Raw genomic sequence first — 72,089 nt, 5'->3', positions numbered from 1 at the left:
TGCAGCGTTTAGCAGATCGAATCACTGTATGAAAACGTCTGACCGTAAGTACCCTCACCTAATCCAGCTCGTTACAATTATTGCGCTTAACAAGGTGCGAACGTTTAGAAACTGGCAAGAAACTGGCGTACTGTAGGTGTACATCGTATATTCTTCTTCTGCTGTATAATATGTATTACATAGAATGTATACAAATAATATACCGTAACATTTTAATTGGGCTTATAATACATTGATAATACAAACAGGATACACTATCTGTACAGTTAATCAGTTTTTACTCTTTAAATGTGTTTGCGCAGAACTTGGGTTGCTCTTTCAGTGTGCGCTAGCCTCATTTCAATCTTATGTTTTTTTTTCATTTATTACACCAGCACGTCATGTCATTACACCTAATATACATTTCCCGTAGTGTAAAGTGCTCTGATTATCGTTGTCTTATAAGCATAAAATAATACGATCGTAAGGGTCAGGACATAAGACTTATTTTACGGAACATTTACATCGTTACTCGATGTTCATCCGTGTTTCTATAATCTCTTATATCTTTTAAACAGTATACATACACGAAACGTTTTCCCTTATGTATACCTTCTCTACTGAGCTTAACAGAACTTGTCAGCAAAAACATTGTAGTTCCAGTCTAATTATAGAATTCACATTTATTTACTGTAACTACAGAGGTAGCGTAATGGTAGTGATGAGTCTTATCCAAATCACAGTTCACAAATGCAGAGGTGATCAAGCCAATTACAGAACAATCACGACTGCAATTAAGTGTTAATTAGTGTGGGTTTCTCTCTATGGTAAAGCTACGCGCGTCTTCAGCCTGAATAGTATGATTTTCTCTATATAAAATGCTGCTCGTACGCAGGTACTGTTTATACACAAACACAAGTAGCCTATTTAAGTATTAATTAAAGGTACGTCCTGGCTAGTTTTGCATTTAAATACCCACTATTTCCCCTTATTCATAAATTATTTTTTACAACAATGCATCAGTCGCTCTTAGCCATTATATTAATGGGCTCGTCTTCAAACTGTTATTGTACTATAATGTCTCGAAATAGTTTGCATGACCACGTCTGCAAAAGAAGATGAGGCGATTATTCCCAAACCCAGACGTTGTCCGATAACACATTTACCAGAAGTAAAAGCAGCCGAAGAAACAAAAAGTCAAGCGTTTAAAGTGCAAGAAGAGTATTAGGACAGCCTAACTGCCTGCTAATACTGTTTTTTTTTTTTACATTTTATTATTATAATGATAAATGCAGTATATTGCGCCAATATAATGCGTTATCAAATCAAAAAATGATCTGGTAAAGAAATAGTTACCTTAGCAATAGTGAACGAATTAGTGCTTTTCCACCTGCCAACGGGTTCACCTCTGCCACTTGATCTGCAGCTTCTGAGTTTCCTTCTTTTCTTGCTTTAATTTAATCTCCTAGTGCATCTTAAGGAGTCAAGTTATGATGAGTCCCAGTTCTTTGGTTCTTTAAAATCCCATTGCCCGCTCCCCGTCTTTATAAAGACGGAGACTCTGTCGTGTCACTGGGGGACATCAGAATAGATTCTTCTTTTGGACCAATAAGAGTGATTGGTTGTATGAATAATCTCCCACACACCCCTCTCTCTGTCTCACACACACACACTCCCACACGCATTCCCCCTCTCAGCCTTGGCAGGGCAAGAATTTAATGCTTTTGTGCACGCCGACGGACATGATTGAAAAATAAATACAGTGCTTTGGCCATTAATTATAATAGGGGTGGAGATTTAATTATTTTTAATCGTTTGGGGTCTAACTGGTATTGACGGGAGAGTAAATGAATTTCTATTGTTATGTCAAGTAATGCATGGAGGAAATGCTCGATGCAGTAAGGAATGATACAGTACATTAGGTTTGGACGCTCAGGCAGTAACAAAACAAATCGGTAATGCCTTTATACTTCTTAGAGGGAAAAAACACCCAATACAGAATAGTGAGAATCTAAACCTGTTGCACCTATTTATACTTTCACTACACTTAAATGTTTAATCATTAACCTTTTAATATGGTCTTTTTTTACCAATCATTTCTAAAACCTGATGTCAAAACCTTCAAAAGTGGGACTTAAAAGCTGTAAATATTGAGTCTTCCCTTCCGACAGAATCGAGTCTTTTCTGTGTCGTCAACTCAGTTGTAAAAAGTTACATTTCCTGTATTCGAAAGCACGCTAAAAGCAGAAAACGAAAGCATAATTATTTTCAACATAATACTGGAAGAGCTCATCTTATTCACAGAACATATTTCCACGTGTACAGGAAAGACGGAGAGAGTTGTTTCAAACGATATGAGAAAATAGCGTGCCTCTTTTTTTTATCAAGGACCAAAAACCAACTACAGGCTCGCGTCACAGTGAAACCAAACACCATTTTCTCAACAAACCGGTTTCCATTAATTTACCTGACCATGAACACAACGTCTCTATCCTTGAATTTATGGAATAAGTATCCAGAAAAGGATGACTATGTATTTACAGTAGCGACCGTATGGTGGAACACAGGAAGCTTTTTAGAACAATATGAAGTTTCTTTTTAATTTTGAACTATATAGACTTCTATCCCTGTTATGTAGAAATGCAGTATACTGTATGTATATGTGTACACTTGTCATAAAGCTGTAGAATTTCTCACTGTCGTCAGTCTAGCAGCTGTAATGCGATGTTGTGTCAATGTCACAGACCTTAATTGACACTAATCCTGGACTTTCTAATGGTAATGTAAATAAGCATGTCTAGGCCACCAGACTATAAATTCTGCATTTCTCTGTGTACAGATAAGTAGAATTTCAATGTCAAAACAGTTTCTGTGGGATTTACAAAAACTGTAACATAACTAGTTAATTAAATAATTTCATTTTATAAGTTTCAGGTACGTAGGCAAACTTTTCTGATAAAAGAGAATATAAATATATTCATGATATATATTTATGGTATATTTAATGTATACCAAACCCTGCAACTTGCTGTTCCATGAGTCTTATAATATTTTTTTTTATTTTATAATGGGGGCTAAGTGTTCGCGTAAAGGAAGATTTTTTTTTAAATCATACTTCACATTTTACATCCACTCATCGTTTGGAATGACCCAGCAGAGTATATGAATCATACTTCACAATGTGAAGGGGGTTAATTAAACGTTGTTCTTTAAAAAGCAATATCAGGCTTTAAAATGACTCTTTTTTTCTAAACAAACACCACTAGATAAGATACTAGAGCAGTACTCTGTATCTGAAATAAGATTCTTCACTGATATATTAAGAAAAATGCGTATTGTTTGGTAAAGTATATTGATTTGTCAAAAATATTGATTGATTATAACTCTCCAAGATAGCATGTTATAGTTCTGTTGTTCTAGGAATGAACCAATTTGAATCTCATCTCTTCAGTTTTACATACAAGAATTATTGAGGCAATTATATTCTTTTTTGTTTAAATTAATTCATAAAATGCATAAAACAATGTTTTTTCCCCAATTATTTTTTTCTTGAGTATTTTATGTCAGATGCAGTAGAACTATTACTCAGGCAGAGGTGGAAGATGTTTTAAAGTGCAATCTTTTTGTGGCCTTTTGCATTTCTCCACCCATATTCCTTTAGCAATCAAGCACACCTGCAACTGCTATGTACAGTACGTCTGTCCTTTAATGTTGCTTCTTCTGTATATTCTGGAGGGCCACTCTCCTTCCTTGCATGTTGGCTTCCTGTACATCATCGTTCTTCAATCTCATGAATGAAACATCCAATGAAAGATGCATTTACACTCATCTGGACAAAAAACTTAAAAAAGAGAAAAGGACTGTCATTTTTTCTGATGAAAAGACATTTTTTCCTCTAGTGGGCTCCTGATCACAGACCTTTTTCTATTGACTTTCTTGTTAAATCCCTTCAAATCCATCCATCCATATTGCAAGAGAGGCAAAAAGTAACGGAAGAACTTCTCCCGTGCTTCACAGTAACACAAATGTGAACGCGGGAGCAAACAGATCACGAGATGAAAGGGATTGACAATGGAGTGTGATGAAGGAAAAATAAACATGTCAAAGGAACACTTCACAAAGGGTTTAAGAATTAAAAACGTCAGCATCATGCCATGTGTTATAGAAGGAGATTCATCGGTATCTGGTAGTTTTATTATAGGTGATGCTCATTCTCCAGGGGTTAGAATGGACTAAAACTAAAATATCACCAGGGCCTGATGGTGTTCAAAAATCAGACAGGTGAGGTGCAGGATGTGCTGGGAAGAAAGGTGAGGTGTTCCTGGTAATTATTAATGGATCCTTCCTGTCGAAATATTTAAAGCCAGCACATGACTGAAATATTGTGTTGTTGCTGATTTTTAAAAAAAAGTAATGTATCTTTCTGTTTTCAGGGTGATTTAATCTAGGAATAAGCAGTTTCTTAGCAACCTCGACCATACATTCCTATTCTTCTTCCTGATGTTTTGTTATGCTTATTGTATAGTGTGCTTTGTCGTTTTGCCCTTGAACAAGGCTATTCTCTGTACAAGGTATTGTCGTAGTAGTATTATCAAGGCATAGTAAAATAAATAGAAAGGCCACTGATTCATGACATTATTTAAAAAAAAACCCTAAATCAATTGCCCCAGTCTCTTCCAGCAATGGGCACGATTTCATTACATATCAATCTATAAAATGCTCCTTGCAGACAGACTTTTAAATTGAAATGTTCATTTTAAGTTGTTTTTTTTTTTAAACATGAAAAATGGAAACACGCAGAGGGCGGTATGGTGACACAGTGGCTAGTGTTGGGCCCTGGGTTCAATCCCGGTCCTGGGCTGCTATCTGTGTGGAGTTTGTATGTTCTCTCTGGGTTCGCATGAATTTCCTCCAGGTGCTCCGATTTCCAAAAACATTCTGTTAGGTTAATTGGCTTTTGGTAAAACTGAGTACAGCTTTTTCTGTAAGCGCAATAAAGACAGAGATATACTGTACTTATTTCTCAGTGTTAGCTCTACATCAAACACTCATTCATCCTATGAAGTAATTTAGAGTTTACAGGGCTGCAGTCCAGACAGCTGAACACAAAAGCATGGACACCCCAGTTTTAAGATGGGTTATTCAGAAGTTATTTGTTAAATTACAGCTGTTTATAAAGGACAGTTTGAATTGTAATGTTCAGTAGAGTTTGAAAGGATGTAATTGATAAACAACTTTCGTTTAACAGTTAATGTTACCTAAATTATTTACTAATTCGATTGGTCAGATTACAATTTCGTAGAGTACCCTCATCTCTACAGCTCTGTGAATGTCTACAGACCAGTTGTAAGTCTCTCCATCTGTCAGACCAGTTACAATGTTCCATAATCTACCTTGTGGTGTGGCACCACCATATTTATTAAGATGCAAACACAAACTTGTATTAGGACTCAGAAGACATAGCTCTTCTTTGGACAGAGAGTTGTGGGTGTCTGGGATGAGTTGTCCTTCCATGTCATTCAAGTGAATTCACTGCAATCTTTCCTGAAAGGCCTGGAAGAGATCCTCAGATCCATAACCCAAAAAGTCAGTAAGGACAAATTCAGACCCTTCCTCCTGTTCTGTTGTGCCATTATATACCGTGTATCAAGAGATAGTGCCTGATCACAAAGAGTGTATGGAGGAAAAAAGTGGAAAGCAGAGCTGCAAATGAAAAGAAATGGAACTGGACAATAACCTTAAGTTGTGAACGTGTTCCATTAAAGAATGAGCAGGAAGCAGGCACAATCTTGACAATACAGTGTCACGTCTCTCTCCTGGCAAACTCCTGTGGACTGCACTCGATTATAACAGCTAGAAAGACATTGCAAAGAATGACCTTAACCTGGGAATACCTTAAAGATATTTAGTGCTAGAATGGCTAGGATATTCAAAGTGAATTTCTTTTGTTACAGAAATGTCTGGACAAACAGTTTGGAAATACAATGAAGCTGACCTTTGTAGTTAGTTGAGTTATGTTTCATTGAATCAACTACTTCTGTGTAGTGGGCTGGAAAATAAATCTGTTTACTTGAACACATTTTAGAGCTCTGCCGTCAAGCTTTTTGCCTGGGTCAAATTTGATTCCAGTTGTGGCCTCATTAATGTCTCTAATGTCTCTTTCATCGGTCAAATTCTTTGATTAATTTTGTTGTAAGACTCTCCACCTTTTAAAGATTTCCAAATCTCGGAAACAAAAAACATTCAGAACCTGAAACGTTCTGTCAATCAGCAAGGATGAAAGTTAAGTGAGAGCTCAGCTGGAATTAAACCAGTAGACACTGGGACCAGGAAGCTCTGCTCTGCTCAGTAGCTGATGGCTGTTAGCTTCCTCTCCAGTCTGATGCAGTGGTACACAGCTCCAGCTCACAAGAGTCTGGCCCCTCAAGCCTTCCGGAGTTAATTCCTCGCGGCCTTTTAATTACCTCATTGAACTCATTATCAGCCTATTTGGTCCAATTTAAAAAATGTAAAGGGTCTTTAGTGAGTGATTTTGCAATGGACTTCCTGTTACCCCTTACCCCAATGCCTGCCAGTTATTATTTCAGCTGAGCTTTCAGCCGCATAATTGAATTAATATCTAATTAATATCCAGGCTAATAACATGCTTAACATGGACATTTTTCTTGCCATTCCAAGCTGCTCAAAAGTTGCAGATTTAAACTTGCTCTCATACAATATCTTTTATCCATCCATTATCTAACTGCTTTTTCCAAATCAAGTCCATGGGAGAGCCGGAGCCTATTCTGGCAAGCAACAGGTGCAAGGCATTTTACACCCTGGACAAGACAGCAGTCCATTGCAGGGCACACACAGACACACACTCACACCACAAGCGAATCAACCTAGCAGTAGTATGTGTCACGAACAGTTCTTTCCGGGCCCTATGCGGACGACGCAATCCAGAATAGTGAAGACACAAGGGGAAAAATATCATGCAGGAGTCGGTCAGGAGACAGGGGGGCGTGTCCATGCAGTGCTAGTGTCCGGGGGGAGTGAATCCAGGGAGAACAATCCAAGGGTAAATCCAGAGGAGGAATCCAAGACGAGAGGTTTAGTCCAAGACCAGGGGATCCATCCGTAGTTAAAACCAGAACCGGGTCGGGACCGGCGGGGCAGGGAATCAGGACCAGGAAACTAAAACCATAACGGAGCCAGACGCAGCAGGACCCCGGGCTCTCACGACACGGAAATCAATGAGAAGCCAGGAGTGAGGTCAGCGTCTGGGTTTTAAGGGGGAACGGGAATAGGGAACAGGTGCAGACAATGGGAAGGAACGAGGAAGGGCTGGAGCTCCCTTAAGAGGAGGGGTTAGCGATCGTGACAGTATGTCTTTGGACCACGGGAGAAAACCTGAGCTCTCGGAGCAAACCCATGTGAACACAGGGAGAATATACAAACTCCACACAGAGAGCATCCCAGGAATCGAACCCAGGTCCCCAGCACGGCAAGGCAGCAATGCTAACTACCACACCACCATGCCACCCCTTTCAATATCTTGTTCGTTTAAAGAAACAATTTAAAAACAAAGCGAAAAGCACCAAGTTAGTTCCAAGTTCTAGATTTAGTGAAGCGCTCAATTGAATTGCTGTGTGAGACCACAATAAGGAAATGTTGGTTTACCTGGCAGTATAAAGTGGTCTACATTGCACCAAGGAATTGTGCCTCACTAGCATAATCAGTAGGATCAGTAGGGTACTGTAACGATGCATAGTGCTGGACCCTGTGCAGACGGTATAATCCGGAAGAGAGTTGGACAACGGGGAGGAGACGATGAGGATCAGGGCAGGTTGACAAACAGGTGAGCATGACGACAGTGAACTGGTGCTCGGGGGTGTGTGATCATGGCAGACCAGGGGGAAGTCCGGGGTGAAGTCCAACGTCCAAATCCGGTTGGTCCATCTGAGACGAAGACAAGACCGGAAAGGGATCCGGCACAGGGACGGGAAATAAAAACGGGATGACGAAGCCAGGAGCTCTGAGCCCCTGGGCTCAGCTGGGTCAGGATGCCAATAGGAGGCCTACGCCCTCAAGCCGCGGGCATAGGGCAACTTGGTGGTAGGCGGGCCTCTGGGCGTCCGTCTTCCGATGCAGAGGCAGGAGTAGCGAGAGCGCCCGGCTTAAATAAGGAGGGGCAGGACTGGGGGCAGGTACACAGAATCAGCTAAATGTGAAAGAGCCGGAGCACCCTTCAGAGGAGGGATTACGATCGTGAGAAGTCGTATTCACCATCGCTGACATTCATCGATGAGGTTCCTTCACATGAAAGTATCTACAATTACTCTCTTGTCTGCAATTCATCGCATCATCCAGTCCAGAGTCTGGACTTGTTGCTGGTGTAGCTCCTCTTTAGACACCTGTAAATTGGGCAGGATGTGTTGATCTACTTTGCTTATGAAGATTTGATTCCATTTCTATGATTCCCAGCATGTCTGAACAAGAATTCAAACATATTACACAATAACGAAAATAAAAATGTTGCATCTTGCTTGAGGAAAATATATTCATCTTTACTTATTCCTTGTAATTATCAGGCTGTCTTTCAGGAATATAAGGTCGATGCAGCTGTTTGATAACATGATATACTGTATGTAACCTAAAGATATATTTCTTCCACTGAGGATGTTTGTGAGTCTTAAATGTAAAGGCTAATGCAAGCTTTTAAGATCCCATTGGTATTTTGCCAGTTATAAAATGATTATTCTAAAGCAGTTCGTCATATAACCAATTCAGTAATTATTTACATCAATATTTTACAGTCTTCTAAGGATAAATGTTGATGATGACATATACATTTAAAAAAAACATTTTTTATGTAAACATTTCTCATAAAACTTTTTCCTAAAGCGCTGCTTATTTCAACTTAACATCATTCACTCATAACATCATCATTTGATTATTTCAAGCAAAGGATTATAGATGTTTTAGAACATTGCATCCACCATTTTTCTTTTTGTAACATTTTATGTCTTTGGATACATTTTAGAAGAGGAATATGAAAATAGCCATTTGCAAATGGGTACGTCCAGCTGGTGATGGGGTCTGAGGGGTCATGTTGAAGAGAGCCAAGAATCCTGTCTTGATAATGTAATGTAATGTTTTATATACACCAGCTATTTTAACATTAGTGGCTGGCAGTGTGGTAAAAATGTGAAGAATTACCTTTTTTCCTGTGTTATTGTTGTGCTGAAAAGACTGGCTGTAATTCACTGGTCTTCATTGAGATTATAGCAGTGTTTGGCCTTTTGTTCTTACATTTTGCTTGTGTTCACTATCCATCAGAATCTACCTGTACATAGAACATATTAAGGCAACTGGTTTTCCAGGTACGAAAATCCCTGCACTTGGAAAATGTATTGTGAAAGGATGACAATTTGAAGTTCCTTGTCCTCAGTTGTGCAATACTTGTGTTCCTCTGGTGCTTGCTGGGAATCAGAATGATGCTGGGTGAGAAAAAGCACCCGGATCAACCTCCTCCTACTCTTTAGTTTGCTCAATGCACCGTCCTCTCCTTGCTTGTTAACAGATGCTGTGCTTGAAGGTCAAACAGAATTTAATTGCTACTTTCTCGCGTTGCTAATTCTATTGTAGAGCCCACATGTAGAGAAATGCAATCACAATACAGAATGAATGAGCCACTGAAAGCATCTTTCTCCATTCTAGCAAGTGAAGGCCAGCGACAGGAATAAATTCAAAAGGGCTGGCTATGTTTTCCTTTTCGGGCAATCGTGGAAGCGGTGACATAGCAGGAAATAACAGATTTGGATGATTTATCCTCGTCATTTGACTCAAAAACTTCTAGTACATCTCTCAGTCACCTGTACAGTAAAAAATATTAGGAGGGTCTTCACTCGCACGGCTTAGAAAGTGCAGGTCATACTGAATGATCAGTGGTTACTGTAAATGAGATGAAGGTAGAAAAATTGCCAAAAAGTGTCGTTACTGCTCAAATTGCCTTTCCCTTAGAGCCAAGTATGGAGAAATGGTTGATTAATATAAGCGACAGTTTGCAACAGATGTGCAGTCTTTATTCTGTTGAGTCATTTATCTCTTGGGAATGTCTGCTTCATGTTTTCAGTTCTATGCCCATTTAATTAGAGGAAGAAAGGAAGAGAAGCAGGATTATTGCAAATATTGAAATATTTGGAAGAAGATGCAGCCAGAGGGCTTCGTATTCTTACAGTAAAAGTAAAAGGTAAAAGTCTTGTCACTAGCAAGCTCCAGGTGTGTGCCATTGTGAGAAATTGCCAGACCTCAGTCTGTTCTCTGGAAATGTACAACTGAAGCAGCAGTAGATAACAAGGTTATAAAACAAAAGGTTTATTCCATGCTGAAAAGAGAAGAAAGGAAACGCAACGTTTCTGTCAGGGCTGACGTTAAGAGTACCCGGTTGGACACTATGCGGCGCTGATTTATGTATTCATTTATATTGGCTGTTTAGACATCTAGTTAAGTTCTGATGCTATTTGCTTATGTCTCAGTTTAGTTTATTTTCCATTATTTGTGGTGTTGCATTGCATGCTGAAGTACTGTATGATCTCCTCTTATTCTTTGTGGGAGACTTTAATGGCTCTTGATGGGAGTGAAAGCAGCTCAGAGGCAGAGTGCCGTACACTCAAAATTCAAGAAGGATTTGCTATTGAGAGATACAGTAGGTGCATCCCACCCAGTGGGCTCTTGAGAAAGCGTCGTGACCTCTCCAAATACTCTTAAAATTAAAAGTTTGAAATAATGAGCTAAACCAGGGCTATTTGGAGCTCTTTTAGTTAGTGACTAGAAAACAAATGAGGAACAGGGCCTCTTGCCACGCAAAATGTTTCTGATGTTTCTATTTTTATCTGTTCTGAATCTGAAATAAATTGGATTTTGCACCAAGTGGCTTGAATTATCCCTTTTTATCTCCACACACCGCTCTATCTAAGAGAACGAAAGGGAATTAAGACTGCGGTAGCTGGAAATATTCCCAATGGAATTTCCAGGTGTACTCCTTCATTGGGTCTAGGAGGAATCCAAGGCCAAAAAGCTTTCACTGACACAAAGAAGCCATGACAACAGCCCCCATTTGAAATATCTGAGAGAAAAAGGAGAGGAGAGAACCATTGCTGGTGTACACCCTCACATTCGAGCATCTTTCAAATAAAAGCATTATTTTTTACATAAAGCACAAATAAGGGCCACGATACATCTCTAACAGCCTCTTCGGCAAACATGGTTTTAAGGAAACAAAATGGAAGTTCTGACTGGGGTACGGTACTGGAAAATACATTCTGTTCTTCTACAATCCTAGCAGAACTGCCAGATTTAGCACATAAAATATATACCACACCATACTGGAAACTACAGGGAACTCCAGCTGTAACTTGTGTGACTCTACCAGAGAGGCCCTCTGTTGCTCTGTCTCTGATGATAATGTTTACTGTCTGGTCTGCTTCTCTATCCAGGTTCACTTCTGCGCACATCACAGGCTCACTGGTAATGGTGAGCTACACTGGGGACATCTGGTTATCATTAGTAATCCAATTAAAAAACAAGGAGCCGAAACACAGCTGGGGACTGATCTGTGACCTGCAGTTGTGCTGCCCGTGAACAGCAGTCCACACTGTGAATAGCACAAGCCCATGTGGTTGAGTAAACACTCAGTCCACAGGACATCCTCTCGGACTCTGTAATGAACTGTTCTCACTTCAGCCCTACACGTTAAAGAATAAAAGATTGAGATCCCAGAGGTGCTCCTTTGTAATCTTCTATTTTTACCTAAACCTAAAAGGATCAGAAGAATGATCAGAAGCCTTCCAAGTGTACCTGGGCAATACAGTTCCAATCACCTCATTTGCCTCTGCCCATGGTGCAAATGTACTGTACTTCTTTGCTTTTCTAATCCATTCTTCCATCTGCATCTGTGCATCAGAGACGAATTTGTTTAAATGATGTAGATGTATATGTAGAGTGCCGAGAAAAACTTTATGAACCCCCCTCCCCAAAACATTGTGGGAATTACAAACTAAAATAAAATAAAATGGCTTATAATTTCCAGTTCATTGTTTTCTATAGAAAAGTAGAAAATAATGAATCAGTGAATGTGAAATAATAAGTGAACCCCTAGTTTAACTAATACAATTAAGGGGGTAATAAGTTTGAGGCAGTTGAAAAGTAAACAGGAAGTGCGTTGGGGTAACCCTATCCTATATAATCGTCAGAAACATCTTCACCAAACATGATAATGGAAGCATGTCAGAAAAAGAGTAGCTGATGCTCATCGGTCTGGAGAGGGCTATAAAACATTCAGAGTTCCATTCATCCACTGTCAGATAATCTACCAACAGAAAATATTGAAGAACACAGTAACACTCCCAGGACTGGATGTCCATCAGAATCTCCCAAATGCATCAGAAATTGATCTAGGAAGTAATACACCAGGAGCTATCACCCTGCACCCTGTGAAAACCAAACACTACCTGACAACAGAAGAACCTCCTCTCAACCACCGAGCATGTGGTGGAAGTGTCATATTTAGGGCTGCTTTGCTGCCTCAAGACATGGACAGCTTGTCATCATTGATGGAACCATGATGAACCATGATAAATCATGATGAACCATTGACAAAGCATGAACCACGTTGTTTTGTATCTGTAATACAAACATTTGTATCTGCAAATGCTGGAGGAGAATGTCAGGCCAGCCTCCGTCCTCTGGGTTGTGCAGATCCTCAACAAGCACAACAAGCACAGAACAGACGAAAAAGTAAGTTTGCATTTCGGATTGTCCCACTTAAACTCCAGGACTAAACCCCACTGACATGTTTTGATGGGGCCTGAAGCAAGCTGTTAATGCAGGCAAGACCTCAAAAGTCTTCAACTTGAAGCAGTTCTGTAAGGAACAATGGAACCAAATCTGTAAAAGCTGGTGAGAGAGACTGATAAACGGTTACAGGAAAGACTACTTAAAGCCACAGCTGCTCAAGGAGGTTGCTTGCGAGTTAATGTCTACTGAGAAGAACAACCACCTCACACAGTGATTTTTAACTGCTATCTGCACCCTTGGAATTATACCAGAGAGTGTGCTTATTACACGCATTATGTGTACATATATCCTAATAAGACTGGGAGTATGTATATACTGTACATACAATAAACAAATGATCAGCCATTGTCCCTAGTGGACCATAACAGTCCTCTCGAGGAGAAAATTAGCCCTGACTCACCACAGTGACCACACAAATTGGTGAGTCATATATACATATTGATTCCCATTAATTAATTATGTAGCACTTGTAAATCTTACAGATCATAAGCCTTTGTCAGAGACATTGTCAGAGTGGATGTAATTCCTGGTTGTGGTGGTGTCTCTATATTCGTATGCTCTTTCAGTCCACCTCCAAACTGAAGCCAAAGACATGTGCATTTTGTACACCAATGCCTGACACACTTGCACAAAAAAAAGCATTCTGGTATGAGAGTAATCGTCAAGCGACACGAGAGGATTATCTGAGAACGCTGACACCCGCCCAATGAAATCAGTCTGGGTGTGACTGCACTGGCGCATGACTGAGATCAATAAGAGTCCCGGACATTATGATTGACCTCTGACCCTGAAATAAGTACACATTACACCAGCTGCCTCCCTTCCTACACAGAATGTAATACAGAAAAAAAATATTGCAGTGCATCTATGTAGAATGGGCTGTTAACTTGTCCAGATCTCCTGGTAGAGATGATAAAGTTTTGCGGTGTTTCATCCTTATATACAGTACACAGACAGGTACAGTATGTGCATTGAACAATGGTGTGGGGATGAAAACTGGGACCATTTCTGGAATTTGCATGTTCTTAATGTGTTCATGTAGGCTTATCCCCCACCTCCAGCTAAGACGATTGGCTACTCTAATTACCTGGGGTTTATCTCCACTAAGAACCTAACTGGTCTCCCCACCTCTGCAGTTGACCAGGTGCTCCTGTCTTTCCTGTGACCAGCTGGTCGAAGGATAGAAGGTGTACATATTCTTGCAGCTGTGCTTCACCTGTTCAACATGCAAGCGTCGTGCAGATTCATTTGTGTGACAAAGCACAGCCTTGGGAATAATTAAGTCAAATTTGGTTGTTAAGATTTACATCCCCCACAAGTATTATTTATGGCATGCCAACCCTGATCTGCTGCCATGGTAACATTAACTCAGTTTACATGACAAAGTTCAAGTGAAATCCTTGCACACATAGCATGTTTTTCTGTTTCTAAAGAGAATTACTTTTAATATGTTCTAAATATGACGTGCGTGTCTCTATATATGGAGGGTTATGGGGAAGTATTAATTCTGATGGAATTTGATGGTACCAATTTGATGCAGAATGCGGAGATCCTACAAGCCACGTCCTGTCAAGACCAAAGGTTTCTTTCATCATAGCCTGATGAAATGAAATCAATTGATCTTAATTTTAGTGAATAAGATCAAGGAAAGCAATGAAGAAAGTCCAGTGTGTGAAATCCAAGTAGTCTTGGAGTTGAAGGAGCTGCAGCTGAAAATCCTTACCTTGTCGTGTACTCTTGCAGAGTACCATGTAGCTTTGCATCAGAACGTCTGACAAAGCTGCTTGAATTAGCTCAGAGGAAATGATTCATTATTTAGTTCAAAATAATGCAGCCATATCACTCTGCAACTCACAACTGGCAACACACTGAAGCTCAGCAGGTGTGAGCCTGGTCAGTACCTGAATCGGAAACCTCCTGGGAAAAACTAAGTTTGCTGCTGGAAGAGGTGTTAGTGGGGCCAGTATCACCCTGCGGTCTGTGTGGGTCCTAATGCCCCAGTATAGTGACGGAGACACTATACTGTAAACAAGCACCATCCTTGGGATGTGATGTAAAACCAAGGTCCTGACTCTCTGTGGTCATTAAAAATCCTAGGGCGTCTCTTGGAAAGAGTAGGGGTGTAACCCTGGCGTCCTGGCTAAATTTCCCACTGGCCATTACCAATCATGGCCTCCTAATATAATCCCCATCTCTGAACTGGCTTCATCAATCTGTTCTCCTCCCCACTGAGAGCTTGTGTGTGGGAAGCGTTCTGGCGCACTATGGCTGCCGTCGCATCATCCAGGTGGGGCTGCACACTGGTGGTGGTGGTGGAGGGGAGTCCCCATTACCTGTAAAGCACTTTGAGTGGAGTGTCCAGAAAAGTGCTACATAAGTGTAAGCAATTATTATTATCATAATTATTAAAACCAATAACAAGGCAGACACTAGGGCTCTGCAGGTCCTCCGGTTTCCCTTTCTCACCTCTATCAAAACATCCAACTTTTTTCAGGGCGGTACGCTGTGTAGTGTGCTCTCTGAAGGCACCAGTTCTGTAGGGTTTGGGCATTTACAGGGACAATTATTAATTGTAGCAGTAAATCACAAAATTGATTCTTTTGATGGCTTTAGAATCCAACCATGCGATATAACTCAAACAACGCACACACACAGGTACTAATACACGAGGATACATTTATTAATACATAGAATATGCATATAAACCTAACAGATCTTATCGAGAGGGTTATCAGAATACAAAAGGTACTGTATATATTCAGTCAGTTACAAAGAGTTACATATATCAAGAGGACATACGTTCAGTATATCATTCATTTAGACCGTTTCGTAAATGAACTTGGTTATAACTTCTACATTAGATACTCAAAACAAGTACATAACTCTTAGGAATTAAATTGATATCAACTGGTTGGGATAACAATTGAATTCTCGAGCAGTAATGCAGTGAAGTTGAATACTCATCCAATCTCTGGGGATTCAGATCTCCTGCGGGCACAAAGAAACAGTTGCAGGCTGTTGCTGTCCAATCCGCGCTCTCTGGCTCAGTGCCAGGCTGTGCTGTGCGGCTTGCGACGGTGCGCTGCTGATGCTCACTGACCGGCTAGTTAGTGTTGGCTTTAACTAGCAAAGTTTATGCACAGGAGAAAAGATGACTGTGGGTCCCAGCAAGTCAGGAAGAGGACCGGTTCGTTCCTGATGAAGAGCTAGTTCTGAATAGTGATTCAGCTGTCCACAGTTCCAACCTGTTCACGAGGCTTGCTAACCTCGGGTGGATCCTCTGGTTACTCTCTGGCAACCTCCGCTCTAGACTCTTAGAACAAAGGAAAGTTCTCGCACTCGGACACACTGGCCGTTCCGTGGTTGTCCGGGCTGAGTCTCAGGATGGTCAGGAGGCGCGCTGTGAGAATGTCCTGCCCTTGGGAGCCTTCTGCTCCTGGGCCGTCCTGCTCTGGAATTCTCCTTTGAATTCCCTTTAGAATTGTCTCAGAAAGTCTCTCAGGCCCTCTGTGTTGCCTGTTTTTACCTGGAGGAACTTCAGCTCGTTGATTGGCTGAAAGTTCCATGGGCATCAGAGTCCCACGTGGGTTACTCGGCCCTACCAGTCCCTGATTGGTTGATCAAGGTGAGATATGAGTCACTTACTCCTGACACTTAGGAATGCAGTCCAGATGTCCATCTGGCACTCCCTAGACAGATAGGCGCCAATGGATGACCATTGATCATGATAGCCAGGCTTAGCTAAGTGCATCCCCATTTGGGAGCTGTCCCTTATCCAAAGAAAACATCTTTAAATCAGCCTGCATGAATAGTTTCTCTGTGGCTGCACCACAGAGATGAACAGAGAGATGAGGCCTCATTTGGGAAAGCACCGCAACACTTCTGTCTTATTAATAAGCCTCACCGCTACAGCTGTTTACGATGTAGTGTGGAAGAGTATGTCCTCTTTTTTCAGGATTTCTTGCTTTAAAAGGTGTTTGCTGGAATAGGCATCAGCTCCCCATGTGCCCCTGTATTGGATATAGCACTTGGACAAAGGATGGATGGATATTTCAGAAATTGAAGGTCTATTCTGAGCCACATTTTTACTTTAGTGATTCCTGTATGTACCACATGTATAGTGTGTAGAGGATGCAGTATGAAAAGTTTAAAGTGATTTAATTTGAATATTTTCTATCATTCTTAATGACCTTTTTTGCTTTCTTCAGCATGCTAGTTCATTAAGAGGTTTATCCACTCCAGGTACAGAATGTTGTTTGACAATAGAATGAGCTTTAAATGAATTCTTCTTGCTTCAAATGAGAACATTAGGCTTCAGATATAAGGCTGGGGCTGATTCTCATTCTTCTCAAACTGTTTTCATCACAAAAGGATGAAAAGCAGTTGTGTTTCTGTCAGGGAACAAGTGAACAAGGACAGTAAAAAAAATATTTACTCTTCCATCCATTTGCTGCCAAATTTCAAGCACAATATTCAAATTTAATTCCATCATTGCTGCCCAGAAGTAATCAAAGGAAATTAAAAATGAGTATCATGATATACAGTTAAAACATCCGGGATGGGTAGCTGAATATTAAAAGAGCAGTGCTGAGCTGGAGTTGTAAGGACAGAGCAATAAATATTTAACATTCTTTCTTTAGATTGTGAACTACACACAGTAAGGAAAGAAGAAAACAGGTTTTGAAAACTGGAAATAAACTGATGTAACAAAACCTAAAACAGCTGATGAACGGTGACAATTTCATTTTCTTCTCTTTAGCTGGTTCCTCGACTTGGACTGAGTTGAATTTAAGTATCAAATATAATTTTCTAAAATTGTAAGAAACGATTTCTTAACTAATTCATAAGAGAAAGAAAAGTTGCTCGATTGTGTAACCATGCTTTCTTTGTGTCTTAAATAGCCTGGTTACCCAATATTAAACATCACAGCAATTTCCATAAAAGATGTATTTCATTTCCTGGCATAGGGAAATACTTGTTCAATGTACAGAGTACTGTTTAAATCCAGGACGATTTAGAGAATCCAGTTACAGTCCTATTACTCCTGGTCACTTCCTCCTCATGTGACCCATGCATGCTGATTGCTGTCTTTCTTTTTAGCCAGCCTGTATAGATTGTGGCGTACTAGTGAAAATGACCTATCCTCAAGCATTAGAAGTTCAGGGGCTGCTCAGCAGAGCTTAAACTGATTCGCAGCCAGAAAAAAAATCGAGGCAACAGCAAAACATCGTCCTTTCAGAACAATTGCAGGGTAGCAGGGAATATACTGGTCCCCAACACCTGTTCATTACGGATAGGTTTTGTTGCGACGGTTTCAAAAAGGGCAGAACTGATGCAGATATTTCATCCCAAAATGAAAAAAAATGAAACAAATCCTCAAAAAAAGACCATTGCTACCAATAAATGGATAAAGGCAGGCAGGAGCACATCTGAGCTCGATGACCTGACCTCTTGAACATATATGTCATGTTTATCTGCTTGTTTGCTAGTTATTTTGCCCGTGTGTGCTGACATGTATGGTATATGATGAGAAGAACTTTCGAAATGCTAAATAATGTCATTAGGGAGTCAAATGAGGTTGGAGACCTTTTTTTAATTAATGTGTTTATTCTTTTTTTTCAGCACTTTATCCTATGTTTCACTGTCAAGACGCAACAGTGTTACAAATTCAGTAAAAGAGGTCAATTATCCATTTCTAATACATCGTCCAGCTTTTTAAGTTCAGTAACCTGCAAATGGTAATATACAGAGGAACGGCTCAAGGATCTGTCTCAATGGGATGTGTTTCTCTGGGCCACTTACAGGATAAACATGAAGCCCAAACAATTTGTGCTTAAAGGAGAACAAAGCAAGAAGTTTAAAAAAAAGGGTGGTCGTGGACTGAATTAATTTAACTTACAGCATGGCCTTTTTTCCTAAGGCAATAAAAAACATTCCATCGCTTTTTTGGGCCTTAATAGAGCTTACTTTTTAGGTTCATTGTAGGGCGGCACGGAGGTTTAGAGGTTAGCATTGCAGCACTGGGGCTCTGGGTTCAGTTCTGAACCTGGGGTTTATATGTGCGGAGTTTGTATGGGTTTCCTCTGGGTACTCTGGTATTTTGGTACTGAACACTCTGACCTATTTTCCCCTTAATTCAACATAATTTCTTAATTCACCCCCTTATCTGCTGTGTAATTGGGCACATAACGGTTGTCATGCATCTCCCAGGTAGAGAGCTAGATAGATAATACTTTATTAATCCCGTAGGGAAATTGATGAATATCATTAATCAATTCATCAAGCTGATATCATTGGGGATGAAACGTACCGTATAAGTTCCATAGGACCAATCTAATCAGGTCCTTTGGCTTATCTTGGAGAGGAACAGAGTGCAGGAAAAGGTGATGGAGGAGGAGAGGAAGAAGGGGTAAATGAAAATTAATATACTTAGTCTCTGTTACTCACACGCTGATCTTGCTGTTTTTAGAGCTTAAATGTTATACTGTCCCTTAAAACAAGCATGTACCTCCTCACATTCATGGAAGTGCTTACTTCAATTTAAATGTGTGTTTTTGTTTTTGAAGTACTCGAGTAGATGAGCCTGATCTCTTTACTCAAAGCAGCCTTCAGATGGGCAGGTTGTAAATGTCACGTTGCAAGTGGGATGGCTTGCTGTATTTAAAACAAACAGTAGGGGGCGCCAGCTCTCGCGAATTGGCACCTCTGGAGTGGCAGTACACAAGGAGATGGCTTCTGCAAGTTGGGATAAACATACAGGACAAAACAGAAGATGTATTGATTCCTATTGTCATCAAAAATCTAACATTAAATATTCCTGCCACAATAGCATTGCACCTGCAAGCTTTGCTCGCAGAAATATTTTTTTTGTCAGCGTTTCACTTGTAACTGTTGCTGAATGTTTTGCACATTTGTTTCTCTTTGTCAAAAAGAACTGAACATTCCTTACTAAAGGCACTATAAACAGTACAGTGGTTCCATCACCTGTTGCTTTTGGTATAAGATTATTTGTAACTTACTAACCGAAGAGAAATGAAAAGAGGCTTATTCTGTCATTTAATCATTTTAGTGGAACAAAAAAACTTGATTTTGTTTTGTGTTTCATTTTTTTGAAAATTCCCAGTATATTGAGGAAGAGCTATAAACCTACCTCTGAACAGCACTACATCAAATCAAAGATTTTCCCTCTTCAGGTATTCTCCACGTCATGAAAACAAAGGCTTTACCGGTTAAAGAAAGACAGGATTTACTAATCTGTTCTAACAATAGTTGATCCTGTTAAACCAGGACTTACTAACAAGCTCAAGGCTCTCTGTAGAAAAATGAGCAGAATATATTGCTGAGTATACAGTCTGGAAATGACCTGAGCCAAAGGATGGAAATTCTAACCTGAAATACATATAATATCCAATTTATGTCATGTTTTATTAATGCAGTTAAGTGGATGGTGTGAGTCTGAGGTATCAGACTAAATGATAGAATTTGCAGAATCTGCTAATATGGTAGTGTGAGTAATTGAAATCCGACACCGTGATGTTCAAAGGAGCAATTTTCATTGACCTTCTAATGTACAGAAAAGGGCTCATCCCTAAACATCTGGTAAATGAAAATGAAAGAAAAAAAGGAAGGCAGGGCAGTGTTTTCACCTGTCGGTTGGCGTGAACACACAAAGTTCTTGCATTTCCTTTGGTATTCCTCATCACCTTGAAAGCCTAACCTTCTCCCCTGAACATATAACAGCCCTAGCTCCAGTTTGTCTCCCTGCCAAATGTTGGGTGAGAAATAGGCAACTGCTACACTATCAAGACTGAATCACCTACTCTGTATCTTATGTCATGGATTCCCCAGGTTTTAAGTGAATGTTACATCCAATATGAGCTCAGGCCAGAACCACCAAATTCTTCAACCCAGATACGAGATTTCTACAGGCAGCGTACTTAGAGGGAAGACATCTGTCAGAAATGACAAAGACGAACATGCAGCTGGGGACATGTCCTCATTTGTTTTCTTAACGCATAAGGAGTTTGTGGGGAAAATAAAACATGTTTGGCCTTCAGAAACCCTTCCAGGCCCCTAGCCAGAGATCCAACTGTGAAAGTGTAGGAAGAAGCTTGCGAATCAAAGCAGGTCACGCTGGTAGCCTTGCTGCCCTCAAACGTTAGGAGGAACGCGTGGCCACCACCATACTTTTGTTTTCACCGCAATCAAAACAAAGTCAGCAGCGACTCAGTTGATTTTCCACTAAAGGCTTTGAAGACATCATCAGGACTATGCCATTTGACAAAGCAGGTCCAGATGGACAGGGTAGTTTGTAATTGTCACGATCGTTACGCCTCCTCTTAAGGGCGCTCCAGCCCTTCCTTGTTCTACCTCATTCCCCACACCTGTCCCTTATTCCAGCCCCTCTTTAGTTCCACCTTAAAAGCCAGACGTAGACGTCACCCGAGGTTCCTCATTGAATTCCGTTTCGTGAGAGCCCGGGTCCTGCTGCGTCTGGCTCCGTTATGCTTTTAACTTTCTGTTCCTGATTCCCCTCGCCGATTCCGACCTGGTTCTTGTTCCTTATCCCCCCGGATGGATCGCCTGGCCATGGACTTTTGCCTCTGTTTTTGATTACCCGTTTGGATTTGCTATATGGATTGTTCGCCCCGGACTCACTTCCTCTGGACACCTGCACTCCTTGGACACGCCCCCTGTCTCCATAGCCTTCTCCTGCATGACTTTCTCCCTACTGTGTCCTCACCAACTGGATTGTGTCGTCTGCATAGGGCCCGGAAAGAACTGTTCGTGACAGTAATGGAGCAAATGTAAATATAAATCTAGCCATTTTAAGCATTCAGATCTTGCCACAGGTATAATTTTGAATCAGCAATCATAATGGAAAATCTGATGTTATACATCAGTGTCTGACATGCAATCAAGTGTGTGATGTTGAGAATCTCGGTATATATAAATCATGACTACAACGACTTCCACTTGTTCGTTGCAGTTAAAATCAGAACTCTTCTTTTCTTTTTCTTTCTCTGCCATTGTCTAAAGAGGGGGAATTGGGGCAGCTCTCTGGACATTTCCTGTATTTGTCACTCAGCATAGTTCCCAGGTACTGTAGGAGAGGCAGCCTTATCTGAAGGCATGAGGTAGCTCTGTGATGTTACTGCGGGCTCACAGATGCCTGTTAATTCACAGTGTTACATCACAAGCCAAAGTTCTACTGGCCAGCCCAAACTAATCAAGCCCCTATCTGTATTCAGGCCACTTGGGAATATCCCGATATGGGCAGCCCAAGGCATCAACTGGTGATGTTTGAATTAGTATGCACTCCAGGGGAATATCTTTACTGGCTGAACTGCTCGAGAAAAACAAGATCTCCACCTTGATTGAGTGTTCAACACATGGATTGATTGAATGTCTACTTCATTAGGGCAGCTTCAGAAGAGATTCGGGTGTTAGCAGTAAAACCTAAATTAAGTATTATAGTGAGAAAAGCATACATCAAATCAGTTAAAGAAATTGGCATTTAACTGATTCATTAAATGAGGCATTTTAGCAGTAGCCTTATCAAATCAGAGTCCTCATAATAGTTTTGGAGAATTGCAAATAAAAAGTGCATTATATGAGAAACCTTTTCACTTTAATCTTAAACAATAACATTGCTGTGCTCATTATAATTAAAAAGAAAGCTTGTGGTGCCCAAAGTCATGCATTTTATAATGATAGAATTCCAGAATAACATCTGCTGTATGGGCTTTCAGCATTGTAAGGAAGAGCTGTCATTTTAATTAAATCTGCAGATGACTGATGTTTTTGTATTGATGGCCATGGTGCATTAGTGTGTCAGAAGGCAGGAATGGATCTCAACCCAGAAATGAGGGGGAGATCCATTTATTTTCCAGACTGCTTTATCCAGTAAAGGGTTGCAGGGCAGTCAGAGTTTATCCCAGCAAGCAATGGGTGCAGGGCAGGATACAAACTGGACAGGATGCCAGTCCATCACAGGGCACACACAGATACAAACATACTCACACCAAGGCTAATATTTACAGAAACCAATTAAACTCCCAGAGTATAATTGGACTGTGGGAGGAAACTGGAACACCCAGAGGAAACCCATGCAAACCTGGGGAGAACATACAAACTCCACACAGATAGTACCCAGAATTGAACCAAGGGCCTTGTTACTACAAGGCAGCAATGTTAACCACTGTGTCACCATACTGCCCTGATGAATGCACAATAATTGTTATTTACTCATTTATTTAGCAGACACTCTTATCCAGGGTGACTTACAATACATATTTAAAATCTGGCCTTCCTAAATTTCCCACTTATTAAAGTCTTCTTCTTCTTCTTTTTCACAGCCTTAGTCCCAGACTGTCCTGGGGTCAGCTGCTTTGGTTGCTCTTCTCCACTTGTCTCTGTCGAGCACATCTTCCTCACTCACTTCACATACCTCCATATCTTTTCTCACACAATCTATCCATCTCTTTCTAGGCCTGCCTCTTCCTCTGTTACCTTCCACCTCAAATTCCTTACATGTAATGTGCTGTGCCGTTCTTTGGAATGAAACGTGCTACATACAAGATATTTATTACAGTGTCTAGCATACAGTATATAAGTGTGTCTTCTGAATGATTATTGTTGTATTAACATAGTCGAATGTAATACATCACAATAAACTCATGGAACTCAGTTCAGAGTGGAACTGTAATGATATATTTACCACAGTAAACTGTCAGAAGAGTTGTTGCCGGGAGTTTTTGCTTTTAAGGCTCTGGCTCATTGGGTGTCACGCTTAGTGAGTTAGAGAGCTTATTCGTGTTTCTCTGGGATGAGATGCAGAAAATATTACCAAGTGTCTCAGCAACCCCATACTATTGTTAGTGCACACTTTGCCCCTAATCCCTTATCTGAGAAATTGAAGGTTTTGTATGTTTTAAGTTTTGCTTCTATGTTCATTTGACATACAAATTAGCCATTCTGGTTGATCTAGTTAAAATGGACCTCTTAAACATGAACAAGATGTGGTTAAATAATTAATAAATAATTCTTTACACTTACACAGTGTTTTTCTGGACACTTCACTCATAGCGCTTTTACAGGTAATGGGGATCCCCTCCACCACCACCAATGTGTAGCCCCACCTAGATGATGCGACAGCAGCCATAGTGCACCAGAATGCTCACCACAGAGAACAGAGTGAAATAAATAAAGCCAATCAGCAAAAGATTTGTTTTTGGCACAATTGTGCTTTCCCTGTGGTCCAACAGATCCAACACTGTGCTCACTGCAGTTGGCCATCGGCTGTGACACGTGACAAATCCTTTCAGAAACTGTTCATCCTAGAGGAGTTTTGTGTTGGAGAAAGTTACAATCGAACCAGGAAGAGATGCAATAAGGGATATGCCTTTTAAGAGTAAAATGGAGTGAAAGTGCTCTAAGTTCACGTTGTACCATTTTAGTCCAGACATAGCCAGTAAAACATGGGTATATGTCATTTGCTGATTGTGTTTGTGATTTCCCAAGTGGTCAGATCTAGTTGGGCTGGATTGGCAAAGGTCTTCCTCTACTTTCTGCAACAACTGTACAGTCTGAGAAATGCTAGATCCCTGTGATCTTGAATCTTTCCTCCAGTTGACAGTGACTCTCCTGCATGGCAGTGGGGAGCTCACAGTGAATTGTCACAATCACGAAGAGTGCAGGAACACGTACAGACATCCCTCCTTTCCCCCTGCGATAGAGGACTGTAGCCCCTGGCTGCATTGATTAACAATTATAATAATAATAATAATAAACTTTATTTTATATAGCGCCTTTAAAGGTGGCTTCTCAAAGCGCTTTACAGGATGACAATAACAATAAATAAGAAGACTACAACAATAAATAAGAAAATTTCACAAGACAGGACACAATTATAATTACAACAATACAACAATAACAATAGAGGAGACCGTGGAAGATGGTATTAAGAAGAGCAGAGGGGTGAAGAATGGAACCAGTTAAGTAAAGGCTTTTCTGAAAAGGAGGGTTTTGAGTCTGGATTTGAAGGAGTTTAGAGAAGGTGACTCTCTAATATCCTTGGGCAAGGAGTTCCAGAGCTTGGGGGCATAGCAGGAGAAGGCCCTGTCGCCCATACAATGTAGACGGGCTTGGGGGACAGTAAGGAGGGCAGAATTTGAAGAGCGGAGGTTGCGAGGTGGGGAGTAGGGCGATAAAAGTTCAGACAGGTATTGAGGTGCCAAGCCATGTAAAGCCTTGTAGGTGAGCATGAGGATTTTAAAGTCTACGCGGAATTTGACCGGAAGCCAGTGCAAGGACTCCAGGATAGGAGTAATGTGAACACTTGCACTAGATCTGGTCAGGATTCTGGCTGCTGAATTTTGGACATACTGCAGCTTGTTCAGAGTAGATTTAGATACCCCAGGGAGCAGAGCATTGCAGTAGTCAATTCGAGAGAATACAAATATGTTGATCAGCTTTTCAGCCACAGTTAATGATAGCATAGGGCGTAGTCTTGCGATATTTCTAAGGTGAAAAAAAGATGTTTTGACAGTATGCTGTACATGTGGGTCGAATGTTAAGCCAGAATCGAATATAACCCCAAGGTTTTTCAATTTTGATTGGAGCTCAAGTACAGAGCCATCTACAGACAGGGTTACAGGGCTGGCTTTACGGAGTTGATGGGGGTACCAATAAGCATGATTTCAGTCTTGTCACAGTTAAGATGAAGGAAGTTTTGAGTCATCCAAATTTTTATGTCAGAGATGCAATTAGATAGAATAGAGACAGCCACATCAGTGTCGGGTTTGGTATGGATGTATATTTGAGTATCGTCAGCGTAAAAATGAAAGCTGAGGCCATGTGATCTTAAAAGCTGACCAAGTGGGAACATGTAAATGCTGAAGAGCAAGGGGCCCAGTATTGAGCCCTGAGGGACACCAGACTTGACAAGACCAATTTCAGACCTGTACCCATTGAGAGAGACAAAGTGACAGCGATCAGTGAGGTAAGACTTAAACCATTTGAGGGCAGTGTCAGAGACTCCAAACACAGTCTCGAGACGAGAAAGCAAGATGTTATGGTCAACAGTGTCAAAGGCAGCACTGAGATCAAGAAGGATGAGTATGGAAAGAGAACCAGAATCAGAAGCTATTAGGAGATCGTTGGTGACTTTGACTAGGGCGGTTTCTGTGCTGTGAAGTTGACGGAAGCCAGATTGGAGGGGTTCGAAAAGGTTGTTTGTCATGAGGTGGTTATGTAACTGAAGTGTGACAGCACGTTCTAGAATTTTAGAGAGAAAGGGTAAGTTGGAGATGGGGCGAAAGTTGTTAAGATTGTCGAGAGCCATGTTAGGCTTCTTTGGCACTGGGGTAATAGCAGCAGTTTTGAGGACCGTTGGTACAATGCCGGTGCTCAAGGATTCATGTATTATATTGAGGACAATGGGACAGAGAGAAGAGAAACAGGACTGGAATAAAGTGGTGGGAATGGGATCTAAAATAGATGTGGTGGGTTTCATGCGCGTAACTAGTTTGTTTAGGGATGCTGAGTCAAGAAGAGAGAAGCTGGAGAGACGGGAACCAGAGAAGTTGGATGAGGAGGGAGGAGGTGTGGAAATTATATCCGTAGTGGAGAGAATGTGATGCCGGATGTTGTCAATCTTAGAACTAAAGAAATCTAAGAATGTGTTGCAAAGTTGTGATGAGGCAGGTAATGTGGTGGGGCAGTTTGGCTTGAGCAGTCTGTTGATGGTGGAGAAAATTGGCAAATCCAAATAACAAAACGTATAAATACAAGAAAACAACTGATACTTACAGAAAGTAAAACTGTTCCTTTAAACACACTTTAATTACTCAGGCCTCTTGGGTAGCTTGAATGGTAAAGGATCATGAACTCTCGGGAGAGATTTGGGTATGAGCTTGGCAAGGCTGTCTCAGCTCCCACTGAAACAATCCTTGCACCTTACTTGGCACCTGAAGGCTCATGCTGACATCAGAGAAAGACAGTTGTCTCCTCCAATCGGCACCCAACCTCCACTGCTGGGCGGGGCCTGTAGCGAGTCAAGAAGACGATTGACTTGATGGGTGGGCAGGCTGGAGAGGCCCGTGGGCTCTTCCTCATTCCTGTCAGGGATCCGACAGGTAGTTCTCCGGGGATCCTGTGCGTAGCTGTGAATTCTGCGGGATGCAGAGGCAAACAATCCAAAATCGTAACCCAGAAGCAAGGCCGAGAGGAGAAGCTAGAGATCAGTTAACCAGAAAGGGCTGAGACAAGCCGAGAAGACAATCCAAAAGGCGAAATCCAAGAGATGAGATCAAAAGGGAAAAGTGAAGTCGAGAGACAAGACAAGACAAGACAAGACAAGACAAAGACAAGAGACAAGACAAGACAAGACAAGACAAGACAAGACAAGACAAGACAAGACAAGACAAGACAAGACAAGACCCGCGCACTAGAAAACTCTTAAGGAGGGTTTTCAATAGTGAGCATGGTTTGGTGCGTGAGGGAATTTTAAATAGTGAAGGGAGAGGGCCGTGGTTGGATAATTGGCTCAGGAGTGAGAATCCGTGGAATCTGGTGCCTGTGAGAATGTGATGGGTTCAATTAGGAATGAGATGGTGAAACAGTGGGTTTGGGAATGTAATGGTGTTTGCGAGGGAGAGTGCGGGACGTGACAAGGGTACAGAGTCAATTTTCCCAGAAGCCAATTAACCAATCACACCGTAGCGCCCATGTAAAAATAGGGAGAACATACGAACTCCACACGTATAGCATCCCAGGTCCGGAATTGAACCCAGGGCCCCAGCACTACCGGACAGCAATGCCAACGGTGGAGCCTTTCGGTGGGCATATGATGTAGAAAATATTTATTTATTGTGCTGTATTAAGCCACAGACACTCTTCTACTGTTCTGTCACCTGTGCCTGTAGCCCTGGTGCTTTCCACCACTGCAGCTCCAGTTAGCCATTTCTATGTCCTGTGTCTCAATGTAAAACAAATGCGATTTAGATAATGTTGTTTTAATAATGCAGACATCCTCCTGAGGTGGTAATCGTCTATTTGACTGCGTGATAATAAAGAATCGTTTTGCCTGTTTAAAAAAAAAACGTTAAGGCATCAAAAAATTTAATTACACTGCCTGTATGAGTCAGCCTCTGAAGCACCCAAGGAACGGAGGCATAGTTTCCAACACGCAGTCGATTAAAACATCTTTTTTTCTCATTTATTTGTTAAACGTTACAGCTGTGGCCTGCAGACTTCCCAATGTGTCTTTGATTTAAAGATTAAAGGCCTGGTGCTATCTAGTTACACTTATGGTTTCTGTCCATATTTCCCTCTTGTTTTGTTTATATAACAAATTATATTACTATATAAACAAGAAGGACACATTTTTTCATATGTATTATTTTTTTTAAATGGCTTCCATTGCTCTGCACCAGAGTGTCACACTGCACAGTGCAGGGCTCTCACTGATAACATAGAGACCCTGACTACCCTAACCAGCGCACCTCTGGAGGGAAAACACCTCATCTAGTAAAACCCCATGCAGACTCCACACGGAAGGTCACCCAGGTTGGGACTGAACACGAGTGTCATGCCCTCCACATCTAGAGGGCGCTCCTGCTCTGTCCTGTTCCTAGTTTCCCTGTGCTTTACTTGTTCTTCCGGTGTGTCTTGTTGTTTGGGGCTTTATATTGCCGGGTCTCCCTATCCTCCTCGCTCGGCATTGGGATTGGTTGTCGAGAGGCTCGCCTCACCAGGTCGCCCCCTGCCCGCTACCTGAGGGCTCATGTCTCGTTCCGACTCCGCCCGATACCCTGAGCCCGGACCAAACCCTCTCGTTTGCTCCATTTCTGCCGCTACGCCTAGAGTCCTCCCAGTCTCCCTCCACGGCTAGCCCCCAGCATCCGTGACACGGGGATAGTCGTCATTTCTAGATCTTGTTTTCCAGACGACTGAAAAATACAGCACATTCTGTTCAAATGGTAAAAACACGGAGATCCTCCTCAGCTTGAGGCATTAGAGGGAAAAAAGAAACGACTGTTTTTCTGTCGATGGACCACTCCCAACAGCCAGGCTCATTAAGGCAATTATAAGGAACCAAGATGATGATAAACAAATCTTAGAATCAATTGATCAATTCAACAAGTCAACAATCAAATCAACAAACTGGACCAAATTGCTCTTCAATTCTCATTTTGTTACGGTTTGTTTTGTTGCATTAATCTGTTCTTTCCTCTCCACTTTTTTATAATGTCTCTGGAGAGGTCCTGTGGTACGGTTGTGAAAGAGGTACAGTTATGGCGAATATGAGTACTGTCCCCCAGGCTTGTGGCGAACAAAAGAAAAAAATAAATAAATATCTACATAATCAAGCCTTAGTCCATTCCTGGGTATGGACATTCTTTTGACATACATTGTGAGATCAGTGGCAGGAAGTGAAGTAAGACATTATATGCACTTGTATTTCTTTTACAGAGGATGATGTCAGTGAGCTACAGAGGCAGGAGTGTTTTGCTGTTGGATGACTTCAACGAGACAGCTGTCTGAAACCATGGGAATATTAAACACACAAATAAACATATATTTTATTCTAGTGGAACACTGGGCCTTGAGCCTTTAGTTTATGTGAAATCTGGCTTATGTGGAAGAGATAACTGCTTATTACAGTCTGTCTTCCCTTTCTCCATAAAACAAAGGCAATGAGAATGTTGTACTTATACTGTATTGATAATAGATGAACTATTCACTGCAGTAAATCAGCTTTCATCATGTCAACCGAGATTGCAAAGCCACTCTTCTTAAGTCAGGTCAAGATTGTATAACTGTGCCTCATTCAATATGATTGTCTAGGACCAAACCAGTCAAGGTCTGAACCTGCAACCCAAACAATTCAGACTCAGAGTGGAGAAATCAAGCAGACATCAGGATGCAGCTTCAGTCAATCTTTTCAATCAACTGATCGATCATTCCAGCAATCAAAATCAGTTCTTAGCCTTTTGCTGCAAGAGCTGAAGAGCTGTGTTTTTTATGTTGTTTTTTTTTCTGAACTACAGTCTGAGATATTAAAACTGACATCTTGGCATGCTAAATTAAAAGGCTGATTCATTGAAAATGAACCGGCCTTCTTATTTAATAGCATGAGAGTCAAGTTTGTCAAAGTCAGAAAAGTGCACTCCTTCTGTGCAGGAGGCATCAGCCACAAAAACATATTTTAACAGCTTTTTACCTTTTTTATTTTCACAGTTTATCAGACCTAGAGAAAGCAGTCATGGATCATATCCTTCCATTCAGTCGCTGGCTTTTCAATCACTGTGTTGTTTTTTTAATGAAACCTGTTAATTTTTTTTTGAGTTGTCATAGAAACACCAAAGGTTAGCATCATGAAAACAGTATTGAGTCAATAACTGCAAGCTGTCCCTGAACCTCATAAAACGTCTTTACCTACGGTAGAACATATTGTACCAACTATAGCCTTGATTTTCTCAAAGGACAGGAATTCACAGAAACAAGCCTTTTTTTTTACTGTGAGAATGTGCAGTCTGCAAAAACCCTCATGTTAGTTGGAACAAATCGCACAAGGCCCACCCACCACCTGACTGCAGTTCTTTAGAGGAGCCCATAGTATATGCCTCAATGAGTTTTCATTGATGAGTACTCATTGATACTTCTCTGTAGAGCACTGCTGTCATTCTCTGTAGAAACACATTGTTATTATTTTGATAAAAAGCAATTGAGGGATGCAGTTTAAAAACCTAAACAAACAGGAAGCTTTTGCAAATACTTAGGAATTCTCTGCCTGCACTTATCTATGGATATCTACCATTCGCTGAAAACATAATAAGGGAAGAGCATGCAAAATAACCAGCTAAATATTGCATTAAATATTGTGTCATATTGCATTTAGAGATAAACCTCCAAACGTTTTTCTTTTAATGGAAGATAATTTGGCATATTGATGCTTTAATTTAGTAGGTAAAAAATAGCAGTGTGAATTTCACAGGTTGAGCCTGGTCAGTACCTGGATGGGAGAGCTCCTGGGAAGCTATGGTTGCTGCTGGAAGAGGTGTTAGTGGGACCAGCGGGGGGCGCTCACCCTGCTGGTCTGTGTGGGTCCTAATGTCCCGGTATAGTGGCAGGGACACTATACTGTAGTGGGCGCCGTCTTTCGGATGAGACGTTAAACCGAGGTCCTGACTCTCAGTGGTCATTAAAGATCCCCGGGCATTTCTCAATCAGAGTAGGGAGTTATCCCGGTGTCCGGGCCAAATTTTCCCCCTCGGCCTTTGCCGTGGCCTCCAAATTGTCCCCATGTATGATTGGCTTGCACTTGCCCTGCGATGGACTGGCGTCCCGTCCAGGGTGTACCCTGCCTTGTGCTCGTTGCTTGCCGGGTAGGCTCCGGCTTCCCACAACACCGTATGGTATAAAGCGGTTTGGTAAATGACATGGCATAAAAATAATAATAATAATTATAATAATAATATAAATAACTATCCTCCCATGAACACTGACAAAGTGAGAGAGGCCTGTACACCAGAGCTCTTTAAAAAATCCTTACACTTACTGTATATAACACTCTTCTGGACACTCTACTCAAACCACTTTACAGATACTCCACCCACCACCACTAATGTGCAGTCCCCCACTTAGATGATATACCGGCAGCCAGAGTGCACAAGTAGACTCCCCACACATCAGCTATCAGTGGGGAGGAGAACAAAGTGATGAAGCAAGTTCATAGATGGGGATTATTAGGAGGCCAAGATTGGTAAAGGCCGGGGGGAAATTTGGCCAGGACGCCGGGGTAACACCCCTACTGTTTTTGAGAAACACCCTGGGATTTTTGATGACCACAGAGAGTCGGGACCTCGGTTTTACGTTTCATTCAAAGATCGTGTCCCCATCAAACACCTCTTCCAGCAGCAGCCTTAGTTTTTCCCAGGAGATCTCTCATCCAGGTACTGACCAGGCTCACACCTGCTGAGCTTCAGTGGGGCTGCCAGTTGTGGGATGCAGGGTGATATGCTGTAGCTGCTGGCAAAAACAAATGGACAATTATCATTTCTTTTTCATCATTTATATCTTATCACCATGCCTTTATGGAATTGAGTGTAACACCTTTATTTACTCTTGTCCATATTGTTGAGGTGGCACCACGTTGCCTTTTAACAAGCATGTGCTACAGTGGATCATGGTGTTGTCGTGGTCTAGGTTAAACAGGCACAGTGAAAGAACAGCCAAGTCAGCAGCAAGTTTGGTAAAAACAAAGTAGATTCACGATGGGAGAAAGCTGCAGGGCTCCACTCAGGCAGTGGAGTTGCAGTAGCTGCTCGGCATGGAGCCTGTGCTGCCGAGACAGTCCTTGGTTCTCCTAGGGGCTGACTGGCAAGAACTGGCACTCCCATGACAGGGCTCCCCAGGGCATGCTGGAGGAGGATTTTACTAAGATTTTCCAACAGTTGACACCGTGCTTTATTAAAGACACAGTTACATGTGATTTATCTTCAGATTTCCTAATGCTGCCTGTAGTATCCCTTTCTTCAAGGCAGAGTTCAGTTATCTTGGTATATTGCTGGGGACTTAAGTGAATATCCTACACTACCCGACTGAACCCCTTTGGCCTTGAAAAGAGAAAATTATAAGGGGATCTCATACAAGTAATCAGCCTCCTTAAAGGCACTGACAAAGTCAATCCAGCAGACCTCTTTAGGATGAGTGCACACACAATAGCAGAGGACACAAGTGGAAACTCTGTGGAAGTCTGGAAGTTCATTCCAAACCAAGATCAGTTATCCAAAGCATGGTGCAAGTCTGGATCAAGCGACCTAGCCATCTTGTTGAAGCCAATCTGGCTTCTACCAAGAAATGGCTGAATGAGATTCCTGGATCAGGCTACCAAACAGACTAGACTGGCTGAATGACCTTCTCTTGTACATAAGTGTTCTTAAAAAAAGTGTATACTCTCATGATATTTTTCATTTAAGATGCAGATGCTCTAGCCTTAGCTCCAAAGCTAATACCAACACAAAACAATACTTAGTTATATTTATCAAACTATGGCATGGGTACATTTAAATTGTATCCTGGATGTATTCCAAATTGCAAGCTTCACTTGAGAGGGATGTCTGCCACAAGGGATAAATACTCATTCGTTTTGAATGTTTTCTTGCACAGGGGAAGAAGACCTGAATTTTGTGCCAATTCTTATCAATTGATTTTCAGTGTTTTTGGTGCTCAGCAGAATAAGTATTCTTATTTAACACTTTATAAGACATCTGGAGACTCATCAGCTCAGGAGAAGCACCAGTGAAGCAAATTCAAAGGTTCATGATTGTACAAGTGATTATAAGATTTGCAGGCTTTTATAATTACGATCTTTTAAAACGTATAAATCGTCCATGCTGTGGTAGGCGATATGCTGACTCATATTCCCAAATTGAAAAGGGCAAATTATTACAGACCCGCTTAAGACTGTCTGTAATTAACCCTCTGGCAGTTGAAAAATACCTTGTGCATAAGTTGGCTAATGGATCGTGACAGCTACTCAAGCTTTGTCTCCAACTGGGAGCAGGTTATTCCAGTTTGATTGTCCAGTATCAGCCTTCAATACACACAGAAACCTGTTTATGTCACGATCGTCATCCCTACAGAGGGGATACAGAGGGGAGTATCAAAATTTTTGCATTTCCCATCAAACGTACCCTATTCTCTAAAGTAAAACAATGGGCAGCCTTGAGTGTATTTGCACAAACTCCCCCCTTATCTTACTTTGTCACCTGAAGTATTCACAAAGGCTAAAGATCCTGGTGACCATGAGACTGAAGACCTAAAGGCCTGAAACTAAAACCAATTTTTGTGAAATTATGAAGTAAGCCTTCTCAGAGGATCAATATAGAACATAGGACAAAAAGAGAAAAAGTAAAAAAAAAGAGAAAAGTAAAAAAAAAAGTTTTCCATGAGAATTACTTGAAGCACTTACAGTAAGTACGAGATCTTAAGTAAGGAACTTCTGTCTCATGACTGGAGAAATACTGATGGGATTTGTGCGATCCATCAGCAACATTTTACTGTACTATTGTTTTGAATCTGGAAAAATGTTTGCATCCATTGCAGGGAGAAATGTAGTCCTCAGGATTAAACTGGACCTCTAAATTGACAAAATACTGGTTTCCTCTTTTCCCTTTACAGCATCTGTGCATCAGTTGCTCAGGCAGAGTTTTGTTTTGTCTGCTAGTTTGAAACTTTGTGCGTGTCTATTTGTTAATTATTGTAAATTTATGATTTTAAGTTTGTTGTCTGGTTATTACTTCATTACCAAACTGTGCTGGAAAAAAAAAACACTTGTGTGGCATTTGGTGTTCCATGCTGAAAAAGGGTGTATGACTATTCATCTGATATTGTGCACAATATTCTCACAAATTCAGAGCTGAAATGGAAGTGAACTTTTTGTTGTGTGTTAGAGAGTTTGGCTTCCCTCTTCAAATTCCATTTTCAGATTTCAATTATTTATTCACAACTTATGATACAGTGAATCAGCAGCTCTAACAGGCTGATGAGTTGAAAAGGCAACAAACTACAATCCCTACTGAGAATGTTTTAGTGTGGAGGCAAACTGTACTATTTATTTCGTCGGTTATATGTATATCACCACTAATAAACCTGTAGGTTTTCTTTGAATATTTTTTTTGTTTTAACCACCTCATGCCACAGCTTTATCATGCTCGGCCTGATTTGGAATCGTGCTTTAACTCTGTTCTGTACACCTGCTGTGTGTCAGGAGCTGCTGGGGGAACCACGAGTGCTAGTGCACCCAGCCAGTCTGGGAAAGAGCAGGTCTGGAGCACGTTGATCAAAGAAAGACAACCGTGGCCTTGGAATACAACACAGAGTTCAGGGGACAAGGGCTCCCAGGACATTCACTCAATTTCACCAGGGCCAGTTTTCCCAGAAGCCCTTTGCACGATGGGAGGAAATCCAAGCAAACATGAGGAGAACTTGTTGGCATTGCTGTCCGGTAGTGCTGGGGCCCTGGGTTCAATTCCGGCCCTGGGATGCTATACGTGTGGAGTTTGTATGTTCTCCCTATTTTTACATGGACGCTACGGTGTGATTGGTTAATTGGCTTTTGGGGAAATTGACTCTGTACCCTTGTCACGCCCCGTGCTCTCCCTCGCAAACGCCGTTACATTCCCAAACCCACTGTTTCACCATCTCATTCCTAATTGAACCCCTCACATTCCCACAGGCACCAGATTCCACAAATTCTCACTCCCAGACCAATAATCCAACCACATCCCTTTCCCTTCAGTATTTACAGTTCCCTCACTCACCAACCCAGGCTCACTATCGAGAAGCTTCCCGAAGTATTCTCTTGTGTGTGTTTCTAACCATTTTGACTGATCTCCTGGTTCCAAATCTTTGCTCCTGCCTTTTTGACCATGCTCTTTGGATTTTGTTTTTCGGATTGTCTTTCTCGGATTTCCCTGGTTACCGGACTCATTGCTTCTCCAATTGACCAAGCCCCCTGGATTACGTGTTTTGGATTGTCCCTGTGCTACTCCACATTCTGCAGGATTCCTGGTTATGCATGAGGATCCTCCCATTTTACTTACTGGTTCCCTGACAGAACTCACAAACATCCCACAGATAACACCCCACGTCTGGAATTGACTGGAAAGACCCAGTGCTAGGAGGCTGTGGTGTTAACCACTGTGCCACCATGCTGTTCATATAATCAATATTCTACCCACTTATTTGAGTCAGCTATGGAAATTTAAACTTTTTAGCACTTCATCCGGACTAGCCTTTACATGGATTTATTGTCAGAGATACATACTTCTAACGTCCTAAAAGAGAACATTACTTCTCCCCCCAGAAATGGGGTTTTACTGACATTAATATCAGAAAGGGTCACTTTGGTTACCTTTCAGCTGTTAAAGATAAATAGCATGCATAAGAATGTGGTGCACCTCAGTTTATTCCTCAGATTAGTTTTGATTTAGCAATTCAGTTTAAATGCATATTGCCGTCCATTTAGTTCCTTAAGTGTCTGACATTCTCAATGTTAACAATGTTAATTAAAATAAGCCTCCAGTGCATTTTCTTTCAATTTTTATTTTCGCTCTGGTATGACTCTCAGCTGACATTTAAGAAAAAAATTTGGCTTTGCGAATTTGCACAAAGATGTACTTGACATTTGGTATGCAATAGGAGACCATACCCATGTAATATATCTGCATTCCCTGTATCTTCATAAACACAGCATGACATAAGGATTAAGAGGTCTGGGAGATGTTTCTTTTTAATAAAGCAATGCAATAAACAAAATTCAGTCAAAGGTCTACCGCGTTCTGCACAGTAAGGCAACAAATTCCTGCCCCATTGCAATCAGGTGAACATGAGGAATATCAGAAGAGTTTTTTAGGAACAACAGGCTCATTATTGAGAAACTATTAATCTGTTGTGATTTTCCTTTAGAAACACATATTCACCCATAGAGACTGGAATGCTAATTTGAAGCAAAAACTCTAAAGTTTATGAGGTGTTTCTTGTGTAGTGTAGTACAATGTTAGATGGACTCCAAAGTACTGTACTTGTGTTCCAGCATAACTCACAGATGCCAGATGTTAGTCAATCAAAACTTTAAGAGGTTACACAGAACAGGAGGCCAACTTTTTCTGTTTTATTATACATCTACCCAATGTGGAATCACTATTGGGTTTAGGACTCAATGTTCTGGCAATGACTGAGGAATGAGCTCAAAACAGGTTGACAAGCCCCTCTGATACAGCCAGCTGCAGGGCCATTCTGGGATGGCATCTCAGCCTGGCAGGACAGTTAGTGCCAGTTAAGGTAGTGGTGCATCTCACCTCTACAACCCTGCCAGCGCCCAGGAAGTCACAGGAGGTACTGGAGAGCCCACAGAGCTCTGGCTGACTCATCCTAGCCCTTCGACCAGCACTGGCCAGGGCTTCGAGTCGGAGAGCTCGGACAAAAAACTGAAATAAATGATTGTGGTTATTATAAAAGAAAATGTCCCGTCCGGAATATATCCTGCCTTGCGCCAGGATCTATCCTAACTGGGATAACCTCTGGCTCCTCCGGGACCCTGAATTGGACAAAGTTTTCTAAAGAAAAACAGTGTGACATAACAGTGAGAAAAGAGTACATACATTAGGTGTAAACTATACTATGTGAATCAATAATCAGCGGCTTGGTTTCAGTGGCTATCTTAAACATTTACTGGCTCGGTAAACAAGCGACTAGCATCATGTGTATCCTATGACTGTGTTTTTGGTGACTCCTTAATGTCTTTGTATTGGAGCATACATGCAAAAAAGCATACATGTAAATTGCACTTGTGCGTATGACAAATAAACTGAACTGATGTCTTCTCCCTGTCTTTCCAGAAGAGGAACATGATAAATAACAGATGTTATTGAAGGTAAGCTTTCCTAAGCGCTGTTATAAATAGCGCCTAGGTGATGCTCAGCTTACCTTTATCCTTTATTGCCCTTAACGTACTCCTGAGAGAAATACAGAGTCTGCAGGTGTTCGGGAGATAAAGCGATCACTTCTCGTTTTGAAGTTTGCCACTCGTATGTCTGTGCAGGGAAAACAAGCCCAGGGCTGCCAGGTGCCTTCAGAAAGTGTGACACACTTTCATCCTAACAAGTTTTCTATAGTCCTTAAGCATTTTTATTTAACTCAACGTTTTTTTTCACTCCGGAACCACATGTGCATCCCTACTTTCATGGCTGGCCATCACAAGGTGTTAGAAACAGTTGGTCACGACAAAGAAGATAGGACCCTATGTGGTGCTAGTCGAAGGCTGATGAGAGAAAAAAAATAAAGTGGAGCAAAAGCCTGGTTTACTCAGCCAAGTCGCGTAGCCAATAATCATGGTCGGAAGCAAGCGTGGGTCAAGTAGCATGAGTTTCACGAGACAATAGGATTCTTAAGCGTTGAAGTTTTGAGAAGGTAGCTCGTGAGGTTTAACTCAGTACTAAGCTGGGAGTGCAGGTGAGAGGTGGATCTGTGGCTAAGGATCTGCGCCTGTGGCTGGAAGGTTGCTGGTTCAAATCCTGCAGCCCCTGAGCAAGGCCCTTAACCCCAGCTGCTGCAGGGGTGCTGTACAATGGCTGACCCTGCGCTCTGACCCCAAGCTTCTCTCCCTGTCTGTGTCTCATGGAGAGCAAGCTGGGGTATGCGAAAAGATGAATTCCTAATGCAAAGAAATTATATATGGCTAATTAGCTTATCTTAATTAGTGGATGTCGGGAGGCGTGGTGCAGGACGAGGGACGTGGTTGGGTAATTAGGTTGTGTGTCAGCATTTGTGGGAATTAGCCTGGGCTTGTGTCTGATTAGTGAGATCGGTGTTTCAGGTGCTGGCCGTGCTGTCCAGTCGGGCTAACTGGTGCTATCAGTTCCTTGCTGGTAACATAGGTACCCCTATGGCGTGAGGTCTCCCCTCACAATGGGACAATGGGTAATCTTCCCAGGCTAGAAAACATCACCTTGTACCTGCTGGCTTGGGAAGGACCAGATGAGAATGAAGACCTCCCCAAGCCAGCAGGTACATGGTGGTGTTTACAACCCCTGCTGTATCCTATTGGAAGAGTCCTAGACAAGAACGGGATATGGCAAATTCATTGAAGACAGGTTCGGTGCTTTATTCTTTTTTCTTCTGCATTGTGGATGATTTTAGCCATGTTTATGAAACACAATGTTGCACAAATATCCACTTATTCTTTGACCGCCTTTTCCCCATTATCAATCACACTGTTTTTCTTGTATTAAATACAGCAATGCAATACTCTTTCTTTAAAAAGAGGATCAGCATTTTCATCAACAGCAGCTCTTCTTAATCAGCTTCTGGATGAAGACCTCTCCGAAGCTCGTACCTTTGGCGCATTATACGATGATGGCACCCAAAGACTTCCTCGTTTCACCTTCCCATCTTCTCTGAGGTCACTCGGTTGGTCATCTCTTGTCTCCTGGGCTCTGTTTCAGAATCTCCATGATCCAGCATTGATCTGTTCTTCCTCCTGTCATTCCTTTGTCTGTCCCACACTGCTGCCTGTTGCCAGCAAACATCGTTCTGCAGTGCTTTTATGTTGCTTACAGTTTATAATAATAATAATAATAATAATAATAATAATAATAATAATAATAATAATAATAATAATAAACTTTATGTTATATGGCACCTTTAGCGGTGCCTTCTCAGTGCTTTACAGGATGACAACAACAATAAATAAGAAGAATACACAAGATAAAACACAATTACAATATATAGAGGAGACCGTGGATGGTGGTACTAAGAAGAGCAGAGGGGTGAAGAATGGAACCAGTTCAGTAAAGGCTTTTCTGAAGAAGAGGGTTTTGAGTCTGGATTTGAAGGAGGTTAGAGAAGGTGACTCTCTGATATCCTTGGGGAGAGAGTTCCAGAGCTTGGGGGCATAACAGGAGAAGGCCCTGTCACCCATACAATGTAGACGGGCTTGGGGGACAGTAAGGAGAGCAGACTTAGAAGAGCGAAGGTTGCGAGGTGGGGAGTAGGACGATAAAAGTTCAGACAGGTACTGAGGTGCAAAGCCATGCAGAGCCTTATAGGTGAGCATGAGGATTTCTGAATCATTCTTATCTTCACATCTGGATGTGACAGTAAGAGGACTTTAGCAATGTTGAGCCTGTTATGCAGTAGAAGATGATGTCATCCCCTTGAAGCCCAAACAGTGTACAGCTCTCCAGCGGCTGGAGGACGTAGTGTTTAGCTGTAGAGTATTTTGCCCCCATCTAGGGATCGGCGCTGTGTCTTCTGATCCCAAGACCAAGGCTGTGCTTGAATTACATCAGGGACTGAGCTGCACAAGGTCTGGTCAATGATTGGAGTCTTTTCTCTGGGGGTACAGGGCTCATTCTCCCTTTCCAGTTAGCAGTTTATCTTCAGAAAGCACTCTGTCCCAAATGTATTTCCTTAGTTGGTGGGTTTGATTTTCATTTGGTGAGGTTAGTCATTCCAGACAGGCATAACCAATGCCTTCGAACTTCCACTGATTTTAATCTCCGCGAAATGAACGTACTTTTTAACCGCAATTTTTGTCTTTCGAAATGATCTGTATTATTACTGCTCTATGGTTCAGCAGGACAGGTACTGACTGAATTACTCAACAACCTAAAGACTGAGAGCTGAGAGACCCAGTCTATAACTTAGCTGAGTTTCTCCACGCTATCTGAAGCTTTCTGTTTTGGTTACAGTGCTTAGACGTGATAGACAAAGGTTAACTGTTTTACACCCAGGGGCTCTTCAATATTTCAAGCTGTGTTGCAGATTGTTTGCCCATTGAAGATCAGTCACAGGATCCTAATCCATCATGACAGTGTTCTCACTGCATGGCAGAGTATGCATTTTTTCTTGCCAGGTTGTCACTTTAATTGCACCCATTACACTAATGCAAGTTATAACAGAACATCCTAGTAAGGATCATTGAGAATAACTGAAATATTATCCCATAAAAGCTTATGAGAACATTTTCTCTTACTTTACATTCATCAGTTTAGCAGTGTATTCTAAATTTAATGTTAGCGCGGACAGTGATGCGGATTTCTATACTGTTTATGTTCAATTTATGCTCGTCCTGTTTAAATGTGGATTCTTCTGAATCATTTGCAGTTTACTTACTCCAAATTAGATCTATTCCAAGAATCCCAGGAAATATCTACGGTCTTGATGAGCAGTTGTAATTAATGCTGACCAGTGTGGAATAACCTTAAAGGAGAATATAAGATGATATCATATATTATGAATATTTGTACGTAATATATGTACAGTAGTACATTATGAATGTGTCATATTCACAATATAGCATATTATGAATACAACATATTACTAAATTGTTTGAGCGAGTGAGACCTGTCTTTTGCTTAAAATTGCCACCTGACGTCACTCGCGCTGCACGTTTATTTAGTGATAAATATACTGGAGCTTTATCCTTCACTTGCACAGTCATGTGGACCGCGGTACGAGACAAGCGTGCCACAAACAGCAGGCGCTGTCACACGTGCTCTCCGGACACACGTGAAACTGTAAGCTAGGGGCTAAGCACACGTATCCCAAGGAAGTTCATCTCTAAGAACGTTATTCGGGAAAAAAAATTAAATATATATTTTAAGATATAAATATTAAAACTAACCCCAAAACATGGCAAAAAATACGTTCAAATATAATTTCGTGTGCTTGAACACTAACAAATTCAAATATTGCACACAGGGTTAAAAAAAATCAAAACATTCAATGTCCGAACGGTCTTCATCGAACATGGGAAAAAGCGAAGGGGGTACTTAAATTCTTTACACTTTAAATGACAAAACAGTTTAGTACGCTAAGACAACCAGTTCCGATTATGTCGTCTAATAATTCAAATAATTAACTGCACCAAAAAATAGATTTATATACTGCGCATAACAAAACAATACGTAAATGTTTTGTAAGTACGACACCCCCATGACTAAACAGTGGACTCGTCCTTATATGAGACTTCAAGGAATTATGTGGGGGGGGCACTGAACAAAAGGTTATTGATAAACTTTAACTTGTGCGAGGCTGGAATATAATTATATATTTTTTTCATCTTAATTTAACGAAGTATTTATATTCTAGAACGGCATGCTGCTATTTTTATTAGTAGTGAACGTGGTTAAACTGTACAACACTAGACCTCCCTCGTCACGAGGAGTGGTACGGTCCACCCCTTCATTCAAAGGTTTGGATGTTTATTTAGTTCAAACAGTTTGGAGATAGGGAAACGGTTGGAGCTGCAAATCGTGATTTTGGCACAGGAAAAGCGGGGTTCGACCCAAAAACCAAGTTCTGGTCTCAAAAGGCACGTCAAGCCCCGCGTAGCTCACCTAATTTTCTTCCCCCGGAAATAAAGTGATGAGGAGAGGAAAACCGAATTTCCCCGCACGTTCGTTTTCAACGACAAGAGACCCATGGATACAGGTGACGGGGGGAGGAGAAGGACAAACAGCGTGCGAGCCTGCAGGAGGAGCGGGGCTCGCAATGCGAAGCTGAAAAGGGAGGTGGGCAAAGTTTCGCCGGGGCAGAGCCGGGGCGATGAGGTCCCGATGGAGGAAGGCTCGGCCCCCGACGGCGTCGCCAAGGGCGAGAAGCCGCCGCCGCCGCCGCGGCGGGTGCTGGGGCCGCGCTACAGCCTCCTGCGGGAGGTCGGCAGGGGCAGCTACGGGGTGGTGTACGAGGCCGTGGCGCGGCGGTCGGGCGCCAGGGTGGCCGTGAAGAAGCTGCGCTGCGACGCCCCCGAGAACGTGGAGCTGGCCCTGGCCGAGTTCTGGGCCCTGGCGAGCCTGGAGCGGCGGCACGAAAATGTGGTGCAGCTGGAGGAGTGCGTCCTGCAGCGGAACGGCATGGCCCAGAAAATGAGCCACGGCAACAAGCGGTCGGAGCAGTACCTGCGCCTGGTGGAGACGTCGCTCAAAGGTACCGGGTTTACCCCCACTACGCAGTAAAATTACCCCGGCGCTACACCTCTGTGGGTCAGCTGCAACCCCCAGGTCGTTCAGTCGAAGTGCGTTGCTCGATTCGGGTTTCAGATCTCAAGCAATGCATGTGTTACTGTATTCCGTGTAACAACATCCTGGGGTCTACGGGGTTAAGTGAGCGATTTTATTCTCCACACCAGCGGAATCGCTGGAATTTATTTCCCAGTTTCGGTCCAGATGCGTCTTAAACTGCCCCCCCAGCAATCGCAGAACTGAGCTGAAGTTTTCGAGGCACGAAGTTCACGTGTGTGGCGGTGATGGCGGGGGGGGGGGGGAGTTTAAACTGGTCTTGGCAGGACGCGACTCGAGTCGGCCGAAACGGTGCGCAGGAGGGGACGACTCGCTCTCCCCTCCTGAAACGCAGTTCCCCATTCGGGGTTCGCTAGCGGCCGGGACAAAGGCTTCTTCCCGGACAGCCGCGCAGTCAGAGCGGCCGTTCGCCCGGCGTGCAGCGGGAGTGTGCGGGTTCCGTTTTTGCGGGGGGCCTCGGAGTTATGCAGGTTTTCGGCCTGTGTTTTTTTTTTTGGGGGGGGGTGGTTTTCGTGAGTGTCGGGCAGCAGATCGCACCGACTGGAAACGCATCGCCCGCGCTGATGCGGCCCCTGGCCTCCCTTTCTGCGTGATGTAACTGGGGCCTGATCACTTCTCTGGAGATGAAATATTAACATGTGAACATGTGGGCGCTCCGCGCTCGGGAGCTGGGACCAGGTGACCGTGATTTCACGTCCCTTCTCAAATGTACAGTTTTCACCTCGGAAACAGGCCATAGGCTACATGAATCGAAACTGATTATCTTCTTTTACTTAAGACCTTGTTAATTAACGGCTTGTCATTTCCTATGTGTTTCAGATTACTGGCCTTTTCAGAAAGGAGCCTGCTCTGAGGGAATAAACCCTTTCCTTTTGTGTTTTACAGTTTAGAACAAACAGGTTTGGTTTGTTTTTCCTTTCACGACTGGGAATACAGTCTCTTCCTTGAGATGTCAGGGCACTTGACATTATTTATTATTTACTGGACAAAATATTTACGTTATTTGAAACTTAAAAATAAACAGAGTTTCACGACAGGAAGTTGATTCCAGTTGTCAATGTGACCAATTGCCAACCTGCTCAGCTCTCAGTAAGCAGAATACAGCTGGGTGGCCTCTATGGAAAATCAGGTTACTGCTGTGAGAGGTGTTGGCAGTTCAGGTAGTGTAAATGTACTTTTCCCTCTAGTACAGTATTTCTAACACAGAAAGCCCCAGTATGGTGAAGGAGGACACTGTGTTGTAGAAGTTGCCTTCCTTCAGACCAGGTGAGAATTCTTGGCCCTGGTGTTCTTGGTCATTAACGATCCCGGGCTTGTTTGTAAAAGCAGGGGTGTGTGATCTCTGGTGTCCTAGCTGAATTCTGCCCTGGGATGAAGATCGCACCTCCCTAATGTTCCTGATGAGTTCAGTAGATTTCATTTTCTCCTGATCTAGTAGTGGCCCAGACGTGTCCCGTGCTTCAGCGGTGGAGGTAGTGGCTCCTGTTGGTTCCCCTTTAATTCTGATATTGCCAGACATGCAGTGGGGCTGCTGTGTTCCCCCACAATTTTGATTGTGCAGCGAGACCCCTTGCTGGTGTTGCCTTTTGTGTTGGACCAACCCCCCTCCCCTTGAAAGTCCATGCTAGGTAATGTGAAATCTTGGATGCGTTATCAAGCTTAGATCTTGAAGTGCTGACTTCTTTTTCTTAAAAGCCTAGAAGTGATTAAGACTTTGGAGTGCCAGTTTTCCGTTTCTCTGGTCATGACCGTGTTTATCACTGACTCGGTTTGCAGGTAGCTGCTGTTGTTGTTTTGGTGTCCGTTTGTGTGACAGCTCAAGTTTGTGGGATCTGTTCTGCCTCTTCATTGGTCTGTGGTGGAAATGGAGGGCCATGGAGATCTGTGCCCCCTGTATTGTTTTTTTTTTAGGGTTGTCCAGAAATTAATGCCCCTTGTTTTTAAAGTGACAGGGTGTTCTGTTGTGGAAGACTGAAATTTGCCGTTCCAGAGTTCTGAAATATTCCCAGAGTCTCTTTATCAAAAGCATTTTTTTCCAAATGTGGAGAGTTACTTTTTGTTTCCAGTGATGATCAACTCCAGACTTCCAAGATTTGGTCAGTTGTCTATTTTTTCTTCTTCCTTAGACCATTGAGATGTGTGAGGAAAATGGGCTACCTGTCAGTCAGGCTTATGGCTCTTCTTCACCATTGCTGCCATTAAAGTTGCTCTGCTCAAAGGTCACTTGAACAAAACGGGTCTTGTTTTGCGATGCCAGTTACATTTCCTTCTTTAAGGGCCAGTGGGAGTTCCCAGTTCAATTCCCAGTGTGGGCTTCTCTAAAGCCTGTAATGTGCCAGCAGTGTGGGCATGCGTGTGCTCTGGGTAAGTGGTATCAATTGGGCAAGTGGCAGGTAATGCAGAAGAAGTTCAAGTAGGGAAGTTTTGCCTAGGCCGCAAAGGAACAAGTAAAGGTTTATTCTATGCTGAAAAGGGAGGAAAGGAAACTCAGTGTTTCAGCTGTGGAGCCTTTTTTGGGTGTGTGACTAAGTTAATCCAGAAGGCCAACTCTAGACCCAAGAGAATAGCCTAAATCACAGTTTTCACATTATTCACAGGGATTATTATGCAGCCCAATAAGTAGTGGTATAACAAGGTGGGGTGGGAAATGGTAGCCAATAGAAAGGTAATATTAGAAATGGAATAATGGAAAAGGTAAGATTTGGTTAACCAGTAATGGTTGCACTCTCGACTTAAATCGCAGTAAAACATTGTAGGACAATACTTCAGTTGAGATATTGTGCAGTGCTAAATGTGAACTATGGGTGTCAAAGTAGGTAGGGTGTAGGCATCACTCACTAAATCCCGTCTTTAAAGATTGAATATTGGATTCAGCAACCTGTTGAAGTTCTGGATGTTGGTCCCGACAAAGATGCATTTTTTTTCCTGAAGCCTCCCCATTTCCTCCAGTGCTGAACTGGCTACAAACAGGTCCGATCTGCCATCTTCCAAGGCATACTGTCAAGATTTCATTCATTCATTACAAAATGCCTATAGCCAGATTGAGCATCTTGGTTCCCATCAAAAAACAAACTGTAGTTTACAACATGAACAGAAGCATTGATCATTAGCCTGGCACTAGGGTAAGGTTTTAGAGGGTGGAAACATTCATTAGTTCACGTTTCGTGATTGCTATAGCAAGTGAATAGTGAATAGCTCACTTCTTCCCTGCTGGACCTTGTCAGAGTTGATCAGGCCTCTGCCTTCCCTCTAAGCTCAGACAGGTAGGCAGGCTGTGTGGCTCAGCCAGGATTGTGTGCTGAGCACAGCCTCAGGCCTTGGACAGAAGTGTGATTGCAGATGTCAGTGCCTGTGCCTCAGTGTTTCAGCAAAGTACTTTCGTCTTTTGTTGCATAACACACATTTGACACTTGATGACATCATTATATAGGCTATGCAAGCTTACTGCTGTGTGGTAATGTTGAGATGGCATGGCAGAGTGTGTGGAAAATGCTCAGGAAATTCTAGGAAAAGTGTTTGGTGTAGAACAAAATAAAAACCGAGGACTGCCAGTAATCCTTAGAAACTGATAAACATGTCTGATTGAAAGGAATAAATACCACACAGGCATGAAGCAAAAAGCTCTCTGCATCTTCTTTGGTATATCTGAGACCCATGTCATTTACAGATCTTTTTCAATATTCTTCACAGCAGTAGCTAAGAGAAGCTAAGGTTATCGCAGTTTATTTAATGTGCAGGTACGCACTCAAGACTCTGTAGCAACCTGCTGTTTGAGTTGCAGAGATGGTTGTACTTCGTCGTTAATTATATTGTTAGGTGAGAGATTTGTCATAGTTTTTTTTTTTTTCAAAGGGGGCTTTCATTCCTGCAAGCACTAATCCAGTTGGTGTTAAAGGGGAACTGCAGTCCCAGTTTCTCAGACCTGTCATTAGAATTGCCGGTATAGACAAGTCTGACAAATTCCCAATTAAACGCCAAATCGTGAGCTTTGTGCAAGTGCTGCAAGTCGCCATGTCGCAAACCCCTGGCCTCTCCATGGGCCGGAACAAGAGTTCTCATTAATTGCGATATGAAACGGCCCCTTCCTGCTCACTAGTCCTGGTAGCAACGCAGTGTGACGTACGAGCGGATGAAGCTGTGCAGCAGATATTTCACCGCAGAAAGTTTCCAACGTGATCTGCACGCGCGGTCGGCGTTAACGGAGTTCCGTTTATCGGCAAAACCGTCCGGAAGTCGTGAACAATATTCCTGTTGGATGAGGTGTGTACAGTGCAATAGGGCCGCTTAACCTCGCTGGAAGTTTTGCTGCCTCGTTCTGAATCGGTTAATATGGCGCTGCACATACCTGGAAATTGTCTATTTTGTGACATATATTTGATGTTTTACAAGTCACTGTGTACATTTAACTCTTGTTTTTGCGGGTTGACGTGTTCTCCTCAATGCCGGTGCTTTCTAACCCCGAAATATAACTTATGTAACTATACCCAGGGCCGCGGGGCCTCCAGCTGCAAGTGTATGTTGTGCCGCTGCCGTGGGAGGGGATAGTGGATCCGGAGTGTGCAGTGTGGTAAGATGGTGCGTGCTCTGGAGCACCAGCTGTATTCATGGCAGTTAGGGGCTCTCCTTTGAGAGCTGTGGTGTCATAGGCAAGGGAGGCCCTGCGACTAGTTCAGGCTGGTTCTTTCACACCGCAGCACGCCGACGGTTCTGAAATGAGTTGTAACGTTTCGGGCAGGTGGCAAGTGTTGCCGCCGTGGGCTGGGAGACGTTTTAGAAATGAGCCGCCGTTTCTTGTCGTCACGGGGCATGCGAGCATCGGGTGATGGCTATGTACCCAGAGGTATTTCCTCTGATCCGAGGGCCACCAGGTGGGCACGGCTTAGGAAAGCTGGAGAACAGGCGTTGTTAAGACTGTAGGTGGAAGAAGAAAAAGTTCAACCTGTGGAGCATGTGTCAGATCAGAATGAGGTAAATTGTTGGTGGGCAAGGAGGACGAGAGAGAGAGAATGGGTGTAGGAGCTGAGTGTCTAAGGAAATGGATGGTTATGGTCAGCAGTGTTGCTGGGGTGGAGATGTACTCTGCTGAAGAGGTGCACAGTACCTCAACGTGCTTGTCCATGGTGATGGTCTGTGCAGCTGCATTCCTCCCTGTGTCTTAAAAGCAGTATGGTCCAAACATCCATCATCCCCCCCCATCATTAAATACAGCCTTTGGGTTTCAGAGACCAGACAAATTACCATCACCAGGAGACAAAGCTGCATATGCATTTCCTGTAGGAATTCCTATAAAGTTTCTGAAGGATGGGTATGTTAATAGTTTTAAATAACTGAAGTGTGATTTGTGACAACCTCTCAGAAAAAGTGGTGTTAATGTGGATAAAGAACATACTAACTTTTAGATTTTCATGTCTTTGAAGTATACATACATTTACTTTTCAAATGTGATCAGTTTTTCTGTATATTTCCTGCCTAAAACCGAATTCATTTGCTACGCATGCATTCTGCCGAGGTATCCCTTCCTAAAACCATTCGTCTGTTCTTTCCACTCAGTCTGCGTGTTCATGGATTGAATCTTTTCTTGAAGATTAATGAGACTTCCGCGTGTGCTGGTATGCTTTTTGATTGCGTGTATTCCTGGTTTGTTTTAGAAGTAGCATCGTGGGTTCGAGGCATATCCCAGTGTTCCATTTTTCCTTTCCTGCTGTTAATTCTCTCGCTGAAAGTTTCTTTTCTTCTTCTTCCCCGGTGGCAGGTGAACGAGTGCTGGGGTACCCGGAGGAGCCCTGCTACCTCTGGTTCGTGATGGAGTTCTGCGAGGGGGGCGACTTGAACCAGTTCATCCTGTCGCGCAGTCCCGACCCGGCGACCAACAACAGCTTCATGCTGCAGCTCACCAGCGCCGTGGCTTTCTTGCACAAGAACAATATCGTCCACCGGGACCTCAAGCCCGACAACATCCTCATCTCGGAGAAGTCGGGCGTCCCCGTGCTGAAGGTGGCCGACTTCGGTCTCAGCAAGGTCTGCGCGGGGTTTGGCGGCCGGGGCAAGGAAGGGGAAGATGGGAACAAAAACGTCAATGTGAACAAGTTCTGGCTGTCCTCGGCCTGCGGGTCGGACTTCTACATGGCGCCCGAGGTGTGGGAGGGACACTACACGGCCAAAGCGGACATCTTTGCCCTGGGCATCATCATGTGGGCCATGATCGAGAGGATCACCTTCATCGACGCCGAGTCCAAGAGGGAGCTCCTGGGCACCTACATCAGGCAGGGGTCCGAGATCGTGCCCGTGGGGGAAGCGCTGCTAGAAAACCCAAAGATGGTACTCCACATCCCTCAGAAACGGAGGACTTCCATGTCGGACGGGATCAAACAGCTCCTAAAGGACATGCTGGCGGTCAATCCGCAGGACCGGCCCGATGCCTTTGAACTGGAGACCAGAATGGACCAGGTTACATGTGCTGCTTGACTTTCAGAAGCTAAATAAGAGGATTAAAATCTTTATTTCAGGTACCAGCTGCGGTTTCCTTTGTGCTTTGTTCTTGGTCTTGATGAATCTTTGCCCGTTTTCCTTTATTTTACCACGACATGCTCTTGTCACGACGCCTGTGAGGCGCTATATAGTGTATGAATGTCTTCACCTTTGCTTGCCTTTTTTTCCCCAGTTTTAGATTTTGTTCTTTTACAGTCGCTAATAAATATTTTCCAACATAATCCCTGATTGTGCGAAATTTACACTCTGGTGGGGAGGGTTTTGTAGTGTACCATTGGGAGTCATCAAAACGATTGTAATTGAAGTGCGGTTGAATTTTTTTACCTTAATATAAAGTGTATAAATGTTCCGATGGAGCAATACAGGGAATGCTATCCTTGCTTAGTAGCTGGGGGACGATGACAGGTGTCGGCTTTCAGTCCATAGTAACTGTGTTGACTGCACGCTTGTTTTGTGGGAGTGTGGTAATTCATCTTTTGTTTTTCCCTTTACGTTTTTGAACGGGCCTCCAGCTCTTTTGTTGTTGCTGCCTAGTCTTTCCTTATTTTGGAGGTTAGCAGAAGCGCTTCTGCTTACCTCAGGTGCCGAGTGTAGTCGCTGCCCGCACCGTAGAGCTTTGTAGCGTCGCAGTCCGGTCAGGCCTCCCGCAGGGCGTGGGGTTCGCGCCCTGTTCGGTTGGCCGGACTGTACACAGGTCTGTCTCTTTTTGGTTTCTCTTGCCAGTTCGCTGCACCTTGACGAGTTGACTGTTCTCCGAGGCATGAGGTCCTTGGAATGTCCCAAATGTGTGGTATTCCCTCGAGACCCTTGAGGACCCTTGAGTAGATGTGAGCTTTTGAAGGTTGCCAGCCTCTTCAGGGTCACTTTTCCCTGTAGCTCACCTAAAGATGGATATCTCATTCTTTTGATCCTTGTTAGGAGTAGTATATTCACAGAGGGTGTGCGTATAGGGCTCCAATCTTGGCACAGGTACTTTTAGGCATGAAAGGGTCATGGGGAATATTGCCAATATGTACATGTGTGGTGCTCCATCAGTATAGAAGCCTTTAAATATCACTTCATCCGGTAAGGGACTTAAATTACTAATAAGACTAATTGTAGAGTGGCTACAGTTGGAGCTGTTTTGGAGATGATCAGACATCGATATGACATGGATGCTTGTCGCTGAGCTTTCTAGATAGCCCTTCATAACACCGAGCTGAAGTTTTTCCTGAAATCGCAGCAGGGGTGTCTAGGACATGGAATATTAGTGGTGCAGCAAGCCCCTGTAGGTCGGCAGACCTCTGTCCAGTGGAGTATCTGTTCTCTGGTTCTTCCAGTAAATGGATTTGTACTTGTGGCTTCTCATCCACAGCCAGCTCGTTGTGCTGTATGTCTATGCAAAGCACTCCGTCACGGCCTGCTTTTCTCTAGTGGTTGATGGGGAAAATGACATGGTCTTCAATAACGGCAATCTACCTCTTTTGTGCTTTTCCTCTGGGCTGCTCTCCCTTCTCTGTTGTGCTCCTCTGTGCTTGGTATTTCGCAACTTTTCCTTCCGTGTTGACTCTTGCTGTCTGCACCCCACTGTCCAGTTACAGCAAATCCTATTGGCTAAGCCAAGAGCCATGCAGGAAAAATGGATTTCTGCAGTTGTTTCACAGGCTTGCAAGGGGGGGGGGGGGGACTTCTATTGGATGTCTCAAAGAGTTAACAGATGTCACCAGTTGTGGGATCCATGACGTCTGTACTGGAATCGTAGCTGTAGGCATTTCTAGCATTGCTGCTTTTCCGGTTAGGAATTGGAGGATCTAATGGGTAATACGTGTTTTTAGAATTGTTACCAATTCATAATTGCAAATGCAGAGGCAGTATTGTAGCTCGGTACATGTAGAATCATTTCCCCATGTTTTCAGTGTTGCTGTGCGAACGGAGTTTGCACTTGAACGAGTTCTCTATTCCCTCCTGGACTGAAACGCAACTTGTTTGTTAGGTTGTTCCTGCCCTGGGGAGGGCCTCCGTCATAGCTACTCGTCTGAATGTCCCAGGTGTCCTGTTGAAATAGGAGGTTGTGTCTGGGGGAATCGCCAGGTGCTGTATAATGTTTTTATTAAAAGACAAGTGGCTCTCATGGAAGAGGAACATCTGAGTCATGATGTTTGTTGGTTAGAAATGAGGACCACTGTTAAAGAGCAGACATTGTCTTGGCTTTATGTGTATAAAATCTGCGTTGGTACCATGCACTGATCAACTTCTGTTTAAAAGAGCAGTGAAGTTTATATAAAGACTTCTGGAGTTAGCCAAAACATTACTTCAGCGATGGTGAAGTGGTAATACTATCTTGAGTCTCAGCAAATTGTTGACATTCCTGAAAATTTCCTTTGATTTTAATTATACTGGAGTTATTTTTTTAAGTGCTAAAGTGCATCATTAACAGAAATCGCCGAGTCAAGAATACGAAAGCAATATCTGTGAATTACCAGCATTTGGATTTCCCTCTCCTAAATGTCCTATTATACTATCAAAGATGAGCTTGATTTGCAAGATGCCTTATAGTCCATGTAGATGTAAAAAAGCAGAACTTCTGAGTTGATAAGGTATAATGATGTTGCTTTGATCATGAGCTGCAGTGTGAGTACAGTGGTGACGTTCTGCCTTCTCCTACGATAGTGTTTTGTGAAGTAATCCAAGTCTTTAGTCCTTTGTTTTGGCAGGGGATTTCAATGTCTGGATTAGTTCTTGTGCCTTTTAGTGAGGTTTTTTTTTCCCATTTGTAGTTGTCGCTTGGTACCCTGTATAAATGTAGTCATCTGAAAACTTGAGACCGTCTTCAATTTAAATAATCGGATTGCGAGTCTTAACAGCGATTATGCGCAGCTGGAGTCGGTGTTAAAAGGCTGCTCGGCAGGCCGTGCCAGCTCTCGCAGTCCATGCTGCTGCATTGCTTCGGTTAACCTGCTCCTTACTTAAAACTCCCAGCACATTCTTCTGTTATTGAGTTCATGGCTATGGAACTCTTCCCTGACGAGCACTGTCTGTGCGATAAGTCTCTCCCTCTCAAGCGAGGTGTTGTCTGAAGCACAGGCCTTGTTATTATGTCTTTCGGTTCTGTTGTTTGGAGTTGCCTGTGTCAGAATCTGATCCTGCAGCTACGGCTGCTTTACTGTGTTCCTCAGAAGGGTTACCCGAGATAGTCACCTTCGTGATTGACCGGCTTGCTAGTCTAAAACCAGTGCGAACGGCAGAGGATTGGTTTGTAACCAAGCTGAAACCTGCCCCTGTAACCTGTACTGCGCTTAGCCTGTGTAGCGACTTGAGCTCTACCTGTGCATGTTCTTCCAGTTTGACACTCCCTAAGAATAAACTGCAAGCACCTTGCCTTCACAACTGTGCTTCCTGCGGGAGGCACTTTGATCATCGTCTGATTGACGTAGCAAAGCAGGCAGGTGCAACACAAACGCTGGAACATTTTAAAATGGCTTTAGTTGAACCTCTGTTGCGTATGTATTCCACCCTGCCATGAGACGTCTGTGACGGCGCATAATGAAACCTAACGCAAGTCTTTTGGCTTGTAGCTGGAAGTGAGGGTTCTGGCATTCAGTGTTGATGCAGTGGCCTCATTTCGGCAGCTGGATGCTGGGATAGCTGTTATGTAACAAGCCCCTGGCCTGCAGGGAAATCAATCGTCTGTCAAACGCAAGGGATTATTAAGGGTTGACTGGGTGGAGAAAGGAACAGCCCTCAAGGGCTTTATTTATTATGTGAATTCAGTACACAGCTTATAGGCAAGCATGCAGGATGTAGCATATATTTGATGCAGATTCTTTCAGTGTCCATAACTAAGCAAAGGGGATTACTATAACAGAGCTCAGTATGGCGCTTTCATGAAGTTGACGGGTCGATGCCTCTCAAGTAATGCTCTGTCATGCACAGGTTTTACATCTGCTTGGGCAGAACATGTGCGTCATCTTTGAGTATCTTCTTCTGCCTGCTTTCCCGGCCATCAGTGTGCGCATCTGGAGCACACGGCTCTGTTGCCTCAGTGTAGTTGTACACAGAGGTTTTGGACTGGCACCTGTTAAGGCTGTTGGTAGCCTAAACTGTTATTTCCAGTAAATGTTCCTGTAAATAATACTAAATGAGGCCTTTTCTATTTGAAAAGCAAAGTCTTTGGAAGAGTGGGACCCTTTTGATTGGAGACCCCCCCCCCCCCCCCCATTTCCAAAGTTTGCTGCCATTTTGCAGAAATGAACATTTGTGATTTTTATTCACGAGTGATAATTTGGATTTTTCTTGTATTTTTAATGATCCGGTGCACTTCATGTCGAGGTTGTTAATGGTATATTCTGTCTATATTGTGTTGCTCATCCTGGATTTGAACTCCCAAGGGTTCAAGAGCTAGGGAATTATTGGCTGTTGGCTGGGAGGTGGTCCCAATGTGCCAGGGCACTGCGGAATGTAGAGTATACTCTGCCAATGAGTTGGAATCATGGCAGATAGCTTGTTAAGCCCCCTCTTGAAGGTTTGGAAATGTTCTGGTTGTAGTTTTTCATTCCTGTGTTCCCACTTTCACGTACACTCACCCTTATGGTTTGAAGTTGAACTGGTCATTGTGGGAAAAGATGGTTGGAACAGAATGTCAAACTTCTAGAAGAAAGGCTGAACAGCACCATCTAGCTCATTCGATTCAGCTGGATGACATCTGAGGGTCTCCTGCCAGCATTGCCTTTGAAAGGAGATGGTATGAAGCAGTGTCCAGGTGTGGTGCTGATGGATACCTGAAACCTATTGCAATTAGTCTCACGTGTTTTTGTCATCTACCATGAAAAGGTTTGTAAGAGCTTTGAAACAAGGGGACAGGAAGCACAGTAACTCAAGAACACATTACAGTAGGAACTGCACCAAAACAAATTGTGGAGTCCTATCTTACAAGATGCCGTGGTGGTAGTGGTCCTGGTATTTTGGTGCCGTAGAGGCACAGCCATGCTGCAGCTGAGCTGTAAGAAACATCTTTCAGTGCTGTCAGGAGGCCTGATCTGGCCAGAGGAGAAGGGAGGGAGAGGGATGGCTCTATGGAGAACTCCATTGCCAACTATGTTTAAATGAAAACAAACTGCAGAGGGGATGACATGAGGTTTGTGCACTGCACAGCCTCAGCATGGTGTACCTTTTATGGGCAACTTCAGGCCAAAAATCTAATAAGCCTGTTGTGCAACGTGAGAGTTTTTGGTGTGTGCTGAGTGGTAAAACCTCTCTAGCTGGCATTTTATGAAGCTGTAACATTCTGTACAAACTCCCAAGGCAGAAAATAATGAACGAGAGCGCTTGAGTTTCAGATGGGTTGACTTCCTGAATCTGCACTAGAGATGGCATTTATTTTGCTATTTAAATATGCTTTTTCCCCGCATGGAAGCGAAAACTCGTTCATCCTAGCAGGTGGCGGTTAATATGCTGGACTGGCAGGAATTGTGTGTGCATCTCTCTGGATTTATGTTATGTCTGGGTTTTGGTCGTTTCTCTGTACAGCATGCATGCAGACTGTTTCTTTTTTATAGACACAGCAGTGAGACTGAAAAGATTGTCATTGAAGGATTGTAGAAAACCCCATGGTGGGCCTAGGTAACCTCATTCTCAGCTGCCTAGGGTCAGGATGACTACTGGTGGTTGGCTCTAAGATTATATACACAAAAAAGGCTATCGGTACGTTGCCCCATTGTAATACCTAATGTTTAGATTTTGTTTTCATTTTTAAAGTTCCTATGTTATTGGTTGAACTGGCTAAATCCTTTATTTGTTTTCTTTGTATTGCGATTTCCATTTCTGTTAGTTGAAACTCTTGTACATTGTGCAGTTAGCTTATCCTTAACATCCTGTTTCAGAGCCCTTTGATGACTGTTAAACAGTGCCTTCGGTTTACATCTCAGCTGTTGTGTTTTGCTATTAAAAAGTTTCCAAATGAGGGGAGGATGTTTGACCCATCTAGCGAGGTGCTAATTGAACCATGGATCCTAGTCTGCCTTTTCTTGAAAGAAGATTGTCGGCTTTGTGTAAAAGTGCCTCCTGTTATTGGTGCTAAATGTAATTTACTGTAGTTTCCACCTGTGCCTGCTGGTTTGTGTTAGGCAGCTGATTCTGAAGCAGTCCATTGTGTTGACTTTTGTGTCTTGGAGGGTTTTGAAAACTGGAACTAGAATGTTTTTACTTCGTCCAGTACCACAAAGATTCGTTTTTCAGTCTGTCAGTAACAGAGCATTCCATTAAAGCTCCAGATATACCTGCTGCTTTGGAATCAGCCTAGAGGTGAGCAACCCAATATTTTGTTTTTAAGTGATGACCAAAACTGAGCCAGCAGCCATATCACCCTGCAACTCTCACAACTGGCAGCCCACTGAAGCTCAGCAGGTGTGTGTCTGGTCGGTACCTGGATGGGAGACCTCCTGGGGGAAAAAGTAAGGTTGCTGCAGGAAGAGGTGTTAGTAGAGCCAGCAGGGGGCGCTCACCCCATGGTTCATGTGGGTCCTCATGCCCCGGTATAGCGAGTGGAACATATACTGTAAAAAGGCTCCGTCTCTCAGATGAGACGTAAAACCGAGGTCCTGACTCTGTGGTCATTAAAAATCCCAGGGTGTTTCTTGAAAAGAGTAGGGGTGTTTCCCCGGTGTCCTGGCCAAATTTCCCCCTGGCCCTTACCAGTCATGGCCTCTTATTAATCCTCATCTCTGAACTGGCTTCATCACTCTGTTCTCCTCCCCACTGAGAGCTGGTGTGTGGTTGCTGCACACTGGTGGTGGTGGAGGGGATCCCCATTACCTGTAAAGCGCTTTGAGTAGAGTGTCCAGAAAAGGTGCTATATGAGTGTAAGGAATTATTATTAAATGTATTCTACGTGTCTTACAAGTATTTTTCAATTACTATTTCCTAAATATTTGCTTTTTTACATTTTCTCCCACATTTGTCTCCAGAATACAAAATAGACACCTATGTTTTCACTGACTGTGATTATATTTATATGCAGAAACTAAATATCTGTTTTAGTGCTTCTACAGTGGAACAATAATGTTAAATGTGGTCTACCAGCTGTTTGTCCTATATTCATCTTTCATGAGGCAAATGATGGTCTGGACTGAATGAGAAAACGCGCGCAGGAAGATGTGCATGTTCAGCTTATTGCTTTTGATGTTGACAGTTGGTTTCAGAAGTCTGGCTTTTGACCTGACCTGGAAAGTATTATGGGACGTTTTTCTAACGTTACCAGCTAGGCAGAGGGGATTAGGAGGCATTATCTGGGTCAGCGGATATTGGATTCTTTGAGATCCTTTTTGCCTTTCTTCCCAAGCCGATTTCCATCTTCGGTCGCGGAGGTGCAGCGTGTGACCGAATGAGTATGGCTGTCGTGACACCAGGCCCCCGTCTAGTCAGGGATTTACCCCTTGAGTCTGTTCCTGGCTGCTCGTCAGAGTGTGCAGCGTTCACAGAGCCGCGCGAATCGCACGCTAAGGCTGTTCTTGTGTCGTTTCGAGGTCTGTTAAAGCTGAGGTTGGGGGGGAGGAGATTTGTTTTTAACGTGAGTATGCTTAAATACTGTGACGGAGCAGAGGACAGGGAAATAGTATTCAAAACCTCCTTCTGAGTAATTTGTCTTGAGCTGTTGTTCAGTGTGTGGCGGTGCAGTGGTTAGCACCTCACCGCGCTGGGGCCCTGGGTTCAATTCTGAGCCCGCAGTGTTGTCTGACTGCAGCTGGCCGTGCTGTCTGCATTTTGTTCGGGCCCTGCCTTGTGCCCTTGTGCCTGTTGCTTTCCCAACAAGGCAGGGCCCCAGCCCGCCTGTGGCCATGAATGGAATAAAACCGAAAAATGATGAATGTTCAGTACGTGCGTCTTCTCTCCTGAGCATCCCAGCTACCGGGATCGGTTTAAGGGAAAAATGACCTTCTTAAATATTTCTGCAATTTAATGTTTCAGTTGTCATACATTGTCACTACAAATACATCTGCTTTAATCACTTTGAACCCAAAATTTTGCCCAAAAGTTTTAGCCGTCTAGGTATTGTGCTGATTTGAGAGAGGGGGTTTTGTTAAATTCCAATCTTATGTGCTCTTTAATAAGAAATGTCTTAGAATACACAAAATATAAAATCTTTCCACAAATGAAAATACAATAATGGAGAAACTTCATAGTCTATGAAGCTATATTCCAGCATATTGTGCAGATATAAGCTTTTCCTTACCATTATACATGGCTTCTCGTCCAGTTGTACCACTAACACCTCTGTGTGGTTTCAGGTCTCCGACATCATTATTGCATGGAGCTAACGAACTCTGATCTCCTTTGCATGCCCCCATCTTAAAAAGTTAAAACGTGTGATCTGCACAGGGTGTTTGTATGTCCCCAAGCCGAAATTATTGGCTATTCTTAGTTGACTGGGTGTGAGATATTGGCAGTGTTGGGGAAACCTCAGACCACACTGAACCAGTTTGGGCTTTGCTAAAGGAATGTGTTGTAGCTGTGCTTCAGTGAATGTTTGAGAACTTGGTGGTTCAAGATTCATTCTTCATAACTTCACAACAATACAGAGGTATAGAATAATTACAGATTCCTGTCTGGCAGCTTGATAGAAACAAGCTGTTCCTGACCCTTAAAGGGGATCTAATCTAAGTACTCCAAACACATGCTGAAATAGCTTGTGAAGAGTAGAATATCTTGTTCTAGTTGGAGGAATTTGAGCTTTTCGTGATTGGGTTTTAATATCGTGCACTTGCTTGATACAGGTAGGCGGCCGTATACAGGGCTTCACATTTTCAAGGAAAGCCTTGCGTTGTAGTTTCTGTATGACTGTAAACGAGACGCGCCTGGCTTCCTGTGTACCTGATGTCCTAGCACGGCATGCCACTTCCTGATCTTGAGCTCTTCTCTTCATGACGACACCCCCGAGTCTGCCGCCAAGGGCGGTTTGCCACCCTGACCTGGGCTTTAATCCCTGCACACGGGAGCAAAGGGGTGATGGGAGCAGGGCTGTTAACGCTAATCAGCCGTAAGTTGTCAATATTAAGCCTGTCCTGTTTGTTGACTTTGTACAAAACAGGTACTGATGAGGGGCATTGATCTTTCATGTATGATGCTGTGGGCCTGAAGAGTCCCCTCCTTCAGGGTTTGTGGGCATCTTCAGCAGCCAGAGATTGACTCGGTTGTAATCCTGGTGCTGAGCTGAGGGCCCTGTACTACAATTCCCCAGGGTCAGAGTTTCAAAACCCCTGTATTGCAATACTGCGTGTTAAAGGCTTTAGTGGTGCTGCTGATTAAGCAAATGCCTATCTGGCCAGGCAGTATACCTTTGGTTTTCTGTATATAAGCAGGGATGACCCTGATTAGGTCAAATATTGATTTTGCTGTTTGACGATGGATGGATGGATGGATGGATGGGTCTGGTTTGTCACTGGATTGCCTCCAGCAGCTCTTCCCAATCCTAGTTCTGGAGGTCCAGGGATCTTCCACTGTTCCATACGGAGATATTATATTGCTTAAGTGAGCCCTGGATTGTGCTAATCGTTAATTTCCTCCATGATTTTCTTAAACATACAGGTGTCCAGTTCCTGCAGGCCAGGGTCTTGTAGATGTTCTGGGACCGCAATCACTGTAGGTCGCTTTGCATAAAATAGAGACCTGAAAAGGGTCTGATGAAGCATGATATTAAAGGTCCAGTTCAGTAAAGGTGAGCTGGGCTGAAAGTGGACTACTGGGTCTTTAACTCCCTGTCCCATAAGTTGCACCAAGACATAATTAAGGTTATGTATTCATCTGGAGCAACCTGGCATCTCTATATGTAATGGTCTGTGGAGGAAATGTTTTTACACAGTTTCTAGCTAATGACCTCATACACCTGTGCAGTGATCTGTAATAATGCCATCAGCAGGATGTTCTTTGATGTTACCCAGCACCACGTTTCAGAAACCAAACCAAACCAGGACCAAACAAAACTGTGACAGGCGGTGTAGCTGGTGCCTCTCGGAAGACCCTCCCTGTAAGGATCAGAGGGGCTGGCCTGTTCGAACAGTGGGAATGGCACTCTGGAGTACTGGAGCTGGTCGAAACTGGGGCGCCGATTTCCATGGACTATGACCATGTACACAGGACAGCCTTGGGCAGCTGTGTTCAGTCAGCAGGTATGCCCATCGTATTCACAGACCTCACTCGCTTTGAGCCAGTGTAGTGCCCCCTGGTGTACACCTCCTCCTGCCATGGGGATTGTGCTCCCATTTGTAGATGTTTCAAATTTTCATTCCCTGATGCATTGAGTAAAGTTTTTGTAGTTGTTTGAATGAGCCAGCTAGCTCAATAAGTGTACTGCATTTCGATTGCTTTTAAGGAGCACCCATGGGCTCCCCATGTGAAAAGCTGCTAGTATATTTCGTGTGCACACCCACAAAAATCCTTCTTACGAAAGCGTGCGTGCTGGGCCGACGTTAACAGCCGAAGCTGATGTTGACTGCCTGTTAGAGGAACAGTTTTTACGAGCAGCTGGAAGCTACTCTGTTTTGGTGCTTTAACAAGGTGCCCCTCTGGGCCCGGTTGTGTAACTGCGATGGCTGTGTCCCCAGGCCCGGCTTGTGAAGAGGCACAGTAAGTTCCAGTGTGCCAGCCTGTTGGGATAACCTCTGCCCTGGTTTTCCCTGCCGACAGGATTCTTACCTTGTAACCTCCTCCCTCCACCCCACAAACAATCTTTGTTTCTAAAATAGTTTTTTTTTAAATCCCCAAACTGAAAACTAGAAGGCGCTGTCTGGTTTAAAAAAAAAAAGGAGAAAGCAGGCACAAACGGCTACTAGCTGTGTTGGTTGTATACAGATTGCATGCTTGTTTCTGCTGTTTGCTTATATACACACACACGACAGATGGGTCTTAAAATCATATCGCTATCGGTCCAGAAATTCCATAACCGATAACTAACAGCTTGTTGTGGCCGATACCGACAACCGATCATTTTAAAACAATTCTAAAACAAGTTCTTTGTTTTCTCCTCGCTGTACTTCAGCTGAACATTTGTTCCAAATTGCCATTCTGTTGTCCTCTGCTGAAATGGTGGAAAAAGTTCCTCACCCCCAACATTTTTACTCTACAGCAGCTGTACTGTACCCAGTCTAGTGTGTCAGTGCGTGCACATAGAAAAAAACTAGTTGTGCAAACAAAAATAGGGCGCTGCATTATCGGCTGCAAATTCCAATATCGGAACGATAATTCAATTTTTCTATTTATTGGAGAATAATATATCGGCCTCCGAAACATCGTGGACCCCCTACTTAAAATCAAATCAAGTCAAGTGTCTAAGAATGACCTCCTCTTTATTTGTAACCTTACGTCAAATTAGTAAAATGTACTACAGCAAGGATGCATGAAATCTTTTCTGGCCCGTACCTTAAATGATTTCATTTTTGAATGTCATTTCTCATTAGGTGTGTAAGCCCCTGACCAGACGTGGGGGTTTGGCGAGGAGCCTCCTCGTTGTAGTCAGCCCAGCACAGCTTATGTTTTGAAGTGGCTGGGGCGGCCAGTTCATTCTCAGATCTTAGCATTTCCTAGTCAGTCAGTCAGGTAGGAGGCAGCAGGGGGTTCTGGTTCAGAGAATGCGGCAAGACGGATCTGTGTTCGCAGCACAGGGACTGTGGTGAGAGCTTCCCCAAGACTATGCAGGTAATGATGGGTCTTCTCGGTGAGTTGTGATTATTGGAGTAATTTAGACCTTTTTTTAAATGGTGGGGGACCATGCAGAAAATGGTTCTTATTCTGTGCGTCTTCCAAATTGTAGAGATCAGATTTTGTTCAGTTCAGTTTTGATTAAACCTTCTACCTGTTCCTTTAATCAACGCCAGACTGAATGTATCCTCTCTACATAGTCTTTTTTTGGAAGTGTGAATCGCATTTTTTGCTCATTCCTATTCCTCCCCCTCCCACTTTTGAATTGGTCATATTAAGGATCCTGCATCTAGCAAGTGTGGTTGTTCTGTGACTACTACTACTAAGAGACTGCAAGTTCTTGGCTCAAGTATTAGACTGGGAAAGTTTGTGTTAAGTGTTTCTAAATAGTCGACTCTTCCGTGTGGAGTTTGTGTGTTCTTCTGGGCTTTCTCTGGTTTCCTCCCACCTTCCAAATACACATTGGCTCAGTTAATGGGAACCTATGCATTTTGTGCCCTGTTGTGTTGTTGTGCCCCATCGAGGGTGCCAGCCTGCCATGTGATTGCAAGAGACTCTGGCTTGCTACAACTTATTTTAGGAATAACTTTTTCATAATGGGAGGAAGCATACTTGAACATTTTCCAGCTGGACTGAATAGTTTTTTGTTCTTTTGTTGGATTACAACAATTGTTCCTAAAGCAGGTTTTGGTGCTTTTCCCCCCCGCTGTAAGCCAGCTGCCTGTTTGTCCTGAACCAGCTGCAGACTTGGTTACTTTTGCTTCCAGCAGTGGAAACGTATCCTAATTTGTTTCTAACCTTTTATTTCCTAGAAACCTTTAACCTTTTGTTGTAAACTAAAGCGCGAGATTCATAGCTTGAGATGTAAAACAACTTTGCATTATCACCATTTTGTTAAACAGAGTCTGCAGTCAGAACCCACTTATTCTTGTCCCATACTGTACATCTTTCTGTCCTCTCAAATGTAAGCTGGGTGTGTCTCTCTGGTTCTGTTGCTGCTCTCTTTAAGAAGTGATCCTCGTGAGTACAGGTTGAGGTTGATGATCTTGACGTTGCGATGTCATGGAGCACTGTCAGGAACATGGACGGTGTACTCTGAGCTGTCGGAGGAATAGGGATTCCTGCAATGTCTTGGGTGCCAACAGGCCTGCGGCGATGTCAGCACTGTATCACAAATTGAATGGCTTGATTGGTTTTGCTAGCTCAGGTGGATGGATGTCTGTCCCTCCCTGTATGTCTCCCTGTGCAGCACAGGATTATTTGCCGGGAGGTCGGATGTAAGCAAGCCATCTGCCATATCGCCCTGCAACTCACAACTGGCAACCCACTGAAGCTCAGCAGGTGTGAGCCTGGTCAGTACCTGGATGGGAGACCTCCTGGGAAAAACTAAGGTTGCTTCTGGAAGAGGTGTTAGTGAGGCCAGCAGGGGGCGCTCACCCTGTGGTCCATGTGGGTCCTAATGCCCCAGTATAGTGACGGGGACACTATACTGTAAACAGGTGCCATCCTTCAGATGAGACGTAAAACTGAGGTCCTGACTCTCTGTGGTCATTAAAAATCCCAGGGTGTTTCTCAAAAAGAGTAGGGGTGTAACCCCGGTGTCCTGGCCAAATTTCCCATTGCCCCTTACCAATCATGGCCTCCTAATAATCCCCCTCTATGAATTGGCTACATTACTCTGCTCTCCTCCCCACTAATAGCTAATGTGTGGTGAGCGTTCTGGCGCACTATGGCTACCGTCGCATCATCCAGGTGGGGCTGCACACAGGTGGTGGTAGAGGGGAGTCCCTATTACCTGTAAAGCACTTTGAGTGGAGTGTCCAGAAAAGCGCTATATAAGTGTAAGCAATTATTATTATTATTATTATTATTATTATTATTATTAATCTGCAACTTCAAGCTCGGTGGATCTAAAGTCTTCTTCAAAATAACCTGGTGATCCTCACTTCAACTGCTCGGCTTTTTCTGTGCACCCACAACCTTCTGGGTTCAAAGTCAAAATGAATAATGGCAATTGAGTTTCATTAGCATTCCTACATGATGTACTTGAACTATGCAGAACTTCAAATAAATTCTTCCCCCTATCAGGAATGTATTCGTTAAATTGTCAATCAAGGTGGAACTCTATTGGCAGAGCTTAATTCCCATTATAACTGGCAGGAAAGAGATAAGGAGGTTCATCATACAGCCTTTCCATCTCCAGCACTGATCGAACTTTCTCCTCTTTCCTCAGAACTGTTTACTGAACATCCCCGGGATCCAGCGTCTTTCCAGGGTGAAAGGGAGCTCTGTGCTGATCTTCCAGCTGTGAAGAAACTTCCCTCACGGGAGCCGTCAAGCCGAAGGGTGGGGAGCAGACAGCAGCCTCCCAAGATCACGAATTCAGGACGTGCAACCGGAAACGCTATGCAATAAAATTGCACACAGAAAGAGTCAGGTTTTTTTTTGGGGGGGGGGGTTAGGTTTTACACCCTTAAACATGCTGTTTATTTTGTAGAAGTATGTTTTTGACCTTGTTTACAGACTAGTTAAGTGTCTTCACCGCAGTTATACAGGGCAGGCGTTTGTAAGCAGAGTCCTCCTAGTCTTAACAAAAAACGACAACTCTGTTACTCGTGTTCCCCTCCAGACGGGGTATGAATATGTACAAAAAGTTTTTGCTTTTAAAAAAAGTGCTGCTGCCGTTTTAGTTGGGTCTTTAAGCTCTGCTGATGGTGTCTAATTGTATCTGGGTTTTCTTCAGACTGCTTTGTGTACATATAGCAGACATTCCTTGGTTATCCTTTGTGAGGAGACAGCTTTAGAACAACAGTACCATTTATTTATGGGGTTTAAAGAGTTTTACCACTTTTCTATGATTTTGTGACACCATGCCAGCATTATATGCAAACCGCTGGGTGATAAAAACAGGCCTAGTTGTCCTCATCAAAGTTAAACTGAGGAATAGAAGTGAGACAGTATGACAAGCCTTACCATGTTACATTCGCAGCCTTGGAAATGTCAAAGTGGAAACTTCAAGTCCCATTCTCCAGATTTAGAAAAGACAACACAAATTCTGCTATTGCAGATTTCTTAGTTTTTCACAGCACCTTCAGTCACTTAATTTTGTTCTTCTGCTATGTAATACACCACCCTCTTTCTATTGTGGGTGTAACAAAGTAAAACCATAGTTTTTGCAGTGTGTTTTATTACAATGAAGATAAATTGATCGAGTAGAGTTTTGTATGTAAAATATTAGCTATTTGAGCACCATTTCTTTACACAAAAATGGTTAACCACTCTGTTGGAGAGCTAAAGGTATAAGTAACAATCCTTAACACAAAATTATTAGTGTCTGTTACAGTACATCAGGACTAGGCAAAGTATCTTTCTCAGATTACCTTAAACATATCCTGACATTTTCAGCAATCGCATGTCGGGTGCTGCGAGTTGAGATGAAACCCTTTACTACAATAGAAATGCAAACTACAGTGTAATGGTCAATGAAATTTTAACCTTTAGTTCATCTGTTCTTTTCACCCTTCAGATGATGAAGAATATAATACTTGTCCTGTAGATCCAAATGCTTTTTGCTCCACCAGCAACATTTAGATTATCTCCACATAAGATTCAGTTTCCAAATGTTACAAATGGGGTGCAGATAAAAACATTAAATTAGCACAAAAAAAACAGGAACAATATTGATGTTTGTGATACATCCAATTTGGTGAATTGGTATGCATGTGCAGTATTAGTTGACAAACTTTCCTCACTGCGGCCTGTTGAACTATGTTCTGCTCTTTCCTTGTGAAGTGACAGCTGTGCGCAGTCCACTGTATTTGGCATGAATACTCTCCCACACCAATAGCTATTACCAGATGAGACTGGTGTGATGGGTTTAGAATGACTTTTTCCAGAGAATATGGCTTGCTTTCTCTGCAGTGATATAACAGCACGGTACTGCAACGTAATGGAAATGTGGTAAAAATTATTCAATTCTGGTGTTATTTGGTTACCATTATATTGAGTTCCTGTTTCCATTTACTTCAACCAAGTCCTAGCACCAAAGATCCCCTTCAAATATTACTGCATAGTCCAGTTTGAGCTATATACTGTCCCACATTCTCAGTTAGGCATCTGAGTTACCCCTATACTGAGAGAAGCGGAGAAATGTTGGTGCTGCTAGTTCTTTAAAAATCATTTGAGTTCTTCCATGTCTATAATGAAGTTTTTCTGAAACTGTCCTTTAGATGGGAGACTTTTGAGAGCTGCCATCCTAGATACTTGCAAAGAGAAAGGCCCTGTAGCATACTTGGAGAACTACAGATGGGCGTGTTAGAGCAGTTTTTGCTCTAAAAACAGAGTTGGCTTATGAAGATGTGTGGTACCTGTTAACACACCGAAAATAATATAATTCATAGTGTCCCATGAATCCAGATTTCTACATGTAACTCCCACTAAAGAATCTGAACCTAACCCTGTGCAAAATGATTGGATAATGCCTTAAGAATCCGAATGGTATAGCGGATGAGTTCAGAGCTGGATTTCTTCTGTGCAATCGGTAATGCTTTTTCTTACTCTAAACAGCTACGGGAAAGTTGGAACTTTTAATAGTGCAGAGTAGTATGACATTTCAAGAAAAGTGTCCATTTGAAAGTGTAGTTTGCAAATTGGCAGGAATAATTTAAATGTTTTTTTTAATCACTGATGTACTCCTGACTCCTAAACTGGGTGTGAGTAGGATTACTTACTTACTTGCTTGTTTGTTTGTTATGCTTGTGTTGAGAGTGAACTTGGTGCCTTAACACAGTGGTTCCCAGCCCTGGTCCTGGAGTTACCATGACTGAATAGTTCTCTGCACATGATAGGTGCAATCAGTTTTCTCTGGTTGCTTTAACGGTGGCTCCCTTATTGCAATCAGTGCTATGATGTATTGACATCCACCTCTGCATGGCAAATGCCTTGATAATTAACATCTAAGGTGGGTAGCTGTGACACATGAATGAGGGGTTTTCTTTGATCGTATAGAGGAGATGCTGTTTCCTAACTGGATCCAACTTAGGTGCTCAAAAACTGTGCTGTAAAAAAAATAAGATCTTCTCAGTAACTTTCAAGTTGTGCTTGAAGGAAAACCAGAATTGACCAGATCCTCCAGTACCAGAGCTGAGAGTCACTGCCTTAATACATTTACTCTTATCAGTTAAAGGTGAGGCTGTATCTTACGTGATTCTACTCTTCTTGGAATAGAACATGTGACTTGTTTAAAAAATGCAGTATCATTTTCTCCCCTTTTGTGAAATTGTGCTTTTAAAGCCCAGTGTTGCCATTTTATATATTTGTGTACAATGGTAGCAGTTACTTGACCTGACCTGCACCCACTATGTGAAATTTTAAATTGACCCTTCCACTGCAACAGTGTTATTTGCCAGTTTAGTGTGCATTGTGGACCTTCAATAAGCTTTTATAGTTCAGCGACTTCAAAGATGTTGATTCCATCATTCAACATGAATAACTGAAGTAAACTCGCATTGCCTGAATGTCTGACTGAACAGCAAAGCATGTGGATGAAAAGTGATGGCAAATGATCTCTCGTTAATGATGATGCCTAAAAATTAGTCTGTAACCTTTTGAAACTTTGTGGCCTAAAATAGCAAATCTTGTAACTTCACAGAATTCTGCCTCTTCTCGTGTGAAATGGACATTTGATTTATGTGACACGTCTTTAATAAATGAAAGGACACCCGTTTCAAGAGGGAAACAGCTGTTTGATATGAAAAGCCTAACTTAAGAGCTGTTGAATTTACTCATCAGGCCCCTCTGTAATCTGGTCTTTCTTTTTTTACATACAGGAAGGCAAAACACTACAATATCCCCTCTCCTTCCACCAAACAAATATAAAGAACCCTTTTGATGATTTTCATAGGAATTCATTCAGAGGTGTCCTTTCTTGGGACTGCTTCAAAGTGTATATATGACAATTGCAAATGCTCACTGATATTTCCCTTATGAATGCCAAAATTAAGAGTTTTTTGGGTCTGTATCTTTGGCTCTTTTCACAATACTGTTTTTATAATTAGATATTAGATCTCTACTTAAATTGTGCAAATCGGGTCCATTTCGGAGTACACATGATATTAAAATCCATAACCACTTTTAAAAGTGGTCATTTGCAAAGCCCACCTATACTAAAACCAATCAACTGTACAGAAAGAATTTGAAAACAGTGTGGGGCATATCATTTATCTGTAACTTCATGGTTATCATAACGTAGGTGAAGCAGACCCTATAGGCAAATAGGTACAGATTTTGTTTACTGAAAAGATGTACTTTGATGTAATTGAATAAACAGTTTCTTTTTCTTTCACAAAGATGAGGCCAAGATTTTGTCTGGGTAGGTTAGACTCCTGTGCACATGAAGCTGTTTGAGTCTGACGTTAAGAAATGACCAGCTTGAATATTGTCCAATCCATATGCGACAGTATCGTTTACAAATATCCAGACTTTGTATCTATATTTGAAAATGACTGGCTGCATGAAACAGTGCACCCCAAAAGTCTTAAATTATTCAGTGACCTCGTAAAACAGGAAGTTTTAAAATGGATTCACCCCTAAAAAGGCAAGTTTCTTGGTTAGATTTTTATATTTGTTAACCAGGTTCTTCCCATCCTTATTAAAGCACTGATCTTGCCCAACTTGGCTCATGTGCATGACTGGTCTTTTTCCAGCATGTTTGTCAGTGAAAGTGGGTGGAATGCCTTTCTTTTCTGCACTTTCTCTGGGAACTCTCAAGCTCATTAAACAGGGAACAAAGCTGACTGCAAATATTATACACCGCGCTGAAGGCTTTGCACATTAGCTGAAGCAGCAGTTTATTTCAAAATTTATTGACATTGTGTTTTCTGCCCTGCTGGAGGAATACAAAAGCCCTCTGTGGCTGGCAATTTGTAGATTTGGTCTTCTGAAACGTTTCCTTACAGCATTTAGCTCTTTAAACATTTTTTAACTGGAGCAGGAAAGGTTTTCTATCCAAATCTCTCTCCTATTTACAGTCAAATGTACGTTAGTACCTCAGATCGAGGCATTTTGGAAATATCCTTTCTTCAGTCCAGCTTTGCAAGTTAGTATTCAGAGTATTGTATGTGCAAGAGGGTGGCAAGTCCCGGGATGGAATGTCCTCAGCGTTTACAGGGGAGAAGATGCTGATGGACATTTTTAAAGGCTGACTGCTCCTGTTTCCATGGGTGAATGAATAAAATAACACTACTTGTTAACAGCCCCAGTTTTTCTCAAGAGCTCAAATCTTCTAGTCCAAGATGCTCGATTGCCAGATGAAGGTTTTCAGTTTCGTGTCTTGTAAAGCCAGCACAAGCTGAACGTCCCATTGTTTTGTTTTTTTTTAAAGTATTTCTAGAGTTTCATAGCTTCTCAACTAGAATGTTGACTGTATTGGTGGGGCAAATCCCATACAGGGAGAAAGCAAATGCTCAAACCGGTAAAATTAGTGTCGCTGTCAGATTCCTCGGTAATCCTGAGAAGTGGTGTAACATTTCCATTTACCTCCGCTCCAGTGGGAAAATGTAGGGGTATATGGTCCTGGTACACCTGTCTCAACCAGTCCTTTTCTGCTTCACCAATGCTATCCCACAGTGTGAGTGGAGTTTATGATTTGCACCCAGGCCAGTATGGATTATGTGGTCCTAAAAGGAAAATACGATATTTTCAGTGTTCAGCCTCATGTCACTCATCGCAGTGAAAGGCTGGGGGGAAAACGTGAAAGTTGTTTACGATTTCAAATGGCTTTTCTACCGTTAATTGAAAGACCGGTTTAATCTGATGCAGTCGGGTGAAGCTGTAGAAACGTTATCAACAGTTTTGCTCCATCGGTCTTATCTTGGATGTTATTCAAGGTTTTAGGTTTGGTTGCTAAAAGTGATTTGAGTGTGAGCTTTTGAGTTGAATGTTGGACTTTAGTTCTGCTAGGTCTGAATGTTTAGAGGATTGTACAGCTGTAAGTTACACATTTGATTTGAAACCTGTTTGAGTTTTGTGAATCCCTCAGACCTTTTTGGCTTTCAGTAGCTTTAACTTTAGCTTTAATGTTAATTTTTAACTCCTGTTATATTGCCTGTAGCTGACAGGCAGTACCTAAGCCTATCAAGTGCCAGCACACAATGAGCTATTTCCAGCAAGAGAAAACAATCTTAATAATTTGTTAGCTGACATGTGTTCAATTGAGGTTGGCTTTTATTATTGAGGATGGACACTTAGAAATGTCAAAGCTTTTCTTAAAAGCAGTGAAACTGTGATGACTGGGGGGGTGGGATTAGTAGGGAGGTAACAGAAGTTCTGTAGTTTATGCATTTGAGTGTCTTTGGTATTTGCGGATCAATGTGAATGTGTTGCAAGTGAGATTCTTCTATAATGTTTTGCATTTGACCTGTTTTGCCAATTCCTTTACGTTTTTTACAAAATCCTGAGCAACAGCAAAAACATCTTGGAGTGCAAATGGTGCTATTCACCTGAAGCTTCTTCGACCATTTTCTCATTCTTTCAAAGTACCCTTTTTTAAAAAAAGGCGTTTAACTTTTTTTTTTTTTCCTGTCGTGAATTATTTATAGACTCCACAGTTTTGCTCATTGCTGGATTTTGATGCTTTGGCATAGGGCGTTCCAGTGATTGTGACGTTTTGTGCAGTAGCTACACACACCATGGTGTGATGTCCTCCTTTGTAAGGGCAGAGTTTCTCAGACTTTGGTGCAAGGAGGCCTTCTGCTCAAGGGTTTGCCTTTCAGCTGAAATCTTAATTACTCCGGAACAGCAGATGTGTTAATTCAGGGGGCTATAGTCTCTGTCCTCAAGGGCTACAGTCCAGCAGGTTTTTGTGAGTCTCTTAAATTCAACTGCCATTTAAGACTTGAGGAAAAGGCTTACACTAGTCAAACTGAGCCTTGAATGGATTACCATAACCATTTTATTTTTAAGTTACTGATGACTTAAGGAGACTTCTGGATCATGGCTGAAAAGGCCCAGAGTTACAAACCCACCTTCTTCATTCAGCCTGGTTGTTCAATTAACCCTTCACTTTTAAAAAGTGCAAAAGGTTTGAAAATAGTTTTAACCCAGCGTTGAGTGTGGCTTTTCAGAATCCACTTTCATAACCCATAAAGTGCTGTATAGACAAAGGGAAGCAAAAGGTTTCTGAGGAGACAGACTGAATGTCTTGGGGAACTATGCACCTGTAGCCAGGAATTACCAAAGACTGGGTCCAGAACATACTGTAACTATCAAAATACATAAAGGCCATAATTCATCATGGGATCAATTTACCTGAGTAATTAAGAATTCATTTACAGTGGAGATAAAGGTGCAGAAGGAACTGAGGACCATAGTGAGAAACCACTGCTGTAGGACACTGTATCCTTTGTTATTCTGTGCTTTCCCTGTTAATTCACTCTGTTCTATGCAACTTTCACTATTGAAAACACTGTGTATGGAAGTGGACGTTATTTCTTCTGCTTCTTGTGTAATGTGGACTGGATGAGCAGTTTATTACACTTTTTTTTCTTTTTGTATTTAATATTCTGCCTGTTGAGTAAACTGGAGCCATTAGAAGTTTAAGTAAGATATCCTTTTATTTTTGTTTGTAAAATATTTGGAGAATTTGTTTTTTTTCCTGCAATAAATTATCTACAGTAAAGTAGTATTTGTGGGGATTTTTTTGATCAACTGTGTATCCATTTAACAAATGCCATATTCACACATTAAAATGTGAGGTCTACATCAGCATCTGTCAATAACATCCTCCTGAAAAGTGCCTTCCCTACTGTTTAACGTACCTTGAGACAGTTGGCAATGGAGAACCTCCACAGCTGATGGTCAAAATGTTATCAGTGTGCTGAAGGGAAACACTGAAACAGAGGTTCACACAAATACAAGATGAAGACTGTGACCCAGCTCTTGTCACAACTTAGTTTAATGAGTGTTTACCTGCTGCACGATATCGGGGCAGGACCCGAGGCAGGAACCAGAAAGAATCGGGATTTTTCATGACCTTATCCTACAATCTGATAGCACAATGGCCATAACTTATGAATGTTAAAATGTTGTTTAAAAATGGAAACGCAAGAAGGTAAATTTGCAATAGAACCCCCCTCCTATTTATTTTGCCAGGCTTAAGAACATTCTATACGAGAAGAGACGACCCAACGTGCAAATTTGGTTGCTTTAGAAGCTTATTGGTCTGAGGATCTCTCCCAGAGGTGGATGTGTATGTCTGCGCTCTGCAGTCTGTGCTTGTTTAGCAGCGCCCTGTGTCTAATGGGCATTAGCTCATAATGAGTATTAGTGTAGGGAGGGGATCGGAGTTGCATGGCGCCAGGGGGACTTCCAGCCCTCGGGACTACAGCGAAAGTGGTCTTTATCATAGACCGGGCACCAGTTCTGCCTCCTGGATAGTTGTCATTCCACATGTTCCTCCACAGCTCTGTAATAACAGGCCATCCTACCCTTTGGGCAGTTTGGGAGACTTAATGGCTGTGGGAAGGGTTCTCATTATCCCACAGCTGGAAGATTTCGAAAACGACAAGTCAAATGTTTTGCACGGTGGAGTCGAGAGCAGTCAAAACAAGCATCATCTCCTGGGACACTTAAAAACCAGGCTGGGGCTGGTTGGAGACTGGAAAAAAAAAATGTGATCACGTTTAAAATTGCATTTTCAAATCTCTGTCTCCAAAAGATGCTGACCCAATTCTCTGTTTGGCGTGGTTTGGAGTTTTATATAATGGTTTTAAATAATCTTCTCCATGGTAGCCAACTGTCTTTGAATTTAATCTGTTATTACAAGGCCTTTTTCCAATCCAATATTTGTAACTTCTATGGTACACCCGGCAAAATTTAAAAGTGCATTCCAGAGGATTTCAAGTTAGGAATTGTTTTGAACAGTGTTTTCTTTTGTATGAATAATTCTACGTTGGATATTTAAATACAAAAGCATACACAGGCCTCACTCCTATTTATCATTTTTACTGCAGATGATTGATCATTCTAGATTATTGTTAAAAGGTCATGTTGGGAGCAGAGAGGAGTGGTTATTAAATTAAAAGCAGATGAATCTGTTTTCTTTGTTTATTGTGGACATTTTGATGTAATTTTTATGTACCTGTCTCTTTTTTGATATGTTGTAAAGCTCATTGAGATAATGTTTCACAAAACACCATGAACAGATTAATGTTATTTCTGCCATGCTCTCTCAGTCTCAGAATCATGTCCGTGTTGATCACAGTTTTGTTGTTTATAGTCTCATTGTTCCTAGAGACTGCAGTATCATCAGGGAGAGCTGGCAGCCTGGCATGCAGTATAAACAGCAGGGTGAAGCGCACTGAAATCTGACTGTAAGCACCGAGACGTAGCTCATTTTGCCTCGCAGCTCTGGGTCCAATTCCAGACCTGGGGTTCTATCGGTGTGGAGTTTGTATGTTCTGCTTATGGTTTTTTTTTTTCCAGGTGCTCCTGTTTCTTCTCACAGTCCAAAAACAAATTGGT

The 72,089-nt window shown here is 42.5% G+C and overlaps 2 protein-coding genes across 2 annotated transcripts in view; one reads left to right on the top strand and one right to left on the bottom strand.

Annotated features, from left to right (window-relative positions):
• pdyn (prodynorphin) overlaps nucleotides 1-1,513 on the bottom strand; it is a 3,756-nt gene extending 2,243 nt beyond the window's left edge. Inside the window, exon 1 of the mRNA XM_088608109.1 lies at nucleotides 1,336-1,513. The gene's annotated coding sequence lies outside the window, so the exon portion shown is untranslated. The remainder of the gene's footprint in view (nucleotides 1-1,335) is intronic.
• A 40,082-nt stretch (nucleotides 1,514-41,595) lies between these two features.
• On the top strand, nucleotides 41,596-70,245 carry stk35 (serine/threonine kinase 35). The gene is made up of 3 exons (XM_088608475.1): nucleotides 41,596-42,321; nucleotides 48,166-48,919; nucleotides 62,803-70,245. Exons 1-2 carry the CDS (start codon nucleotides 41,817-41,819, stop codon nucleotides 48,876-48,878), a joined length of 1,218 nt encoding a protein of 405 aa, XP_088464601.1. The 5' UTR covers nucleotides 41,596-41,816; the 3' UTR covers nucleotides 48,879-48,919; nucleotides 62,803-70,245.
• Nucleotides 70,246-72,089: the final 1,844 nt, after the last annotated feature.

The sequence above is a fragment of the Lepisosteus platostomus genome, chromosome 15, assembly GCF_059453375.1.
Source record: "Lepisosteus platostomus isolate fLepPlt1 chromosome 15, fLepPlt1.hap1, whole genome shotgun sequence".
Lineage (NCBI taxonomy): Eukaryota > Metazoa > Chordata > Actinopteri > Semionotiformes > Lepisosteidae > Lepisosteus > Lepisosteus platostomus.
This window is presented reverse-complemented; position numbering and strand designations above follow the sequence as displayed.

What these genes read in the sequence shown, in the direction of transcription:
- stk35 (XM_088608475.1), top strand. Translation starts at nt 41,817, where the DNA reads ATGGATACAGGTGACGGGGGGAGGAGAAGGACAAACAGCGTGCGAGCC. An exon ending in GGTGGAGACGTCGCTCAAAG is followed by an intron (nt 42,322 to 48,165) that starts GTACCGGGTTTA and finishes CCCCGGTGGCAG; the next exon opens with GTGAACGAGTGCTGGGGTAC.